The sequence below is a fragment of the Ranitomeya imitator genome, chromosome 2 (assembly GCF_032444005.1).
Source record: "Ranitomeya imitator isolate aRanImi1 chromosome 2, aRanImi1.pri, whole genome shotgun sequence".
Lineage (NCBI taxonomy): Eukaryota > Metazoa > Chordata > Amphibia > Anura > Dendrobatidae > Ranitomeya > Ranitomeya imitator.
Genome location: NC_091283.1, coordinates 61,608,400 through 61,680,488, shown reverse-complemented (window position 1 = coordinate 61,680,488; position 72,089 = coordinate 61,608,400). Strand labels below are relative to the sequence as shown.

The 72,089-nt window shown below is 45.2% G+C and overlaps 1 long non-coding RNA gene across 1 annotated transcript; it reads right to left on the bottom strand.

Annotated features, from left to right (window-relative positions):
- Nucleotides 1-44,411: 44,411 nt before the first annotated feature.
- On the bottom strand, nucleotides 44,412-61,771 carry LOC138667192 (uncharacterized). The gene is made up of 3 exons (XR_011318630.1): nucleotides 61,653-61,771; nucleotides 44,736-44,814; nucleotides 44,412-44,584 (listed from the first exon to the last, which is right to left on the bottom strand). It is a non-coding gene; the product is annotated as an uncharacterized lncRNA (long non-coding RNA).
- Nucleotides 61,772-72,089: the final 10,318 nt, after the last annotated feature.

Genomic DNA, 72,089 nt, shown 5'->3' with positions numbered 1-72,089 from the left:
GGCGCGTCTTTTTAGAACGCAGCATGTCAGTTTACCTTGCGGCAACGCTCCGTCGCTGCAAGGTAAATCACAGGGCCCAGGTAAATCACAGGGCCCTATGAATGGGGTGCGGAGATTCCGGATGTGTGCAATGAACACATCCAGAATCACCGCGTGCACAGAAAGGGGCGGTGCTTTGGGTGGAGCGAGTTCTCCGCTCTGTCCAAAACGCCGTCATTATGGACAGTGGACACATATCCTTATGGATTTCAATTTTCTCTCTGACAAAGGGATTATACATTTCCAAAATTTAATATACTGAAGACTTGATTGAAGTAAAAAAAATATATAAAAATCTGGCCTAAAACAAGGCTGCTAGTGATTGGCTGCAGTGGTCACATTCTGCAGTTGTAATGTTGTAGCCGTAGCCACATTAACATAGACCAGCAGGGAGCAGTGGTGAGATGGCATTAGAGTGGAAGAGGGTAAATATTGATGATTTTGTTATTTTTAATGGGGTAACGAGTTACATTTTGAAAAATGAATATTTGTTTGTCTTATACATGTTTTATAGTTTTTATGAATACAAATTAATTGTTTCCAGACCGCCCATTCTCATTAAATGCCCAGGCAGTCCCGCTCCTGCTCTGCAGTGACGTTCGAATATGTCATTGTATACATGCACAGCAGTCGTGTCCTTTCTGTGTACATGGAGGAAGCCGGAGCTGGTGGGTCATTGGAGACCCATAGAGCTCTGCTATGTAGCCAGGAGTCTGCATTTCCCCTGTAACCGGGGATAATATATCAGCCCCAGTTACAAGGGAATCAAGATGAATATAAAAATATTTCATTATTTAAATGCCTCCCCCCCCCCCCCCCCAAAAGTCTATTATGAATTTATTGGGTCAGAATATGTAAAATAAATGAAAAATAAGCAAAAAATAAATAAATAAAAATGCCATCGTCAATCCCAATTGCCGTTACTATCCCTAACCCCCGGTAAGAAGAAATGTGTTGACAAAATGGTGAATACATGTTGAAATGTATATTAGTGATCCTGTTTGGTCATAGAAAATAATTTAAAAAAATTGGAAAAACAGACACTTATTTCCCTTGTTTTTAAACGGATATTGCCCAATATCAGCAGAAAAAAAGAGAGAGAATGTGACAGTGACATGAAAATGGAACCCCATGTGTCACGAAAAAATGACACAAAAATTAGTTGAAAAATGTTTACACCTCTTTCATCCGCATGTATGAAAAAACCTGAAAATGTGCCTGGTCAGGAAGAGGAGAGTAAATGGACGGTCTTGAAGTGGTTCAAGCAACTCTCATTACCTTGTAAATATATACTTGAGGCACTCATTAGATTTGCATTAGATTTGGGTGGGTATAACTATGGCACCTCTTGGTGCCCAGCCCTAGTCACGTCGATGCTGTGCAGTGACATCACGAGGTGGTGACCGTTCCTACAGAACTGAATAGATGCTGCTTTATGGCCTTAGATCTTGTCTTTGCATTGCACGTTATACCAGAGGCTAAATGAAGATTGAAGTTGATGTATTAGTCAGCGCAGGAAACCACTGTCTCGAATCAATGCTGCTTTCTTCTCCAGCAAGTGATAATGCTCACTCACATCCTACTTCAATGAGATTTAATAAGATTTTGCTTTTTGCAAGTCACAGCGACTCTCCAGCCTTCCATACTGCCATCTAGTGTGCACCTCACATACCAACCTCCATATCTTCTTGAGGAAGCAATATCATCCCCTACCTTGTTGTTGATCTATATTATGACTTCATCTATTTCTTTATTACTATATATTGTAACTTCCGCCAATAGACAACGTAAATTGCTTGTGTGATTTCTACTGACGTCCAATTTGTATTGTAAGGGGAAGATTAAGAGGTTGTACAGACTTGGGGCTCAAGTCGGCAGCAAATACAAGTGAATTGAGTGAGGCCGTGCACATCTAGTCAGCACGTGACCACCTGTATGCAAATTACATTCTTGCGATCACGTGCCCGGTACCGGAGAATCTTGACAGTGTGCATGATGAGCACAGTGAGGATTCACAAATCTGCAGTCACTCTGAATTGTACCACAAGCCTGGACAACCCTTTAATGTTATACTGCTCTTTCACATAAAAGATTTAGGAAAACTGCAGCATGTCAATTCTTTCAGCATATTTTCACCCATAGAAAGCAATGAGTAAGTGCAAAAATGCAGCAAAAACGCTCCCATCAGTTTTTGCAGCCTTTTTAATGAAAGATCCCCAAGGTACAGCAGCATACAAACCCATTTATTTTTGTGATTTTCCAAGGTTTAAACCATAATGTCTTAGTATCCTCATATGAGCACGGATACTAATATTAGTACAGTTTAATTAAATTAGTGATATGTGTGAAAGTAAACAATGCCCTACCAAATTCAATGCCCTACCAATGTGTTAGGTAAACAATGCCCTACCAACTCAATGCCCAACCAGTGTGTGACAGTAAACGATGCCCTACCAACTCAATGCCCCACCAATGTGTGACAGTAAATGATGCCCTACCAACTCAATGCCCCACCAGTGTGTGACAGTAAACAATTCCCTACCAACTCAATGCCTAACCAGTGTGTGACAGTAAATGATGCCCTACCAACTCAATGCCTAACCAGTGTGTGACAGTAAATGATGCCCTACCAACTCAATGTCTAACCAGTGTGTGACAGTAAATGATGCCCTACCAACTCAATGCCTAACCAGTGTGTGACAGTAAATGATTCCCTAACAAATCAATGCCCAACCAATGTGTGACAGTAAACAATGCCCTACCAACTCAATGCCTATCCAGTGTGTGACAGTAAATGATGCCCTACCAACTCAATGCCTAACCAGTGTGTGACAGTAAACGATGCCCTACCAACTCAATGCCTAACGATGTGTGACAGTAAATGATGCCCTACCAACTCAATGCGTAACCAGTGTGTGACAGTAAATGATACCCTACCAACTCAATGCCTAACCAGTGTGTGACAGTAAACGATGCCCTACCAACTCAATGCCTAACCAGTGCGTGACAGTAAACGATGCCCTACCAACTCAATGCCCAACCAATGTGTGAAAGTAAACAATGCCCTACCAACTCAATGCCTAACCAGTGTGTGACAGTAAACAATGACCTTCCAACTCAATGCCTAACCAGTGTGTGACAGTAAATGATGCCCTACCAACTCAATGCCTAACGATGTGTGACAGTAAATGATGCCCTACCAACTCAATGCGTAACCAGTGTGTGACAGTAAATGATACCCTACCAACTCAATGCCTAACCAGTGTGTGACAGTAATTGATGCCCTAACAAATCAATGCCTAACCAATGTGTGACAGTAAACAATGCCCTACCAACTCAATGCCTAACCAGTGTGTGACAGTAAATGATGCCCTACCAACTCAATGCCTAACCAGTGTGTGACAGTAAATGATGCCCTACCAACTCAATGCCTAACCAGTGTGTGAAAGTAAACAATTCCCTACCAAATTCAATGCCCTATGAATGTGTTAGGTAAACAATGCCCTACCAATGTGTTAGGTAAGCAATGCCAGAGCTATTCAATTTTCCCCTGCTGTTTTTACATTTGCAATAGTGTATTTTTTCATTACCTTATAACCTTAGTTCAGGGCTGTGCTTCATACAATAATCCAGATTTTTTGTTAAGAATAGTAACTTTTTCAGATATAAACTTTTTTCACTAAATAATTTGATCATATTGCCCTTTTTTCCCAAAAGTGTTTTATGAGAGTTTCACATATGTTTTGCGCTGTGGCCTATTTACAGTACATATACTGTGTAATTGTGAACCCTTGCACTGTCTGACCAAGGTTCATGTGATTCATGTGAACCGCAGCTTGCCAGCCCTTTTCATTTTTGTGCATAAGGTATGCACAAAAATGAAAAGGGCTGGCAAGCTGCGGTTCACATGAATTGTCATGATTCGGCCGTCTGCACTCATGTCACTCACGTCTGCCCAAGAAAACGCCTAGAAAACTTGAAATTGTCATATTAGTTGAGAACGTGTTGAGGTCTGATTACAGAAAACTGGCTCATTGTCTGACTGCAAGGGATATATTTCCCATGTTGGGCTGTAGATGTCTAGTGAGTACCACTGACATGCCTGATGTCCATAAATAGGTTCCACACCTATCGCTGCGCAGGAACCTAATACCTGCCTGACTCTAGCGAAAGGCTATGAATAAGGATGGGATGGGGTGAGCTCTACTGTATTTAGCCCCCACTACTACTAAAGACAGAGAGGATGGACAAATGAGGGGATACACTTGGCTTGAGAATACCACTGAGATATAAGGCAAGCAATCCTCAAAGAGTACACCAAGAAGACACTAGCCGACTGCTAGTACTTCCAACCAGATAACCAGATCCTTGCTGAAGAGACTGAAGGTATTTAAACCTTCGGCAAGGGTGTGTTAATTAGCAGCAGAAGGTAGAGGTAACTGTTGGGTCCTAGAGGGAGAAGGATATCACTCCATAACAGAGATGCAAAAATTAAGAAGGTGCTTGTAGAGCTAAACGCAATGACCTTCTACAGCCGGATCCAGGATGACTGTCTTGTCACACCTGACACACCCGTGACAGGCATTTACAGCACTACATCTGTTTGGTTAGCTATTATATGTGTCATTTATTGAAATTATATTTGTGTACTTTATTTTTATAACAGTGTAAAGGCATTATGTGTACTTCATAGTAGCATTAGTTATGTAAACGTTATGATGGTGTTATGTTTTATACACTGCTTGGTCACTTCATTTGCTATATGATGAAGGTCCAGTGCATTTGCTATGTAATATCTGTCACATATACACAACCACACTGGATAACACCCTACTAAATATATCCAGCATATTACCCTGCAGTTTTTCCCTGCATGTTCTCCCTAAATTTCTAAGACCTTCACAGATTGCTTAGTACAATGTTATCTGGTTTTGTGGTCCGAAGTGTGTTCATAGAAAATCCAGGACATTCACACTCTATAAGTTTGAGGTCTGTCCAGTGTAGCACCACCATTTCGATTGAGTCATTTGCAGCTGCAGATGTTTAGGAGAAACTGTGAACTTCAGTGTCTCTAGATTACATATCTGTTTCACAGATGCATGGTGACTAATACGCAGGTGGACGGACCAGTATCATATTGCTTAGGCAACAATAGGTCGAGAGTTTTTATTCCTTGGTGAGATGCTGAACACTAAATCAGACGTTTTTTTCCCAGATTAGAGAATGAGGTCAGTCTATCTAATGGTTATTGTATTATTTCTAGTAAAATGTAAAAGTTCAGTAACAACTTATAGCAAACTATCACTAGTTATCTCTGTCCAGGGTTGTATGGAGATTGAAGAATGAACAGTTAGGAAGTATGCCAGAATGCCAAAACCAGTGCCTAGTTACTACTGAAAGCCCCCTACCAATAGAATAGTGCCTAAAGTATGGCAGCAATACGTTCATAGAGTAGTGGTAACTTAAAGGAGTTTTCCCGCAAACAGAAGTTGATTTTAATCAATAGATCTTGGAATAATGATAATCTCCACAATTGGATGCGTTTAAATAAAATGTTCCTGTGCTGAGATAATCTTATAAGTGTGCCCTTGCTGTGAAATGTGTAATGGCTGTGTCTGACCGTACAGAAAAATGGTCTGATCATACCACAGCTCCTGGACGGGGTGGGGGAAGAGTATACAGACAATACAGCACTGGGATCACAAATTATTCTTTTTGTGAGGTAAAACATTTACCTGCCTGTTTTTAAACAATGTTTTGCTTCAAAGAAAGAGTCAGCTGGGATCCAGTGCTGTCCAGCCTGTCTGTATACTCTCTTTTGCTTTGTCCCCTGCCCTGTTCCTCGTCATCACCCAATGTGGCCTGGGAATACTGTGTGAGGCTGGGCTGTGTGGTATCAGTCACTGTATAATCTTGCTCCATAGTCACCTGCTCAGCATTCAAAGCTTCTTCTTTCAGATTTTACAGCCAACATTTAATAGACAGAGCAGCAGGATGGTTATGCTCATAATAGCGTCATCAGCGCTCACCATCTTTGTGCAGTACGCAAAGTTTTGGAGGACCTCACATAGGTCAGAGATTCACACCCACTCAGCAGTTGTTATGTGTGGGGGCTGAGTGTTTCTCTGATGTGCATTGAGAAGCTGGGATTCAGACACTCATCTGCTGCTCACTAAGACTTGCCAAAATATGGAAGGTCAAATTCCAGCGTGTGCGCAGGTCACAAATCAGTCAGTGATGAGGCAAATTAAAGCGCTGCTGCAGCGAAGCTAGGTCAGCGAAAGCCTGAGATGACTTTCAGAAATATGTACCTTGGCAAGTAGGTCAGGCAAGTAAGGTTATCATTTTAAAAAACTTTGTACAACCAAGTTCAGCATGTGGGCCATGTATATAACATATACCAGCTTACCAAGCTTTAAAGGACCACCAAGATACACCCATTATCACACCTAACCAGACCTGGTTGGAGGTTCAGCAGGGAGAGCCATTAATCGGTCTGTTCTTTTATCCCTTTCAACAGCTCGGCTGCATTGTGAGCTTTATCACCTAAACGGATGAGCTTAAGCAGAGGGTGCTGCCACTTTGTCAAGGCAGTGCTTCAGATTTCCCAGCTGGGGGGTGATGGAGAGGCTAGATCCGCTGAGGAGGAGGAGAGAGAGGAAGCTGAATACGAGGAGATTGAAACCTTGCTGGAAGTTGGGCCCGCTATTCTTGGTGTGGGTAAGATGTGTCATGTCCCAGCCTTTGACTCTGTCCCAAACTCCACCAGGTTAACTCAGTGTGCCATCAGTGAAATGTATCGTCCCTGTCCACAAGAACTTGTCCATGGGTTTGTGGTTAGGTGGATCTTCCCTGTGACTGAGTTGGCCAGAGCATGGCTGATATTGTGTAACACGTGCTTATGTAATCCAGGGAAGGCACACCGGGAAAAATAGTGTCGGCTGGGAATTGAGTACCATGGGGCTGCCACTGCCAAGAGGTCATGGACTCATTTCCCACAAGTTGAAATGGAAACATTTCCAGGGCTAGCAATCTGGCAATGTGGGTGTTTAGCATGTGGGCCTGTGGCTGGGTGGCTAGATATTTCTGCTTTCTAGTACACGTCTGGGGCAGGGACAACTGAACGCTGCACTAGGACAATGAAATGGAAGTGGTTGCTGACTGTTGTGTCTGTGCAACTGCTGGTTGTGGGTAGGAGGCATCAGAACCTGCTTCATGGTCAGCAGATTGGGAAGGCCGTAGAACAGTGGTGCTTGGCTGCCATGTGCTTTTGCATGCTACTGGTGCTCAGGTTGGCAGTGTTCTTACCTCTTCTTAGCTTGGTTTGGCAGATGCTGCAATTACAGTTTTTTCTGATGGACTTTCAGAAAAAATATGCCATACAGGGGAACAACGCACCCTTGTCTTGTTATCTAGTGAGGGAGCTCTGTGTAACAGTTCTACCTCTGGGCAAATCACTACCTCTTCTTGCCTGTTTACTTGCTACAGATCCATCCCTCTCTGCACTGCTGTGCTCGCTTGGTGTGCCACCATGCCTGGTTGGATCAGTGGTCTTATCATCGACCACGTTATCTTCCAATTCCTTAATCTGATCCTCCTTCTGAGTTGCGATTTGAGGCTGACCTGATGGCAACTGTGCCTCATAATTATCCTCCACCTCTTCAGACATTAATTGATCTTCCCAACGTGGCTTTCTCCTGGCAATGAGATCTCAAATGTTTGGGCATCACTGCACTCCACCTCCTCATATCCCTCTTTAATGGCGCACTTTGAGAGGCCTGACAAATTACAAGGGAATGTAAACAGTTCCTCAGAGTGGCCAGCATTGGGGTCATACTGTATGTCTCCTGGGACTCTTGATGGTGGGAAGAAGGACTAAGCTGAGGATTCAGAGGCCTAGCCTCTTGGCTACTGAAACCGGACCATGTGGAAGAATTTAATTCATGGTGCTGCTTTTCCACAAACTGGAGACTTTGTCTGCCATCCAACCCACAACATCCTTGCACTTGTCTGGGTTCATTAGTGGTGTAGCATGCTGACCAAATTTTGACAGGAACCTAGAACGAGATACAGTCACCTTCAGATCTGTAACATGGGCTTGGTTGGCGCCACCGCATTCACGTCCCATAATGTCACCCTTTCTCATCTTGAATGCATTATGCTTATGAAACAAAAATACGGGCTTTATTTCTCACAAGTACCCTTACAAAGGTGTTATGCAGAAATTCACTGTATCTAGAAATGTGTGGCTGTTTTTTGGAGATCGCAGTTTGATTATACACGGCAACAGCAGACTGATGTAAATTACAGGTAAATAGTCACGTTTGTGTATCTCTGTAGGCTTTGCACCAGTCTCACAACTGCTAGATATAGAAACGCTATTTGTTAAACCAATTTAAAATTATGTGGGTTTTTTTCAATTGCCAAATGCTGAGTAATGTAAAATATTGCCCCTGCTAAATTATCATGTAAGATTATCTCTACCCAGATTGTGCCAGTCACACAACTGCTAGATAAAGATATGCTAATTTTTAAACCAGTAAAAAATTCTGATTTTTTTTTTTGATCGCCTTGCTGACACACTCCAAATACAGAGTAATGAAGATTATTGCCCCTGCTATATTGTCATGTAAGATTATTTCTACTCAGACTACACCAGTCGCACAACTGCAAGATAAATATTAGGTATTTTAAGCAATAGACGAGAAATATTATTTAGCAATTAGATTTTAAAATGGATGTTACTATATGCAGCCACAGAAGAGTATTATTTTGAGGTAAAATAAATTATAGGCTGCTACACAGAAATATTATTTAACTCCCAAAACAATGGTTTTGTATATGCTGTTACTACCTAATAAAATTTTCCTCTACAAATAACTCATTTTTATATTTTGGTAATGTATGAAACCCTCCCTATTTCAAACTAATTCCACAGTCTGTTCCTAATACTAACTACTATACAACACAGTGTAAAATAGCAAAGATCTGCATGTACTTGCAATGATGAAAACACCCAGCTGCCTGCCTTTCACGCTCCCTCCTATTAAATCTCTCCCTATTAAATCCCCACCTTACAAATAACAAATCTTGATAATCTTCAGCACTTAAAAGAGCTTTTTGAAATAAATAATTCTCACTATAACCTCCTATCACTCTCCCTATGCTCCTTTCACACACCCTTCGCTGAAACTACACTTTCCCTACGCTGCTTCCAGCTGCAATGTGCGCAAGATGGCGCCGACAGCCTTTAAATAGTCCCTATGATGCTGGAAGGCCAGCCAATTAGTGTTTGCTGGGCGAGATGGAGGTCACTACTCAGTGTAAGTCTACGAGAGCCAGAACGATGCCAGAACGAGGCTTCCATAGACTTACACTGAGAGCTTGTGACCGTTACCTCTGACTTCCGGTCAGTCAGAAGTTGTTGTCTGTGAGATGGTGTTGCAGGACCAGAACGGCGTTGGAAAGAGCAGAAGACAGCGAATGGTATGTATAAGACTAGGGCAGGGAACTTAGATTAGTTGCACCATTCCAAAGCGGAAATAAAAAAACAAACAAAAGCTGGAGTGGTGATTTAACCCCTTAGTGACAGACCCAATTTGGTACTTAATGACCAGGCCAATTTTTGCAATTCTGACCACTGTCACTTTATGAGGTTATAACTCTGGAACGCTTCAACGGATCCCGCTGATTCTGAGATTGTTTTTTCGTGACATATTGTACTTCATGTTAGTGGTAACATTTCTTTGATATTACTTGCGATTATTTATGAAAAAAACGGAAATATGGCGAAAATTTTTAAAATTTTGCAATTTTCAAACTTTGTATTTTTATGCCCTTAAATCAGAGAGATATGTCACGAAAAATAGTTAATAAATAACATTTCCCACATGTCTACTTTACATCAGCACAATTTTGGAAACAAAATTTTTTTTTGTTAGGGAGTTATAAGGGTTAAAAGTTGACCAGCAATTTCTCATTTTTATCAACACCATTTTTTTTTAGGGACCACATCACATTTGAAGTCATTTTGAGGGGTCTATATGATAGAAAATAATGAAGTGTGACACCATTCTAAAAACTACACCCCTCAAGGTTCTCAAAACCACATTCAAGAAGTTTATTAACCCTTTACGTGCTTCACAGGAACTGAAACAATGTGGAAGGAAAAAATGAACATTTAACTTTTTTTTGCAAACATCTTAATTCAGAACCAATTTTTTTATTTTCACAAGTGTAAAAACAGAAATGTAACCATAAATTTTGTTATGCAATTTCTCCTGAATACGCCAATACCCCATATGTGGGGGTAAACCACTGTTAGGGCGCACCGCAGAACTTAGAAGTGAAGGAGCGCCGTTTGACTTTTTCAATGCAGAATTGGCTGGAATTGAGATCGGACGCCATGTCACGTTTAGAGAGCCCCTGATGTGCCTAAACAGTGGAAACTCCCCACAAGTGACACCATTTTGGAAACTAGACCCCTTAAGGAACTTATCTAGATGTGTGGCGAGCACTTTGAACCCCCATGTGCTTCACAGAAGTTTATAACGTAGAGCCGTGAAAAAAAAAATTGCATTTTTTCTACAAAAATGATCTTTTTGCCCACAAATTTTTATTTTCACAAGGGTAACAGGAGAAATTAGACCACTAAAGTTGTTGTGCAATTTCTCCTGAGTACGTCGATACCCAATATGTGGGGGTAAACCACTGTTTGGGCGCACCGCAGAGCTTGAAGAGAAAGAGTGCCGTTTTACTTTTTCAATGTAGAATTGGCTGGAATTGAGATCGGACGCCATGTCGCGTTTGGAGAGCCCCTGATGTGCCTAAACAGTAGAAATCCCCCACAAGTGACCCCGTTTTGGAAACTAGACCCCCCATGGAACTTATCTAGATGTGTGGTGAGAACCTTGAATGCCCAAGTGCTTCACAGAAGTTTATAATGCAGAGCCGTGAAAATAAAAAAAAAATTTTTTTACACAAAAAAGATTTTTTAGCCCCCAAGTTTTTATTTTCACAAGGGTAACAAGAGAAATTGGACCCCAAAAGTTGTTGTCCAATTTGTCCTGAGTATGCTGGTACCCCATATGTGGGGGTAAACTACTGTTTGGGCGCACGGCAGAGCTCGGAAGGAAGGAGTGCCGTTTTGGAATGCAGACTTTGATAGAATGGTCTGCGGGTATTATGTTGCGTTTGCAGAGCCCCTGATGTACCTAACCAGTAGAAACCCTCCACAAGTGACCCCATTTTGGAAACTAGACCCCCCAAGGAACTTATCTAGATGTGTGGTGAGAACTTTGAATGCCCAAGTGCTTCACAGAAGTTTAGAATGCAAAGTCGTGAAAATAAAAAATATTTTTTTTTTCCACAAAAAAGATATTGTAGCCCCCAAGTTTTTATTTTCACAAGGGTAACAGGAGAAATTGGACTGCAATAGTTGTTGTCCAATTTATCCCGAGTACGCTGATGCGCCATATGTGGGGGTAAACCACTGTTTGGGCGCACGGCAGAGCTCGGAAGGGAAGGAGCGCCTTTTTGGAATGCAGACTTTGATAGAATGGTCTGTGGGCATTATGTTGCGATTGCAGAGCCCCTGATGTACCTAAACTGTAGTAAGCCCCCACAAATGACCCCATTTTGGAAACTAGACCCCCCAAGGAACTTATCTAGATGTGTGGTGAGAACTTTGAATGCCCAAGTGCTTCACAGAAGTTTAGAATGCAGAGTCGTGAAAATAAAAAATATTTTTTTTTTTCACAAAAAAGATTTTGTAGCCCCCAAGTTTTTATTTTCACAAGGGTAACAAGAGAAATTGGACCCCAGAAGTTGTTGTCCAATTTATCACGAGTACGCTGATGCCCCATATGTGGGGGTAACCCACTGTTTGGGCGCACGGCTGAGCTCAGAAGGGAGGGAGCACCATTTGACTTTTTGAGCGCAAAATTGGCTGTCGTGTTTGGAGACCCCCTGATGTACCTAAACAGTGGAAACCCCCCAATTCTAGCTGCAACCCTAACCCCAACACACCCCTAACCCTAATCCCAACCTGATCCATAATGCTAATCACTAACCCTAACCATAATCACAACCCTTACCCCAAAACAACCCTAATGTCAACCCTAACCATTACCCTAATCAAAACCCTAAATCCAACACACCCCTAATCCTAATCTCAACCCTAACCTCAAACCTAACCCTAATCCCAATACACCCCTAATCACAACCCTAACCTTAACCCTAATCCCAAACCTAACCCTAATCCCAAGCGTAACCCTAATGCCAACCCTAACCCTAATACCAACCCTAATCCAAACCCTAACCCTAATCCCAGCTCTAACCCTAACTTTAGCCCCAACCCTAGCCCTAACTTTAGCCCCAACCCTAACCCTAGCCCTAAGGCTACTTTCACACTTGCGTCATTTGGCATTCCGTCACAATCCGTCGTTTTGGACAAAAAACGGATCCTGCAAATGTGCCCGCAGGATGCGTTTTTTGCCCATAGACTTGTATTGCCGACGGATCGTGACGGATGGCCACACGTCGCGTCCGTCGTGCACTGGATCAGTTGTGTTTTGGCAGAGCGTCGGCACAAAAAAACGTTCAATGAAACATTTTTTTGTACGTCGCATCCGCCATTTCTGACCGCGCATGCGTGTCCGTAACTCCGCCCCCTCCTCCCCAGGACATAGATTGGGCAGCGGATGCGTTGAAAAACTACAGCTGCTGCCCACGTTGTGCACAATTTTCACAACGTGCGTCGGTATGTCGGGCCGACGCATTGCGACGGCCCCGTACCGACGTAAGTGTGAAAGAAGCCTAACCCTAAATTTAGCCCCAACCCTAACCCTAAATTTAGCCCCAACCCTAGCCCTAACCCTAACCCTACCCCTAACCCTACCCCTAGCCTTAACCCTAGCCCTACCCCTAACCCTACCCCTAACCCTAACCCTAACCCTACCCCTAGCCCTACCCCTAACCCTACCCCTAACCCTACCCCTAACCCTACCCCTAACCCTACCCCTAACCCTAACCCTAACCCTACCCCTAACCCTACCCCTACCCCTAACCCTACCCCTAACCCTAACCCTACCCCTAACCCTACCCCTAACCCTAACCCTAACCCTACCCCTAACCCTAACCCTACCCCTAACCCTACCCCTAACCCTAACCCTACCCCTAACCCTAATTTTAGCCCCAACTGCTGTTCTCCTACCAGCCGGCAGATGGAGACAGATGGCGGGCGCACTGGGCATGCGTCCGCCATGTTCTTCTGCCGGCGGCCAGGAGGAGCAGCAAGAGGATCCAGGGACCTAGGTGAGTATGCTAGGGTCCCCGAATCCCCCTATTTCTCTGTCCTCTGATGTGCGATCACATCAGAGGACAGAGAATTACACTTTACTTTTTTTTTTTTTTGCGGTCGCCGGTAACCAGTTAATTACCCCTGGCAGCCGAGACCCCAAAGATTCTCTCGGTGCCGGCCGGCGGGCGCACTGCGCATGCGCCCGCCATTTTGAAGATGGCGGCGCCCACCGGGAGACACGAGGAGCATCGGGGGAGCTAGGTGAGTATTGGGGGGCCACCTGGGACCCCTTTTCTCTGTCCTCCGATGTGCGATCACATCGGAGGACAGAGAAATTAAAAAGAGCCGTTAATTAACGGCGCTGTGGTTTAAGTACCCTTAGCGGCCGCCGTTAAAAGGCGTATCGGCGGTCGCTAAGGGGTTAAAGGAACTTCACCATATACATCTTTTTACCTATTGATAGGATAGGAGATGAATAATTGATCGTTGGGGGTCCAAATGTTGAGACACCAACCAATCCTGTGAATGGGGTCCTGCAGAACACTGTCTGAGTGGAGTAGAGGTCGAGCATGCGCCCTTCCATCCCATTCATTCTTTATGGAACCGACAGAGCAGTTATCTCCGGCAGCCCTACAGAGAATAAATGGAGCAGAGGTGCGCAAGCTTGACATCGGCTCCATTCACATAGTGTGAGTCTGCACAGCAAAACTGAGCCCCATCATCACTCCTCCTGTAATTGTTGAAATGTGTTACATTGCATTGTTTTTATTATGTGTACATGTCCCTGGTAATTGTAAAGTGCTGCAGAATGTGTTAGCGCTATATAAATAAAAATATTATTATCATTAGCATTAGTGTATGTTCGCATGTGCGTTTTCCTGTTTTGCATCATGGTTCTAAAAGCAACACAACAAATAGCAATAGTAAAACCTGGTATTAAAAGATTATCCTCCCTCCCCAAAAAAGTTAGCCCTTATTCAAGGTATTGGGCAGGTCTGCATGATATGCGGCTCACCAAATGATGTTGTGAAGTCAGCGGAGCAGGTCAGGGTGCGACAGCTGCTTCTTCGCATATTCAAATGTATTCACGTCTTTCAGATGCTTATACATTTGAACAGTTCGGTGCCACCAGGATTGGGGCAGAGAAAGCATTTGTCAGCTCCTGTCCCGAGGTGCTGAGGTTATCACACTGCTGCCAGCATCGCGGCCCCACAGGTAGAGGAGGCGTCGCACACTGGTAAGCGCTCCATAGAGGAGCCGAAGATCAAATGACATGTATCTTTAGATGAGGTGTCAGGGTAAGAAAGGGTAGCATCACCACGGGGCACATAATGTGTCAATTTGGGACATTATGGAGAAATTTGGGACATTATAGGACACATAGAGCAATTTGAGACTTTATGGGAAAAATTTGGACATTAAAGGGCAATATGGGACATTAAAGGGGACACTATGGGGAAACTAAATGGGATTGTGAAAGGGGCATAGTATAGGGATGGGCAGTGGGGTGGGGGGACATTATGGAGAGGGGTTATGTGGGGGAGTTATTAAACAGAGAAGTAGTATGGAAGATATTTTGGAGAGGGACAGTGTGTGGGGATATTTTGAAGAAGGGTATGTGGGGGGTATTTTATAGAGTAGGCAGCGTGGGGAGTATTTTGGAGTGGAACAATGTGTGGGGGTATTTTGGAGAGGGAAAGTGTTTTGGGGGGGATTTTGTTCAGAAAGTACAGCAAATGGAAATTATTTATTCAGGGGCAGATCATGGGAAATATTTTTTATTTATGCAGTAGTATGATGATGCTTTTATTTTTAAGGGCACCGTGTCAGGATGTGCTGCTGAAGATGAAAACGAGGCAATTCTGGAGCGTGAAGCTCTGGGAATGAAATCTCACTGTGGCATCTGTGCTACATGGAGACAAAAGTGATGGGAATGACTTCGGAGAAGATGTCACCTATTAGGTACCCTGATGTAAATATTTTTGTGATACTGACTATGTCTCATCAGTGCTGTGGTTCATGTATGGTCCGCAGTCTGATGATGGCTGGTAAAAACAACTCTCAGCATCTCTTTACCACTGTTAAGGACATACTGGGAATTGTAGGTTCATGCAAAACAAATGTATATGGGTATCACATGACATTACAATTGATGACTGTATTCAGCTTGACGCTGCATCCATGTACTAATGAATGTTCTTTCACTGCATTCATGTACTGACGGTATTTCTGGTGCTGCATTCATGTACTCAAGGTGTTTCTGCTGCCTCAGTCATGTATGGACAGTGGTTTTGATGTTGCATTTATGTACTTCTGGTGTTTCTAGCCCTACATTCATGTGCAGAGTGTTTCTGGCACTGCATTCATATACTGACAGTAGTTCTGACGTTGCATTCATGTTCTAAAGGAAGTTTTGGTGCAGTATTCATGTAATGGTGGTGGATCTGATGCTCCATTTCTGTACTGATTTTGCTGCACTCATGTGCTAACATTGGTTCTGATCTTATACACATGTAGCAATCCATAATGTGTTTCATGGCTACAATAAAACTTTAAAAGTGTCAAAACTTAGAGATTTGAAATTATGAGGGAGATTTGGTGAGTTTCTCCTTCAAAAACTCAATTTAAGTTAGCGTATGTTCAAAATAATTTTTGGGAGCAGAAACTGAGCAGAAACTCTCCAAATAATTCTCAAATACTCAAAATTTGGTTCTTGTGATGAATTAATGTACTGATGGTGGTTCTGGTGATGTATTCATGAAACTACCCATTAAAAAACTACAGCCATTGTGATTGGTTCAGTATGGCAATGTGGCCCTTGGACCAAAAATGTTGTGCACCCCTGGTATAGGAGATAGTCTCCTTAGCCGATCACTGCATCTACTGTCCTCAACGTTGCCCTTTTCTTGGTATTTTCAATGCTAAGAAATATAATCAAATACTTATCCTTCATTCAGTGCCATCAGGGAGGCGTCTGATTGGCTCCAATTTATTCTGCAACAGGACAACAACCCTAAACATACAGTCAATGTCACTAAGATGCAGCGTAAAGTTGAACAAGGAGTCCTGGAAGTCATATGTCCTCCACAGAACCCTGATCTCAACATTATAGAGTCTGTCTTTGATTACATAGAAAGACATAATGATTTGCACAAGCCTCATACACAAAAGATCTGCGGTTGGTTCACCAAGATATTTGGAACAAGCCAGGTTAATTCAAAAACTGTGCGCAATTAAGGGAATTGATGTTGTTTTGAAGGCAAAGAGTAGTCACACCAAATATACTGAATTTATCTAGATTTATTTTTTGTTAATTCACTTTCCATTTTGTTAAATGATTAAAATAAACGACTAACACTTATACTTATGAAAGTTTCTTACTTTGCCACAGCTTTCCCAAGCCTTCCTAAAACTTTTGCACCGTATTGTATACATCCCTTTTGTTCCATGTACCAAAGGAGAACCAAGAGTCCAATAAATTGCCCAAAAATATAATCAATCATGAGTAATATTTATTGAAAAATTGTACAACTATACAAAAACAATTAAAACATGTACCACTTATGTAACAACATGTGAAAAATCTGTGAATACATCGAAAACCAAAGATCATGGATCAGGACACTGCCAAGTATACTTATATGTAACATGCAACTAGTGTGCTATGATAACAGGTATATAACCACTGACAGGCCATGGCACTAGAGCTGTCCATTAGAACTAATGTGTGCAATGACGATAATGTGCAATAGCAGTCATGTCGCCAGGCCGGTCAGATGCTCATGGGTAGTAAAACATACAAGATTACAAGATAACATCCAAGATCTTATTTACCCATAATAAGTGTGGCAGGTCCTGTCCTGGTCCTTGTTAGCAAACCGTTTCGCGTCTGGTGAATACCGCTTCCTCAGGGGGCCTGTTTTAATTGTTTTTGTATAGTTGTACAATTTTTCAATAAATATTACTCATGATTGATTATATTTTTTGGCAATTTATTGAACTCTTGGTTCTCCTTTGGTACATGATTATGATTTGAGTCGCCATTAGTTATTTGGGAAGGTATTTCTGGCTGATGCTCTTGTGACGCCCAGGAGACCGGGGTACCCAGCACCGGACCAATGGGGTCTGTCTCTTGAGGGGGATGTCACGGGTGGCTTGACCCGGTGCTGTGGCCTCAGGCAATGCACAGTGTAAGGGGTATCATGAGGGATCAGGCACTTACTTGATCAGCAGCAGGTTCTCTCAGCGGTGATGATCCTGATCCTGGATAGATAGCTATTGTCCAAATGAAAGTCTGAGGCACTGAAACGTTTAACCAGTTTACTTCAACATAAAGGGATTTACAACCAGTCCTGTCACCTGTCACCGGAGTCTGTATGGGAACTCTGAGTTACTTTGACCCTGCCGGGGTCTTCGCCTCTTATTGTACGCAGTTTCTGTGTGGCCCTGCTGCTGTATGTGAACTGGCTGCCGGCCCAATCTGTCCCCTCCGGGTCCTGGTTCGACGGGCAACCCGAGTCCTTTTATCGGCTTACCCCCTCCAGGAGTACCGCTGAACTCTGTGTCTGTTGCTGCGTCCGGCCCTAGTGAAGCTGATATCACCTCACGTTTTTCCGGTTGCTGTATTATATATAATGAATACAGCCACGGATGCGGTATCCATCTTTGCGCCTGTTCTGGGTAGTGATTAATGCTACCCGGTTCTCACAATGTCCTTTTTCTCCGTCCCTTTTCTCCTCAGGCCGGTGATTTGGGCCTGGAAACCGTCATAGGACTGTTAGAAATTCAGTTGTATGACCTCTCACTTTCAGCTCCTTAGCCCAACTGCCAGTTCTTCTCTCAGACCAGAATGGATCAAGGGGAGTCTCTGGAGCTCCCCCTTCTGGCCGGAGGTGGTAGTGCAGTCTTGCTATTTTAGTATTTGCAGTTAGTGTCAGTAACTGTTTTTGTGGCAAATACCCCTAGGGGTGCCACATTCCCCCTTAGTTAAGAACAGCACTCCGGGACTGTGGGACGATAACATTTTGAAATAACAATTAATATGTACAGAGTCTTAAAAATGAAAAGTTACAAAAACCACTCAAGGAAACAAAAATAGAGTTCTGTAAAAAGTCACTTCAAATAGCGTCCATTAATACAGTTCTATCCTTGAAGGTACTAGGAAAGGCACTGCACTTTGTGTCCAAGAATTTAGTTCCATTTTTCCAACGGAGTTACCAATATAAAGTCTAAAGAAAGTTCAAAAAGAGCAAAAAGCAAAGTTCAAAAAGCAGTCTTTCCGGAGCTTTGATTTAGTGCCTCCGGGCTGATAAAAAGTTCAAGAATATGCAATAAGTTCATACAGACAAGTCTCTGTAGGTACTGGGCTTAAACGTTGCAGAATGATAACAATGACTATAGTTTTATAGTTGGTAATCCGCATACCTGGCCGGTAATTGACCCTGGGTACTACGCTGTGATCTACGTAATAGCGGTGTCTCTTCATGTGGGGTACTACTGTCTACTGCGGATGTAGTATCTGTCCGCTCTGCTAAAGATAATTCCACGACTATGGAATTGGCAAGTCCACCGTGAATGGGATTACTCTGATCAGGAATCTGTTCTTCCTGGCCTGGAATCTCCTGTAGTACGGGGTCAGCCTCTTCCTGTCTTGGGACTTCTGGTATTGGGTTCGGTGTTGGGTAAAAGGCCACCATGGGAACCACTACTGCACCATGGTATGTTAGTAGGGTATTGGGAAAGTCTCCTATACAGGTGTGATACATTTCCTCTTCTTTTTCCTTTACTGGTTGGACCTGCATGGGTTGAATAACTTCTGGTTCTGGCTGGACAACTTCTGGCTCTTTCAATGCTTCTGGACACAATTTAAGATTGTCTCTTGACACTAATACAGATGTTAAGCCTCCGTTTTTGCTAATGAGACACATTTTAGGATTATCCATTCTTGTTGGTAAAACTGTGTAGGGTACGGCTTCCCACTGATTGTCTAGTTTATTGGTTCGACGGTTTCTCTTGAGCACTTGGTCACCCGGTCTTAATGGGGTCGCTAGAGCATTCTGGTTGAAAGTTCGCTCTTGTCTTTCTCTAGTTTGCTGAAGGCTTCTTTCCACACTCTCTTGCACTTGGCGATACTGCTTTGCCGTATGATATCCCAATTGGAGTCTTGAACTTCTGCGTCTGGTTTCAGAATTCCCATTTCTAGATCGATTGGTAATTGGCCGGGTCTTGCACGCATAAGGTAAGCTGGGGTGCAGTTGGTGGAGCTCACCGGGACATGATTATACAGATCCACCAAGTCAGGCAATTTCTCTGGCCATTGATTCCTTTCTGTCTCAGGTAAAGTCTTTAGTAGGTCTATTACAATATGGTTCATCTTCTCGCATAAGCCGTTTGTTTGTGGATGATAGGCCGTCGTCCGGATCTTTTTGCAACCATACATATTACAGAATTCTCTGAAGATCTCTGATTCAAAGGCTGTACCTTGGTCGGTGAGAACCTGTTCCGGATATCCATGGGGTCTACAAAAGTACGTTTGGAACGCTTTGGCTGCTGTTTTTGCTGTCAGATCTTTTACGGGTACTACTATGTTATGAGAGGCAATTCAGTACCACAATGGACATAGCGGTCAGAGCACATACAGTGATCTGACAATAACCCAAAATCATAGAACGAGCTCTGAGACGTGGGAACTCTGCAGACCGCAATCCCTAATCCTCTCCAACCAACACTAGAGGCAGCCGTGGATTGCGTCTAACTCTGCCTAAGCAACTCGGCACAGCCTGAGAAACTAACTAGCCTGAAGATAGAAAAATAAGCCTACCTTGCCTCAGAGAAATACCCCAAAGGAAAAGGCAGCCCCCCACATATAATGACTGTGAGTTAAGATGAAAAGACAAACGTAGAGATGAAATAGATTCAGCAAAGTGAGGCCCGACTTTCTTAACAGAGCGAGGATAGGAAAGATAACTTTGCGGTCTACACAAAACCCTAAAGAAAACCACGCAAAGGGGGCAAAAAGACCCTCCGTACCGAACTAACGGCACGGAGGTACACCCTTTGCATCCCAGAGCTTCCAGCAACAAAATAGACAAGCTGGGCAGAAAAAATAGCAAACAAATAGCAAAGAAGAACTTAGCTATGCAGAGCAGCAGGCCACAGGAATGATCCAGGGAAAAACAAGTCCAACACTGGAACATTGACAGGAAGCCAGGATCAAAGCATTAGGTGGAGTTAAGTAGAGAAGCACCTAACGACCTCACCAGATCACCTGAGGGAGGAAACTCAGAAGCCGCAGTACCACTTTCCTCCACAAACGGAAGCTCCCAGAGAGAATAAGCCAAAGTATCAGTTGTGACCACAGGAGGGAGCTCTGCCACAGAATTCACAACAGTACCCCCCCCTTGAGGAGGGGTCACCGAACCCTCACCAGAGCCCCCAGGCCGACCAGGATGAGCCACATGAAAGGCACGAACAAGATCGGGAGCATGGACATCAGAGGCAAAAACCCAGGAATTATCTTCCTGAGCATAACCCTTCCACTTAACCAGATACTGGAGTTTCCGTCTTGAAACACGAGAATCCAAAATCTTCTCCACAATATACTCCAATTCCCCCTCCACCAAAACCGGGGCAGGAGGGTCAACAGATGGAACCATAGGTGCCACGTATCTCCGCAACAATGACCTATGGAATACGTTATGTATGGAAAAAGAATCTGGGAGGGTCAGACGAAAAGACACAGGATTAAGAACCTCAGAAATCCTATACGGACCAATGAAACGAGGTTTAAACTTAGGAGAGGAAACCTTCATAGGAATATGACGAGAAGATAACCAAACCAGATCCCCAACACGAAGTCGGGGACCCACACGTCGTCTGCGATTAGCGAAACGTTGAGCCTTCTCCTGGGACAAGGTCAAATTGTCCACTACATGAGTCCAAATCTGCTGCAACCTGTCCACCACAGTATCCACACCAGGACAGTCCGAAGACTCAACCTGTCCTGAAGAGAAACGAGGATGGAACCCAGAATTGCAGAAAAATGGCGAAACCAAGGTAGCCGAGCTGGCCCGATTATTAAGGGCGAACTCAGCCAAAGGCAAAAAGGACACCCAGTCATCCTGATCGGCAGAAACAAAGCATCTCAGATATGTTTCCAAGGTCTGATTGGTTCGTTCGGTCTGGCCATTAGTCTGAGGATGGAAAGCCGAGGAAAAAGACAAGTCAATGCCCATCCTACCACAAAAGGCTCGCCAAAACCTCGAAACAAACTGGGAACCTCTGTCAGAAACGATATTCTCCAGAATGCCATGTAAACGAACCACATGCTGGAAGAACAATGGCACCAAATCAGAGGAGGAAGGCAATTTAGACAAGGGTACCAGATGGACCATCTTAGAAAAGCGATCACAGACCACCCAAATGACTGACATCTTTTGAGAAACGGGAAGATCTGAAATAAAATCCATAGAGATATGTGTCCAAGGCCTCTTCGGGACCGGCAAGGGCAAAAGCAACCCACTGGCACGAGAACAGCAGGGCTTAGCCCGAGCACAAATCCCACAGGACTGCACAAAAGCACGCACATCTCGCGACAGAGACGGCCACCAAAAGGATCTAGCCACTAACTCTCTGGTACCAAAGATTCCAGGATGACCAGCCAACACCGAACAATGAACCTCAGAGATAACTTTATTGGTCCACCTATCAGGAACAAATAGTCTCTCCGCTGGACAACGATCAGGTTTATTAGCCTGAAATTTTTGCAGCACCCGCCGCAAATCAGGGGAGATGGCAGACACAATTACTCCTTCCTTGAGGATACCCGCCGGCTCAGACAAACCCGGAGAGTCGGGCACAAAACTCCTAGACAGAGCATCCGCCTTCACATTTTTAGAGCCCGGAAGGTACGAAATCACAAAGTCAAAACAGGCAAAAAACAGCGACCAACGAGCCTGTCTAGGATTCAACCGCTTAGCAGACTCGAGATAAGTCAAGTTCTTATGATCAGTCAATACCACCACGCGATGCTTAGCTCCTTCAAGCCAATGACGCCACTCCTCAAATGCCCACTTCATGGCCAGCAACTCTCGGTTGCCCACATCATAATTTCGCTCAGCAGGCGAAAACTTCCTGGAAAAGAAGGCGCACGGTTTCATCACTGAGCAATCAGAACCTCTCTGCGACAAAACAGCCCCTGCTCCAATCTCAGAAGCATCAACCTCGACCTGGAACGGAAGAGAAACATCTGGTTGACACAACACAGGGGCAGAAGAAAAACGACGCTTCAACTCTTGAAAAGCTTCCACAGCAGCAGAAGACCAATTGACCACATCAGCACCCTTCTTGGTCAAATCGGTCAATGGTTTGGCAATACTAGAAAAATTGCAGATGAAGCGACGATAAAAATTAGCAAAGCCCAGGAACTTTTGCAGACTTTTCAGAGATGTCGGCTGAGTCCAATCATGGATGGCTTGGACCTTAAAGGGAACCTGTCACCCCGTTTTTTGAGATTGAGCTATAAATACTGTTAAATAGGGCCTGCGCTGTGTGTTACTATAGTGTATGTAGTGTACCCCGATTCCCCACCTATGCTGAGATATAACTTACCAAAGTCGCCGTTTTCGCCTGTCAATCAGGCTGGTCAGGTCGGGAGGGCGTGGAGACATCGCTGGTTCTTCCTCAGCTTTACGTTGGTGGCGTAGTGGCGTAGTGGTGAACAAGCAGCCCGCGATCTGCGCTGTCATCCCTTTCGTCGGTGGGGGCGGCCATCTTCCTGGGGCTGCGCGTGCGCAGATCGAGTGCTCTGCTGCACGGGGCTTCAGGAAAATGGCCGCGGGATGCCGCGCGTGCGCATTAGAGATCGCGGCGGCCATTTTCCCAAAGCCGAGTTTGCATCTCGGCTTTGGGAAAATGGCCGCCGCGATCTCTAATGCGCACGCGCGGCATCCCGCGGCCATTTTCCTGAAGCCCCGTGCAGCAGAGCACTCGATCTGCGCACGCGCGGCCCCATGAAGATGGCCGCCCCCACCGACGAAAGGGATGACAGCGCAGATCGCGCGCTGCTTGTTCACCACTACGCCACTACGCCACCAACGTAAAGCTGAGGAAGAACCAGCGATGTCACCACGCCCTCCCGACCTGACCAGCCTGATTGACAGGCGAAAACGGCGACTTTGGTAAGTTATTTCTCAGCATACATGGGGAATCGGGGTACACTACATACACTATAGGAACACACAGCGCAGGCCCTATTTAACAGTATTTATAGCTCAATCTCAAAAAACGGGGTGACAGGTTCCCTTTAACAGGATCCATCTCGATAGTAGAAGGGGAAAAGATGAACCCCAAAAATGAAACCTTCTGCACACCAAAGAGACACTTAGATCCCTTCACAAACAAAGAATTAGCACGCAGGACCTGAAAAACCGTTCTGACCTGCTTCACATGAGACTCCCAATCATCCGAGAAGATCAAAATGTCATCCAAGTACACAATCAGGAATTTATCCAGGTACTCTCGGAAGATGTCATGCATAAAGGACTGAAACACTGATGGAGCATTGGCAAGTCCGAATGGCATCACTAGATACTCAAAATGACCCTCGGGCGTATTAAATGCAGTTTTCCATTCATCGCCTCGCCTGATTCACACCAGATTATACGCACCACGAAGATCTATCTTGGTGAACCAACTAGCCCCCTTAATCCGAGCAAACAAATCAGATAACAATGGCAAGGGGTACTGAAATTTAACCGTGATCTTATTTAGAAGGCGGTAATCTATACAAGGTCTCAGCGAACCATCCTTCTTGGCTACAAAAAAGAACCCTGCTCCTAATGGTGACGATGACGGGGGAATATGCCCCTTCTCCAGTTATTCCTTCACATAACTGCGCATAGCGGCGTGCTCAGGCACGGATAAATTAAACAGTCGACCTTTTGGGAATTTACTACCAGGAATCAAATTGATAGCACAATCACAATCCCTATGCGGAGGTAGGGTATCGGACTTGGGCTCATCAAATACATCCCGGTAATCAGACAAGAACTCTGGAACCTCAGAAGGGGTGGATGACGAAATTGACAGAAATGGAACATCACCATGTACCCCCTGACAACCCCAGCTGGACACTGACATGGATTTCCAATCTAATACTGGATTATGGGCTTGTAGCCATGGCAACCCCAACACGACCACATCATGCAGATTATGCAACACCAGAAAGCGAATAACCTCCTGATGTGCAGGAGCCATGCACATGGTCAGCTGGGTCCAGTATTGAGGCTTATTCTTGGCCAAAGGCGTGGCATCAATTCCTCTCAATGGAATAGGACACTGCAAGGGCTCCAAGAGAAACCCACAACTCTTAGCATACTCCAAGTCCATCAAATTCAGGGCAGCGCCTGAATCCACAAATGCCATGACAGAATACGATGACAAAGAGCAGATCAAGGTAACGGACAAAAGAAATTTTGACTGTACCGTACCAATGGTGGCAGACCTAGCGAACCGCTTAGTGCGCTTAGGACAATCAGAGATAGCATGAGTGGAATCACCACAGTAGAAACACAGCCCATTCAGACGTCTGTGTTCTTGCCGTTTAACTCTGGTCAAAGTCCTATCGCACTGCATAGGCTCAGGTTTAAGCTCAGGTAATACCGCCAAATGGTGCACAGATTTACGCTCATGCAAGCGTCGACCGATCTGAATGGCCAAAGACATAGACTCATTCAGACCAGCAGGCATAGGAAATCCCACCATGACATCCTTAAGGGCTTCAGAGAGACCCTTTCTGAACATAGCTGCCAGCGCAGATTCATTCCATTGAGTGAGCACTGACCACTTTCTAAATTTCTGACAATATACCTCTATCTCATCCTGACCCTGACAAAGAGCCAGCAAATTCTTTTCTGCCTGATCCACTGAATTAGGCTCATCGTACAGCAATCCGAGCGCCAGGAAAAACGCATCGATATTACTTAATGCAGGATCTCCTGGCGCAAGAGAAAATGCCCAGTCCTGAGGGTCGCCGCACAAAAAAGAAATAATAATCAAAACCTGTTGAACTGGATCACCAGAGGAGCGAGGTTTCAAGGCCAGAAATAGATTACAATTATTTTTGAAACTCAGAAACTTAGTTCTATCTCCAAAAAACAAATCAGGAATAGGAATTCTTGGTTCTAACATAGATTTCTGATCAATAGTGTCTTGAATCTTTTGTACTCTTGCCGAGAGCTGATCCACAAATGAAGACAGACTTCTAATGTCCATCGCTACACCTGTGTACTGAACCACCCAAATGTCTAGGGGGAAAAAAAGGCAAAACACAGTGCAAAGAAAAAAAAATGGTCTCAGAACTTCTTTTTTCCCTCTATTGAGAATCATTAGTACTTTGGCTTCCTGTACTGTTATGAGAGGCAATTCAGTACCACAATGGACATAGCGGTCAGAGCACATACAGTGATCTGACAATAACCCAAAATCATAGAACGAGCTCTGAGGCGTGGGAACTCTGCAGACCGCAATCCCTAATCCTCTCCAACCAACACTAGAGGCAGCCGTGGATTGCGCCTAACTCTGCCTAAGCAACTCGGCACAGCCTGAGAAACTAACTAGCCTGAAGATAGAAAAATAAGCCTATCTTGCCTCAGAGAAATACCCCAAAGGAAAAGGCAGCCCCCCACATATAATAACTGTGAGTTTAGATGAAAAGACAAACGTAGAGATGAAATAGATTCAGCAAAGTGAGGCCCGACTTTCTTAACAGAGCGAGGATAGGAAAGATAACTTTGCGGTCTACACAAAACCCTAAAGAAAACCACGCAAAGGGGGCAAAAAGACCCTCCGTACCGAACTAACGGCACGGAGGTACTCCCTTTGCGTCCCAGAGCTTCCAGCAACAAAATAGACAAGCTGGACAGAAAAAATAGCAAACAAATAGCAAAGAAGAACTTAGCTATGCAGAGCAGCAGGCCACAGGAATGATCCAGGGAAAAACAAGTCCAACACTGGAACATTGACAGGAAGCCAGGATCAAAGCATTAGGTGGAGTTAAGTAGAGAAGCACCTAACGACCTCACCAGATCACCTGAGGGAGGAAACTCAGAAGCCGCAGTACCACTTTCCTCCACAAACGGAAGCTCCCAGAGAGAATAAGCCGAAGTACCACTTGTGACCACAGGAGGGAGCTCTGCCACAGAATTCACAACACTACTACCAAGAAGCGTGAATAATGGTCCACGATGGTCAAGGCATAGACATAGCCGGACCGGCTTGGTGTCAACTTCACGTGGTCCATGGCTACAAGTTCAAGTGGTTGTTTGGTGATTATGGGCTGCAGTGGTGCTCTTTGGTTCTTTTGATCGTTTCTTCTGAGGTTGCACTGGCCACAATTTCTGCACCACTGTTCGATTGATTTTCTCATCCCGACCCAATAAAATCTTTCTCTTAGAAGTACTTCTAACTTTTTCCAACCGAAGTGACCAGCACCATTATGGTAAGCTTCAAGGACCATCTTCACATCTTGTTTAGGCACGATAATCTGCCAAACCAATTCATGTGTTTTCGGATTGGTGTACCTTCTACAGAGCTTCCCTTGATACAGGAACATTTTGCCTCTCTCTTTCCAGAGTTGATGCGTCTCTTCTGGGGCATCCTCATCAGGATATGCACTTTGCTCAGTCAGCAGTTCCTTCACCAACTTCACAGCCGGATTGCTGTCTTGGGTGTCAGCCCATCTATGGTGCGCTAACGGATTAAAATTCACCTCTTGTTGTTTCTGATAGATACTTGACTGATGATGTTTTGCCTTGGGATGATGGAAGGCTGGTAGTTCAATTTCTTCAAGCTCCCCCGTTTCTTCTTCTACATCTCTCAAGTGTGGCATCCGGGATAGGGCATCGGCATTTCCATTCTTGCGACCTGTTCGATACTTGATTATGAAGTTGTAATTAGATAACCGGGCTATCCATCGCTGTTCTAACGCACCTAATTTGGCTGTGTCCAGATGGGTCAACAAATTGTTGTCAGTATAGACAATAAATTCTGCAGCGGCCAGATAGTGTTTGAAACGTTCAGTCACAGCCCAAACTACTGCCAGTAGTTCCAATTTGAAGGAGCTGTAATTTTCTGAATTTCTTTCAGTTGGCCGGAGCTTTCTACTTGCAAAGGCGATGACTTTCTCCCGACCTTCTTGCTTTTGTGACAACACCGCTCCTAGTCCCACATTACTGGCATCGGTGTAGAGGATGAAAGGTTGATGGTAATCTGGGTATGCCAGAACCTCTTCTCCGGTTAGTGCCTTCTTTAGTTGTTCAAAGGAGTTTTCCCTTTCGTCGTTCCACTGAAAAGGAGGGTTTCGGTTTGAAGGTTTCTTCGTCTGCCATACCAAGGCATCTTGCAAGGGTGCTGCCAACTTGGTAAATCCTTTTATAAATCTGCGATAGTAACCCACCAATCCCAGGAATTGCCTCACTTCTTTTGCATTGGTAGGTCTTGGCCAATCCGTTATGGCGCTTATTTTCTCCGGATCCGGTGCTACTCCCTCCGAACTCACGATGTGTCCCAGGTACTGTACCTTTGGCTTGAGAAGGTGACATTTGGATGGCTTGATTTTCATGCCATACCTGGATAAGGCTTCGAACACTTCTGCCAGGTCTTTTAAGTGTTGTTCGTAAGTCTTTGAGTAGACGATCACATCATCTAGGTACAGGAGGACGGTCTCGAAGTTCTTGTGTCCGAGGCAGCATCCCATCAACCGCTGGAAGGTACCGGGTGCATTGCAGAGTTCGAATGGCATGCGATTAAATTCACATAGACCCATTGGTGTGGTGAATGCCGTCTTTTCCTTATCTCTCTCAGCCACAGGGAATTGCCAATACCCGCTTGTTGAGTCTAAGGTGGAAAAATAATTAGCAGATTTCAAAGCAGTCAAGGACTCTTCTATCCTAGGCAAGGGGTAGGCGTCTTTATGGGTGATGTTATTAATCCGCCGGTAGTCTACGCACATTCTCATGGTTCCGTCCTTTTTTTGACAATCACTAGAGGGGCCGCCCAGGGGCTACAGCTGTCTCTTATTACCCCAGCCTGTTTCATCTCCCTCAGCATATCTTTTGCACATTGATAGTGAGCGGGCGGTATGGGTCTCTATCTTTCTTTTATTGGGGGATGGTCACCGGTGGGGATTGTGTGTTCTACCCCTTCTATCCGTCCGAAGTTCAATGGGTGTTTACTGAAGACTTGTTCATATTCCGTCACTAGCCTATACACCCCTTGTTTTTGATGGGTAGGTGTTGAATTTATGCCCACGTGTAGCTGTTGGCACCAATCCTCCAATTCTCCATCTGAGCCGTTGACTTCCACCTGACAGGTTGGTTCTAAGGGCTCAATGGTTGTGATGGCATTGTTGTCAACCGTATATAGCTTTGCCACTGTAGCATACCTTGGCAAAGTGACCTCTTCCTCTCCAAAGTTCAAAAGTCGTACCGGCACTCGTCCCCGGTGTACCTCGACTACCCCTCGTGCTGTGAGTATAGTGGGCCTGCTGTCGGTGTACACTGGTTCTATTAAGGCTTGATAATCTCGTCCCTTAGTACCAATGGCTGCTCTACACCATACCAGCATTTCTGTTTTTGGTGGGATTATAATAGACGTTGGATCACTTACCCTCACACTGCCGATTTCTCCACCTGCAACTTCTACCTGTTGCCTTAACATCAATACTTTTATTTCCCTCCGGAGAACTCTCTGCTGGTAGGATTGTGCAGTTTCAGAAATTTGCTGTAAGACAGAAATAACTTCAGGAAAGCAGTTCTCTAACACATTCATTCCTATCAATATAGTTGGTTCACAGTTCCGCCGGTCAACATCAACAACAATTATACCCTGTTTCTTCAATTCTACTTTACCAATCTTTATGGTCATCTCCCTGAATCCTAGTTTCGGTACCAACTTACCATTACTGGCCCATATATCTAGTTCAACATCAGAGGGCCCTTTATCAATATCTGCATCAGCCCAGTACCTCTTATAAAGGATATACGGTATAGATGAAATCTGGGAACCTGTGTCCAGCAAAGCGTTGAGGGGAATTCCTTCCAGCACGATAGGGATAATGGGTCGTCCTCCGATGTACCTGTCGTGCCAGGGTGTTGGGCCCTGAAAGTTCATTCCTGCGAAGCGGCCCACATTCCCAGGGGATTCCCGTTTAAATCACAATCTCGTGCAAAGTGGCCTGGCTGCTGGCAACGGCGGCAAATGGGCTGTCCATCCGGTTGGTAGCGGTCGCGGGGTCGTCCTCTCCATGTCGGGTATTTCCGGGGTCTCATTCATGGAACATCCTCTCTACGGTTTGCCAACTCCATCTTGGGTCCTCTGATCTCCTGCATGGTTTTAGCCATTGAAGCAACAACATCAGTTAAAGAGTCAAGCTTTTGTTGAAGAGCCTCATTAGCAGGGCTGCCACTAGAAATTTCGGGGCCCCATACTGGCAAAATTTTCGGGGCCCCCTTGAAACTCCGCCCAGGCTCCACCCCAGCCCCGCCTCCAGGCTCCACCCCACGAACTGTCCACAGTCCCACCACTCTCTCTTGGAAAATCTCCACTTCTCACCTATCACACATTGACAGTTCCCATCACCAGATCACACATATAGCCGGCAGCTTTTGTTTTGGCCAAAAGATTTTTTAAGCCGCCACCACAACAAGGTAGACACTTTTGGCCGGGCCCTACTCTACTGTAACCTACTAAATATTTGTTAAAATATGCAATACAATTTAGGTATATTTTTATTTATTTTTCAATTTTTAAAATGACCTATAATACTACATACAAGGAACAAATACCACAGCACTATGACCAGATGACATATTACCACCACAGTGATCGAATAATATAAAATACAAGGAACAAATACCGCTACACCATGACCAGACCACATATTACCTCCACATCATGACCAGACCACATATTACCAACAATGACTGAATACTACAATACTGATCAGTAATACAAAAAAAACCCACAATACTATCACCATCAGTGCCATTATGCACAGGAGATCTGTAATTAGTAAGCAGTGTCTGTGTACAGGTAATACAGTGATCACTGGTGACATTACACACAGGAGCTCTGTATATAATGTATAGATAATACAGTGATCACTGGTGACATTGTACACAGGACCTCTGTATATAGTATACAGTGTATAGTGTAAGTGTATAGGTAACACTGACTCACCAGTGACGTCTCTAGGTGAAGTCCTTCATCTTTCATCCAGCACAGACCGCCATCACTTTATCCAGCCAGGACTCGTCTCTGCAGGAAATAAAACAGTTATCTCGAGTTCCGCTTGTAGAACACATTACTTAATTTTCCCAACTTCTACATTACACCACATGAAGAAGGCAACATAGTATCACTCTACACAGTAACAGGACCGCCCCCCCATTTAAAACAGTATACTCAAAAAATAAAATAAATACATCACTGCAATAATAATATCCCTTAATTAGCCCCTATGGTAATATTCGCCATCCTGGCCACCGTGTGTCTCATTTCAGGCTCCAGCCATATGTTCTCTCATCCTGCCCTCATGAGTATCCATTCTACCCCATATGATCTCCCCATCCTGCCCCATCTGTCTCCATCGTATCCATCCTGCCCCATCTGTTTCCAATCCTGCACCATCTCTGTCCAGCACTCTGCCCCATCTCTGTCCAGCACTCTGCCCCATCTCTGTCCAGCACTCTGCCCCATCTCTGTCCAGCACTCTGCCCCATCTCTGTCCAGCACTCTGCCCCATCTCTGTCCAGCACTCTGCCCCATCTCTGTCCAGCACTCTGCCCCATCTCTGTCCAGCACTCTGCCCCATCTCTGTCCAGCACTCTGCCCCATCTCTGTCCAGCACTCTGCCCCATCTCTGCCCAGCACTCTGCCCCATCTCTGTCCAGCACTCTGCCCCATCTCTGTCCAGCACTCTGCCCCATCTCTGCCCAGCACTCTGCCCCATCTCTGTCCAGCACTCTGCCCCATCTCTGCCCAATCTCTGTCCAGCACTCTGCCCCATCTCTGTCCAGCACTCTGCCCCATCTCTGTCCAGCACTCTGCCCCATCTCTGTCCAGCACTCTGCCCCATCTCTGTCCAGCACTCTGCCCCATCTCTGTCCAGCACTCTGCCCCGTGTCCAGCTTTCTGCCCCCCCCCCCCCGTGTCCAGCTTTACTGCCCCCTCTGTGTCCAGATTTACTGCCCCCTCTGTGTCCAGATTTACTGCCCCCTCTGTGTCCAGATTTACTGCCCTCTGTGTCCAGCTTTACTGCCCCCTCTGTGTCCAGCCTTCTGCCCCGCCCCCCCTGTCCAGCTTTCTGCCCCCCCCCCGTGTCCAGCTTTCTGCCCCCCGTGTCCAGCTTTCTGCCCCCCCCCGTGTCCAGCTTTACCGCCCCCTCTGTGTCCAGATTTACTGCCCCCTCTGTGTCCAGATTTACTGCCCCCTCTGTGTCCAGATTTACTGCCCCCTCTGTGTCCAGATTTACTGCCCCCTCTGTGTCCAGATTTACTGCCCCCTCTGTGTCCAGATTTACTACCCCCTCTGTGTCCAGATTTACTGCCCCCTCTGTGTCCAGATTTACTGCCCCGTGTCCAGCTTTACTGCCCCCTCTGTGTCCAGCCTTCTGCCCCCCCTGTGTCCAGCTTTACTGCCCCCCTGTGTCCAGCCTTCTGCCCCCCGTGTCCAGCTGCCTTCTGCCCCCGTGTCCAGCTGCCTTCTGCCCCCTCTGTGTCCAGCTGCCTTCTGCCCCCCTGTGTCCAGCTGCCTTCTGCCCCCTCTGTGTCCAGCTTTACTGCCCCCCTGTGTCCAGCTGCCTTCTGCCCCCCTGTGTCCAGCTGCCTTCTGCCCCCTCTGTGTCCAGCTGCCTTCTGCCCCCTCTGTGTCCAGCTGCCTTCTGCCCCCTCTGTGTCCAGCTGCCTTCTGCCCCCTCTGTGTCCAGCTGCCTTCTGCCCCCTCTGTGTCCAGCTGCCTTCTGCCCCCCTGTGTCCAGCTGCCTTCTGCCCTCTCTGTGTCCAGCTGCCTTCTGCCCCCGTGTCCAGCTGCCTTCTGCCCCCTCTGTGTCCAGCTTTACTGCCCCCCTGTGTCCAGCTGCCTTCTGCCCCCTCTGTGTCCAGCTGCCTTCTGCCCCCGTGTCCAGCTGCCTTCTGCCCCCTCTGTGTCCAGCTTTACTGCCCCCCTGTGTCCAGCTGCCTTCTGCCCCCTCTGTGTCCAGCTTTACTGCCCCCCTGTGTCCAGCTGCCTTCTGCCCCCTCTGTGTCCAGCTGCCTTCTGCCCCCCTGTGTCCAGCTGCCTTCTGCCCCCTCTGTGTCCAGCTGCCTTCTGCCCCCCTGTGTCCAGCTGCCTTCTGCCCCCTCTGTGTCCAGCTGCCTTCTGCCCCCTCTGTGTCCAGCCTTCTGCCCAAACCCCCCCCCCCCCCCCGATCGCCGCTCTCCGCTCTTAATAGAAAAAAAAAAAGTTCTACTTACCTGCCGCGCTCCTGATCTCTCCACGCAGCTGCACTGTGCACTCGCCGGCGACCTGCACGCTGCGGCTGGCGGCTGTTAACTATTGACGTGCGGGCGCGGGCCCGCATGTCAATAGCGTACAGCTGCAGCGCCGGCCGCCGCTAAGGGCCCGGTTCAGCCTGCGGCTGCCGGTAGGGGCCCGGTGAGCAGGTAAGAGGGGGCCCGATGCGGGCCCCCTCTGCTCACCGGGCCCCTTACGCCAGTCACGGCTGTAATGCCCTGATGGCGGCCCTGCTCATTAGTACTGGGCCCCAGGGGCTTAGCAATGGCCCCGGACATAGCTGATGTCACTGGCACTCCCTGTTGTTGAGGAGCCTCTGCCATGGGTTGCGCAGGATCCTGATCCCGAGGTGCCTCTGCCAGCTGGAGACATATAGCGCTCTCCTTTAATTGGGCAAATGTCAATTCAGGGTTCTTAAAAACAAGCATGCTCACATGCCCCCGGTGAGAAGGGGTGTAGAGTCCCTCAATAAATTGATCTCTTAGCAGTTTATCCGCTCCGGTGTTAAAAATGGGTTCAGCCAGTGTAAGTGATTTAAGGGCTTCCTGCAGGTTTAAGGCAAAGTCTCTCATGCCCTCATTAGCTTTTTGTTTGCAACTAAAGAATCGTACTTTAGCTTTGCTGCCGGCAGTGGTTTCAAATGTAGCTTTTAATCCAGCAAATATGCGTTCAACAGTGCCTTTTAGATCAGCTGCCCATGCTGTGACTTCTCGCTTAGCATGGCCACTTAACTGCATCATCAGGAGACTAACACGCTGAACTTCACCCACGGGGAACATGTCAAAATGGGCCAGCATCTTTTCTCTGAAATCGTCAAGGGTATTAGGCTCACCTTCATACATTGGAAGCCACGGGCCACCCGGGATATATGGCATCAGCACTGGCATGATGGGCGCCGCTCCTTGCACCACTGCGCTACTGGACTCTCTATCGACACTCTGTCTTTCAGCTGCATTAGCATCGCCGAGTGCTGCGGTGTCTCCGTGCTGCGACATACTGTGCCCCCTTAGTTAATCCGGACCCTTCCGGTCCTCCGCTTCCGTCGGGATAGTGTAGATTCGTTCCGCTGCGCAGCAGGATTGGTTTTCCCCTTGCTCTGACGTCAGAGCGCTCAGCTTGGTGCCGCCCACAATGACACGCCCCCTGCTGCTCCCGCCCGCCACGCGCTCTGTAATGGCGGATTCTGAAGTTTTTCAGTCAGACTGGGGCTCAGGTAATGGCGTAGCTCAATTAACAGTCCCGTGCCTAACGGTTATGAGGTGATGGCGGCCATCTTTACTCCATTATAACCAATGGGGAAAAGTCACTTTCAATAGTTTTTAATGGGAAATGGAATTTTCTTTAATAAAGTCAATTTTCAAGATTTTTCATCCAAGTTTTCACAGTTTTGGGCTCCAATCACGGCACACAATACCCGGTATACGGGCTGGCTGGATCCTGTTCGTGACGCCAATTGTGACGCCCAGGAGACCGGGGTACCCAGCACCGGACCAATGGGGTCTGTCTCTTGAGGGGGATGTCACAGTTGGCTTGACCCGGTGCTGTGGCCTCAGGCAATGCACAGTGTAAGGGGTATCATGAGGGAGCAGGCACTTACTTGATCAGCAGCAGGTTCTCTCAGCGGTGATGATCCTGATCCTGGATAGATAGCTATTGTCCAAATGAAAGTCTGAGGCACTGAAACGTTTAACCAGTTTACTTCAACATAAAGGGATTTACAACCAGTCCTGTCACCGGAGTCTGTATGGGAACTCTGAGTTACTTTGACCCTGCCGGTGTCTTCGCCTCTTATTGTACGCAGTTTCTGTGTGGCCCTGCTGCTGTATGTGAACTGGCTGCCGGCCCAATCTGTCCCCTCCGGGTCCTGGTTCGACGGGCAACCTGAGTCCTTTTATCGGCTTACCCCCTCCAGGAGTACCGCTGAACTCTGTGTCTGTTGCTGCGTCCGGCCCTAGTGAAGCTGATATCACCTCACGTTTTTCCGGTTGCTGTATTATATATAATGAATACAGCCACGGATCCGGTATCCGTCTTTGCGCCTGTTCTGGGTAGTGATTAACCCCTTTCTGACATGGGACGTACTATCCCGTCGAGGTGGGGTGGGCCCCCATGACCACGGACGGGATAGTACGTCCAGCGCGATCGGCGGCGCTCACGGAGGGAGCGCCGCCGATCGCGGCCGGGTGTCAGCTGTTTATCGCAGCTGACATCCGGCACTATGTGCCAGGAGCGGTCACGGACCGCCCCCGGCACATTAACCCCTGGCACACCGCGATCAAAGATGATCGCGATGTGCCGGCGGTGCAGGGAAGCACCGCGCAGGGAGGGGGCTCCCTGCGGGCTTCCCTGAGCCCCCCGCAGCAACGCGATGTGATCGCGTTGCTGCGAGGGCCTCACCTCCCTCCCTGCTTCCTCCAGCCCCGGATCCAAGATGGCCGCGGATCCGGGTCCTGCAGGGAGGGAGGTGGCTTCACAGAGCCTGCTCAGAGCAGGCACTGTGAAGGCTGCAGCGCTGCATGTCAGATCAGTGATCTGACAGAGTGCTGTGCACACTGTCAGATCACTGATCTGTGATGTCCCCCCCTGGGACAATGTAAAAAAGTAAAAAAAAAATTTTCAAAATGTGTAAAAAAAAATTTAAAAAAATATTCCTAAATAATGAAAAAAAAAAAAAATATTATTCCCCTAAATACATTTCTTTATCTAAATAAAAAAAAAAACAATAAAAGTACACATATTTAGTATCACCGCGTCCGTAACGGCCCGACCTATAAAACTGGCCCACTAGTTAACCCCTTCAGTAAACACCGTAAGAAAAAAAAAAAAAAAACGAGGCAAAAAACAACGCTTTATTATCATACCGCCGAACAAAAAGTGGAATAACACGCGATCAAAAAGACAGATATAAATAACCATGAAACCGCTGAAAGCATCATCTTGTCCCGCAAAAAACGAGCCGCCATACAGCATCATCAGCAAAAAAGAAAAAAAGTTATAGTCCTGAGAATAAAGCGATGCCAAAATAATTATTTTTTCTATAAAATAGTTTTTATCGTATAAAAGCGCCAAAACATAAAAAAATGATATAAATGAGGTGTCGCTGTAATCGTACTTCTCGACGCAAGCAGTGAATAGCCAGGCCTTTCCCCGGGAAGGAACAACCACGGGAAGGGCAGCATCCTATGAAGGAAAGCCACCTATGCCAAGCATGGTATCCATCCACAGACAGCTGTTTCGGGGTTTTTGCCCCTCATCAGTGTGGAGTAGGAATCTGGCTATTAGGAGCAGTGCCTAGTAAAAAGGCTATAAAGGCACAGATGATTGGCCTCGGGGAGACCAAAACATCCAACACTGCGGAGACACCATCACGTGTTTCTCAACGCAGTGATTCCAGAACACTGCCCCCATCCCTTATGGGAAATATGCAGATGCAGGTAAAGAAGCTGCGGAGACACCATCACGTGTTTCTCGACGCAAGCAGTGAATAGCCAGGCCTTTCCCCGGGAAGGAACAACCACGGGAAGGGCAGCATCCTATGAAGGAAAGCCACCTATGCCAAGCATGGTATCCATCCACAGACAGCTGTTTCGGGGTTTTTGCCCCTCATCAGTGTGGAGTAGGAATCTGGCTATTAGGAGCAGTGCCTAGTAAAAAGGCTATAAAGGCACAGATGATTGGCCTCGGGGAGACCAAAACATCCAACACTGCGGAGACACCATCACGTGTTTCTCAACGCAGTGATTCCAGAACACTGCCCCCATCCCTTATGGGAAATATGCAGATGCAGGTAAAGAAGCTGCGGAGACACCATCACGTGTTTCTCGACGCAAGCAGTGAATAGCCAGGCCTTTCCCCGGGAAGGAACAACCACGGGAAGGGCAGCATCCTATGAAGGAAAGCCACCTATGCCAAGCATGGTATCCATCCACAGACAGCTGTTTCGGGGTTTTTGCCCCTCATCAGTGTGGAGTAGGAATCTGGCTATTAGGAGCAGTGCCTAGTAAAAAGGCTATAAAGGCACAGATGATTGGCCTCGGGGAGACCAAAACATCCAACACTGCGGAGACACCATCACGTGTTTCTCAACGCAGTGATTCCAGAACACTGCCCCCATCCCTTATGGGAAATATGCAGATGCAGGTAAAGAAGCTGCGGAGACACCATCACGTGTTTCTCGACGCAAGCAGTGAATAGCCAGGCCTTTCCCCGGGAAGGAACAACCACGGGAAGGGCAGCATCCTATGAAGGAAAGCCACCTATGCCAAGCATGGTATCCATCCACAGACAGCTGTTTCGGGGTTTTTGCCCCTCATCAGTGTGGAGTAGGAATCTGGCTATTAGGAGCAGTGCCTAGTAAAAAGGCTATAAAGGCACAGATGATTGGCCTCGGGGAGACCAAAACATCCAACACTGCGGAGACACCATCACGTGTTTCTCAACGCAGTGATTCCAGAACACTGCCCCCATCCCTTATGGGAAATATGCAGATGCAGGTAAAGAAGCTGCGGAGACACCATCACGTGTTTCTCGACGCAAGCAGTGAATAGCCAGGCCTTTCCCCGGGAAGGAACAACCACGGGAAGGGCAGCATCCTATGAAGGAAAGCCACCTATGCCAAGCATGGTATCCATCCACAGACAGCTGTTTCGGGGTTTTTGCCCCTCATCAGTGTGGAGTAGGAATCTGGCTATTAGGAGCAGTGCCTAGTAAAAAGGCTATAAAGGCACAGATGATTGGCCTCGGGGAGACCAAAACATCCAACACTGCGGAGACACCATCACGTGTTTCTCAACGCAGTGATTCCAGAACACTGCCCCCATCCCTTATGGGAAATATGCAGATGCAGGTAAAGAAGCTGCGGAGACACCATCACGTGTTTCTCGACGCAAGCAGTGAATAGCCAGGCCTTTCCCCGGGAAGGAACAACCACGGGAAGGGCAGCATCCTATGAAGGAAAGCCACCTATGCCAAGCATGGTATCCATCCACAGACAGCTGTTTCGGGGTTTTTGCCCCTCATCAGTGTGGAGTAGGAATCTGGCTATTAGGAGCAGTGCCTAGTAAAAAGGCTATAAAGGCACAGATGATTGGCCTCGGGGAGACCAAAACATCCAACACTGCGGAGACACCATCACGTGTTTCTCAACGCAGTGATTCCAGAACAGGATGGGGGCAGTGTTCTGGAATCACTGCGTTGAGAAACACGTGATGGTGTCTCCGCAGTGTTGGATGTTTTGGTCTCCCCGAGGCCAATCATCTGTGCCTTTATAGCCTTTTTACTAGGCACTGCTCCTAATAGCCAGATTCCTACTCCACACTGATGAGGGGCAAAAACCCCGAAACAGCTGTCTGTGGATGGATACCATGCTTGGCATAGGTGGCTTTCCTTCATAGGATGCTGCCCTTCCCGTGGTTGTTCCTTCCCGGGGAAAGGCCTGGCTATTCACTGCTTGCGTCGAGAAACACGTGATGGTGTCTCCGCAGCTTCTTTACCTGCATCTGCATATTTCCCATAAGGGATGGGGGCAGTGTTCTGGAATCACTGCGTTGAGAAACACGTGATGGTGTCTCCGCAGTGTTGGATGTTTTGGTCTCCCCGAGGCCAATCATCTGTGCCTTTATAGCTGTAATCATACTGACCCGAAGAATAAAACTGCTTTATCAATTTTACCAAACGCGGAACGGTATAAACGCCTCCCCCAAAAGAAATTCATGAATAGCTGGTTTTTGGTCATTCTGCCTCGCAAAAATCGGAATAAAAAGCGATCAAAAAATGTAACGTGCCCGAAAATGTTACCAATAAAAACGTCAACTCGTCCCGCAAAAAACAAGACCTCACATGACTCTGTGAACCAAAATATGGAAAAATTATAGCTCTCAAAATGTGGTAACGCAAAAAATATTTTTTGCAATAAAAAGCGTCTTTCAGTGTGTGACGGCTGCCAATCATAAAAATCCGCTAAAAAACCCGCTATAAAAGTAAATCAAACCCCCCTTCATCACCCCCTTAGTTAGGGAAAAATTAAAAAAATGTATTTATTTCCATTTTTCCATTAGGGCTAGGGTTAGAGCTAGGGTTAGGGCTAGGGTTAGGGTTTGGGCTAGGGCTAGGGTTAGGGCTAGGGTTAGGGCTAGGGTTAGGGCTAGGGTTAGGGCTATGGTTAGGGTTAGGGCTATGGTTAGGGTTAGGGCTAGGGTTAGGGCTAGGGTTAGGGCTAGGGTTAGGGCTATGGTTAGGGCTATGGTTAAGGCTACAGTTAGGGTTGGGACTAAAGTTAGGGTTAGTGCTATGGTTAGGGCTAGGGTTAGGGCTACAGTTTGGGTTGGGGCTAAAGTTAGGGTTGGGGCTAGGGTTAGGTTTAGGGTTAAGGCTACAGTTAGGGTTGGGGCTAAAGTTAGGGTTAGGGCTATGGTTAGGGTTAGGGTTAAGGCTACAGTTAGGGTTGGGGCTAAAGTTACGGTTAGGGTTTAGATTACATTTACAGTTGGGAATAGGGTTGGGATTAGGGTTAGGTGTGTGTCAGGGTTAGAGGTGTGGTTAGGGTTACTGTTGGGATTAGGGTTAGGGGTGTGTTTGGATTAGGGTTTCAGTTATAATTGGGGGGTTTCCACTGTTTAGGCACATCAGGGGCTCTCCAAACGCGACATGGCGTCCGATCTCAATTCCAGCCAATTCTGCGTTGAAAAAGTAAAACAGTGCTCCTTCCCTTGCGAGCTCTCCCGTGTGCCCAAACAGGGGTTTACCCCAACATATGGGGTATCAGCGTACTCAGGACAAATAGGACAACAACTTTTGGGGTCCAATTTCTCCTGTTACCCTTGGGAAAATACAAAACTGGGGGCTAAAAAATAATTTTTGTGGGAAAAAAAAAGATTTTTTATTTTCACGGCTCTGCGTTATAAACTGTAGTGAAACACTTGGGGGTTCAAAGTTCTCACAACACATCTAGATAAGTTCCATGGGGGTCTAGTTTCCAATATGGGGTCACTTGTGAGGGATTTCTACTGTTTAGGTACATTAGGGGTTCTGCAAACGCAATGTGACGCCTGCAGATCATTCCATCTAAGGCTGCATTCCAAAGGGCACTCCTTCCCTTCCGAGCCCTCCCATGCGCCCAAACGGTGGTTCCCCCCAACATATGGGGGTATCAGCGTACTCAGGACAAATTGGACAACAACTTTTGGGGTCAAATTTCTCCTCTTACCCTCGGGAAAATACAAAACTGGGGGCTAAAAAATAATTTTTGGGGGAAAGATTTTTTTTTTTCAATTTTCACGGCTCTGCGTTACAAACTGTAGTGAAACACTTGGGGGTTCAAAGCTCTCACAACACATCTAGATGAGTTCCTTAGGGGGTCTAGTTTCCAAAATGGTGTCACTTGTGGGGGGTTTCTACTGTTTCGGTACATTAGGGGCTCTGCAAATGCAATGTGACACCTGCAGACCATTCCATCTAAGCCTGCATTCCAAATGGAGCTCCTTCCTTTCCGAGCCCTCCCATGCGCCGAAACAGTGGTTCCCCCCCACATATGGGGTATCAGCGCACTCAGAACAAATTGGACAACAAATTTTGGGGTCCCATTTCTCCTGTTACCCTCGGGAAAATACAAAACTGGGGGCTAAAAAATAATTTTTGTGGGAAAAAATTTTTGTTTTATTTTTACGGTTCTCCATTATAAACTTCTGTGAAGCCCTTGGTGGGTCAAAGTGCTCACCACACATGTAGATAAGTTCCTTAGGGGGTCTACTTTCCAAAATGGTGTCACTTGTGGGGGGTTTCTACTGTTTAGGTACATTAGGGGCTCTGCAAACGCAATGTGACACCTGCAGACCATTCCATCTAAGTCTGCATTCAAATGGCACTCCTTCCCTTCCGAACCCTCCCATGCGCCCAAACAGTGGTTCCCCCCACATATGGTGTATCATCGCACTCAGGACAAATTGGGCAACAAATTTTGGGGTCCACTTTCTCCTGTTACCCTCGGGAAAATACAAAACTGGGGGCTAAAAAAATAATTTTTGTGGGAAAAATTTTTTGTTTTATTTTTACGGCTCTGCATTATAAACTTCTGTGAAGCACTTGGTGGGTCAAAGTGCTCACCACACATCTAGATAAGTTCCTTAGGGGGTCTACTTTCCAAAATGGTGTCACTTGTGGGGGGTTTCAATGTTTAGGCACATCAATGGCTCTCCAAACGCAACATGGCGTCCCATCTCAATTCCTGTCAATTTTGCATTGAAAAGTCAAACGGCGCTCCTTCCCTTCCGAGCTCTCCCATCCGCCCAAACAGTGGTTTACCCCCACATATGGGGTATCAGCGTACTCAGGACAACTTGTACAACAACTTTTGGGGTCCAATTTCTTCTCTTACCCTTGGGAAAATAAAAAATTGGGGGCGGAAAGTTAATTTTTGTGAAAAAATATGATTTTTTATTTTTACGGTTCTACATTATAAACTTCTGTGAAGCACTTGGTGGGTCAAAGTGCTCACCACACATCTAGATAAGTTCCTTAAGGGGTCTACTTTCCAAAATGCTGTCACTTGTGGGGGGTTTCAATGTTTAGGCACATCAGGGGCTCTCCAAATGAAACATGGCGTTCCATCTCAATTCCAGTCAATTTTGCATTGAAAAGTCAAATGGCGCTCCTTCGCTTCCGAGCTCTGCCATGCATCCAAACAGTGGTTTACCCCCACATATGGGGTATCAGCGTACTCAGGACAAAATGTATAACAACTTTTGGGGTCCAATTTCTTCTCTTACCCTTGGGAAAATAAAAAATTGGGGGCGGAAAATTAATTTTTGTGAAAAAACATGATTTTTTATTTTTACGGTTCTACATTATAAACTTCTGTGAAGCACTTGGTGGGTCAAAGTGCTCACCACACATCTAGATAAGTTCCTTAAGGGGTCTACTTTCCAAAATGCTGTCACTTGTGGGGGGTTTCAATGTTTAGGCACATCAGGGGCTCTCCAAACGAAACATGGCGTCCCATCTCAATTCCAGTCAATTTTGCATTGAAAAGTCAAATGGCGCTCCTTCGCTTCCGAGCTCTGCCATGCGTCCAAACAGTGGTTTACCCCCACATGTGGGGTATTGTCGTGCTCAGGACAAATTGTACAACAATGTTTGGGGTCTATTTTCTCCTGTTACCCTTGGTAAAATTAAACAAATTGGAGCTGAATTAAATTTTTTGTGAGAAAAAGTTAAATGTTCATTTTTATTTAAACATTCAAAAAATTCCTGTGAAGCACCAGAAGGGTTAATAAACTTCTTGAATATGGTTTTGAGCACCTTGAGGGGTGTAGTTTTTAGAATGGTGTCACACTTGGGTATTTTCTATCATATAGACCCCTCAAAATGACTTCAAATGAGATGTGGTCCCTAAAATAAAATGGTGTTGTAGAAATGAGAAATTGCTGGTCAACTTTTAACCCTTATAACTCCCTAACAAAAAAAAATTTTGGTTCCAAAATTGTGCTGATGTAAAGTAGACATGTGGGAAATGTTACTTATTAAGTATTTTGTGTGACATATCTCTGTGATTTAATTGCATAAAAATTCAAAGTTGGAAAATTGCGAAATTTTCAAAATTTTCGCCATATTTCCATTTTTTTCACAAATAAACGCAGGTAATATCAAAGAAATTTTACCATTGTCATGAAGTACAATATGTCACGAGAAAACAATGTCAGAATCACTGGGATCCGTTGAAGCGTTCCAGAGTTATAGCCTCACAAAGGGACAGTGGTCAGAATTGTAAAAATTGGCCCGGTCATTAACGTGCAAACCACCCTTGGGGGTAAAGGGGTTAATGCTACCCGGTTCTCACAATGTCCTTTTTCTCCGTCCCTTTTCTCCTCAGGCCGGTGATTTGGGCCTGGAAACCGTCATAGGACTGTTAGAAATTCAGCTGTATGACCTCTCACTTTCAGCTCCTTATCCCAACTGCCAGTTCTTCTCTCAGACCAGAATGGATCAAGGGGAGTCTCTGGAGCTCCCCCTTCTGGCCGGAGGTGGTAGTGCAGTCTTGCTATTTTAGTATTTGCATTTAGTGTCAGTAACTGTTTTTGTGGCAAATACCCCTAGGGGTGCCACACTCTGTTTATATATATCCCTTTTGTTCCAGTAGCTACCGAGTCACCAGGTTACAGGGCACAAGGCATGAATAACCTTTTTCATGTATCACATTACTTCCCCAGCAGAAAAATGCCAGAAATGAATCACAGTTTAGACTGTAACATGGGAGGTTGCATCTTTTATTGTGAACTAATCACTGAGAACTTCTAGTTATGTAGGAGGCAGATGGAGATGAAGCCTGAAGAGACTTTCTCATGCTCCATTTGGGACTCCCTTGCCAGATTTTCGGCCACTGGGAGAAATACCAAGATGCATCAGACAGGACAGAACATATAAACATCCTAGCTAAGCTTCCTTCCTTCCACCAAAATATGGACTGTATTGCTAAGTGACAGAATTAATCATCTCAACCGTGAGAAATTCTGAAATACGGGCACTGCTCTGTGAATTTCCAGCCAGATAGGAGGACGCGATGAGGATACAGATTATTGTCCTAGACTTTGAAAAAGCAATTGCAGATGTCACATGAGGTTTCCATAACAATAATCTATCTAAGGGACAATTAGCTTCTTCTGTAAGCTGTTTGCAAAATATGAGTTCAAAATTTTTTAAATGTTTTTATTTTATTTTTTTTGGCATAAATCTCTGGACGATGCAGCTGTATCAACAACAGTGAGATGTTGTGATGTCGAAAGCAATTTATTCATATAATGTTTGTAAATTTAGTAAACTCTGGGTGAACCGACGACCTTGGCCATTTCAAGGTCACCAGATTGCGAAAGTGGATGACACGTCTTGAAAAGGCAATTAATTAACCTAAAGCTACTTTCACACATCAGGCTTTTTTGCATCAGGCACAATCCGGTGAATTTTTTAAAAAACAAATCCTTTTTTTTCCGCCGGATCCGTTTTTTTCTCATAGAGTTGTATTAGCACCGGATTGCGCCTGATGTCCCAACGTTTCATCCGTTCTTTTGCCGGATCCGTAAAAAATTAGTTTTCCGGTGGATGGAGAAAACGTCCAGAGCAACGTTTTTTTCTGTCAGGCAGAAAACCGCACAATGACTGATCCGGTAGAAATGGCCGAATCCGGTGACCGGATCCAGGTTTTAACAGAAGTCATTCATGCATCCATCTCTCTCTCTCTTTCTCTCCCCCCGGAACAGGAACACTGTATTCTGAAAAACAAAAAAAGGGATTCTAGCAGAAAAACGAATCAGTTGCATCAGTTTTTCACTATTTGCGACGGATCCGTTTTTTCTAAAATTAGCCAGATTGTGCCTGAAACAAAAAACCTGATGTGTGAAGGTAGCCTTAATTAGAAGATTAAAAAAAATGACAAAGAATGAACATTTTTACACTCATGGAATTTATGAAGATAAATAATCTAATTGATTGAGTTTACAGGAAAAAAACAATCACTTCTACGTACTTTGCTTTATATGAAACTTGGCGTCCTTCATTCATCTGACAATAGGCACGCAACACAATTCTGAGACAAATTCATTCCATCTGCTCAGCAGTGTCCTGAAAACACAACTTTGACACCTTTGCCTTTCAAATAGTATCATCCCTCCATTGTATCAGTAGCGTTTTAGCTAATGTGTCATAGACCTGCGCAAAAATAAAACATTGCTGCAAGATTTTTTTCCGAGATGGAAATTGGCTTGATTGGAATCTATGATTAAATGAAGCCAGAAACACATCAGTTTTTTTAATGTTTTCCTCGGGCCTTGAAATTTGAATAAAAGTGTTTTATATTTACCGGATGGACGTGCCGTTATCCTCCTCTTCCGTCCATAAAAGAAGAAATAGTGCAGAGGTTCAGCATTTCTTTAAATGACCTAAAAAATAAAAAACAGTTTCTTTACTTTCGTTAGATCTGCCCTGTCTCCAATTTAGAAGTTTCGGAGATTCATACTTCTGCAAGCGGGAGAAGAAGAAATACACAGGCTTGTGATTTCCAAAAATCTCCAGTATTTACTGGAGTGTTCATTTATTTTATACTCTTCATGAACATAGGTGTTCCGTGCATAAATGTAGGTGTTTCTTATATGATATCACATAGTGGAATTCATAGCATAATAAGCAAACGATACTCCTTGTATCCAGCCAACTTAGTCACCTTCCTCAACAAGTCTTTGTTTTAGTGCATTCCTCTGAAAATTACTACACCCTATGAAATTTGACAGGCCTAGTGACATTACCGCTTTCCTTACCTTTAGGCTTGGGTTACTTATAATGTCTCCTCTGAGAGAATCGGATCGATTATGGTAATGATGACACTCTGATATGAGTTAAATCACAGTGTCAGTTTAGTGTGATCCCATTCTCTTGGATGAGAGAATGGTAGCACAGGTGAGCAGAAGATGGAGAACAAAGTTTATCCATCTCTTCTATTGGGTGAGTCCGCGGAAATCTAAGTGTAGTCTGATGTTTTCTATGCCCCCATTGACTTGAATGACTTAATGTGATCCGATTTTGCGCGAGAAAAACGGACCAATTATTTTGATCAGAGTATGGTCCGACTGTCATTAGTTTTTCTCATACTTGGAGGAAAAATGCTCCCCTCCCCTTCTCTTTTATGACAGCCTGTGAAAATCCCACCGCGCTTGGATGTCATCAGATGTCATGGACCCTCAGATCAAAATTGTACATGTCTCTGCGGTTTTCTGAAGACCACTAGATCCATGAAAAATCAATATCATGTGAATGGCTTCATAGACTATCACAGGTACGAGAGTTAATCATGAAACCATGGATAGCGCTCGTACATGAAAATCGACACCTAACACTGTCAAAGCTGTAGAACAGTCACATCAAATGTTGTTTTCAACAGAAAAAGTCGACCTATTTGGGAAAGTTTCATTGGGATAAGTTCACACTGTCGTTTGACACGGTTTGCATTCCAAAATTTGCAGAAAATATATTTAAGATACTTGGTAATTACACTTCCTATTGGTCTTAATGGGTATAAATATAACCTAAAATGTACATGGCACATTTGTTCCATTTTTTTATAGATGGGAACAAAAGCATCATGCCGATTTTGCAGCATATTCAGTGTGGATAATGCTTCAAATTTACTTATTAAATCAAATAGAAAAAAATCTTAAATCTATATTTTTTTTAAAAAGTCAATTTTTTATGTGGATTCAGTGTCAAGAAGGCCTCTCTGACCTTTCCCGGCGCCTGCGCACTGCAGTACTTTGCTCTGCCCTCAACAGGGCAGACAAAGTACGCCTGCACCGGAACCGCAGAGTGAAGACCAGAAGAGGACGTCATCGTAAGAAGATGGGATGGCCCCCCCGCCAAGGTGAGTATAATCTAACCTCTTTTTCTCATCTTTTAGGTTACATCGGGGGCTTATCTACAGCATTACAGAATGCTGTAGATAAGCCCCTGATGCCGGTGGGCTTAGCTCACCTTCGATTTTGGGGGTGACAGGTTCCCTTTAAAGAGCATGTCTTTTTCAACTATATTAGATGATCAAAATGGCTCTGACATTGGAATTACGGTTGCTGCAGCTGAGGTGATTAAAGCAGTGGTGTAGCATTGGAGTGGGCCACAGGGCTGGTTGTTTTGGGTGCCCACCCTGTACGCAAGGGTGAACATGGTCAGTTTAGGTTAGTGTAAGCTTTATTTATTTGTGAGGCGTCGCACGAATGTGGCATGGTTAATTTGGTTGGGACTCTTGGGAGGACACACAGAAGCAATTTTTTGTTGTAAAGTGGCACTTACGGAGCATTATTTGTTTTAGGGGGAACCTGGGGGACATCGTGACTGGACTAGTGACAATACTTGCTTGTCCTGGAAGTTTGCAACCCACGCTACACCACTTAGTAAATGTACTGTAAGTACGAAATTATACTCCTGGGATTTACAATCATGTTACTCTCTCGAGTTTACAGAGAATGGTGGTCAAAACTAAAAAGGTCACCCTACTGGGGAAAACACCATTTTAGAGAGTCGTCCGATTGCCAGAATGGATATAACATTGTGCAGGAGCTTTTCTGAATGCACATCTGCCCAAACCTTGCAAGTAACACAAGTTGTATTACATGCACTGGTCCTCTCCTCTAGGTTCTGCACAACAACAATACAGATCTGTCAAGGCTTTATGCACTTACTTATATGGCCTGTGTACAAAATCTGAATACAGCTTTTTCATTGCTTGCAAATCATATCCTACCCCAAATCTGCGAAAAACACGAAGGTTCTGATTTTGGTTCTTAGTTGCCTTCTCTATAAATAATCTCATTAGTTCATGTTATAACGTAATATCCTACATTTAATGCATGAAAAACAAATGGCTTTGAGGTCTCGTTGGCTTGTTCTTGAATCTATATAACAGTGAAAGCTTGCAAAGTCTTTTCCAGATAGTCATTAAATATATAACATTTTTCGGCTTTTTAGAGCAAATGTAAATTGCATCCTCATTTACATCCATATACAAACTCATTAATCTTTTTTGCTTGTTCTTCCATTACATTTATCCTTAAATGCCCCTTTTTCCCCGTATTGATTGATGCATATCCAAGTTCTCACTTTCTGAATTCCATAAGCCATTACAAAGCGTCTCCAGATAATCAAAGTTTTAAGGTGTAGTAAACTTTCTGCTACTTCTTTTATTATTATTAGCATTATTATTTATTTATATAGCACCATTGATTCCACGGAGCTGTACACGAGAAGGGGTTACATACAAATTACAGATATCACTTACAGAAAACAAACTAACAATGACAGACTGATAAAGAGGGGCAAGGAGCCTGCCCTTCCAGGCTTACATTCTACAGAATGGTGGGGAAGGAGACAGTAGGTTGAGGGTTGCAGGAGCTCCGGTGTTGGTGAGGCGGTAGCTTCGGTAGTGATGAGGCGGCAGCGGGGTCAGTGCAGGCTGTAGGCTTTCCTGAAGAGATGAGTTTTCAGGTTCCATCTGAAGGATCCGAATGTGGTTGATAGTCGGACGTGTTGGGGCAAAGAATTCCAGAGGATGGGGGATATTCGGGAGAAGTCTTGGAGGCAGTTGGGTGAGGAGCGAATAAGTGTGGAGGAGAGAAGGAGGTCTTCTACAGCTTGATATGGATTCTAAAGACAATGCAGAAGTTAAAGGTGGATTCTGGTTGTAACTAATGGAGGTTTGTGTCCCGTGTATAAATACAGCAGAAGTTGGGTATATGTAAAGTTAGCTATGTAAGGAGGCAAACTGGGCAATTGCACATGGCCCTTATCCCTAAAGGAGACCCTACAAGACAGTACACTGATGCAGGTTCAGAGTAGCAAGGAGCTTCCGGCAGTGCAGATGAGTGTTTGTAGGTGTAAACAGGCACTCATCCAACAAGTAAGCAAAACGGGTGATTGAATGGTTTATGCTGAAGCAAAAATCAGCATTCTATGCAGCACATCGCTGCGTGTAAATAAGACCTGTGCTGCCGATAACATGATACTATATGGGGACAGAGCGATCATATTAGGCATTGTTCTGTCCCATCATTCTTCTTCAGTCTGTATAAAGAAGCTGGTAATCAAGCTCCGAATGACTTTTCTAGTAGGGGAAATAAGTATTTGATCCCTTGCTGATTTTGTAAGCTTGCCCACTAACAAAGACATGAACAGTCTATAATTTTAAGGATAGGTTAATTGTAACATTGAGAGATAGAATATCAAAAATAAAATCCAGAAAATCACATTGTATAAATCATATAAATTTATTTGCATTTTGCAGTGAGAAATAAGAATTTGATCCCCTACCAATCATTAAGAGTTGTGGCTCCTACAGACCAGTTGGACGCTCCTAATCAACTCATTACCTGCATTAAAGACAGCTGTCTTACATACGGTAGTCACCATAGTCAGTTCTATGAGGTCTTCTCTCCCTCAGTTGTGGGAGCCTATTCCTCTACAACCGACTCCAGCAAAATACCCTCAACTCATGGACCATGAGAACCATCTCTGCATGTTGCGAGGTTGACCACTGGATCACCATATGCGGAGGAGGTTTAGGGTCCTTGGGCAGCACCCGTCGTCCGGTGACTCCCCGCTGCTGCCCCAGGGGTGACGATTTCAGGAATTTCTTCCACCTCTGTCTCTATCTCACTCACATCCATCAGGCAGTTCGGAGATTAATTTGGCTTTCGTCTGCTTTGCGCCATCAATATTCAAAGCTCACCTCTTTGCTCCTCATTCCTCGTGCATTGAGAAGAAAATGATGGCGGTCGCTCCCCGCTTCTTCGTGCCTGGCGCTGGCTCTCCCTGGGCCGGACATCTGACGTGATCACCATGTCACGCTTTACTACTGGAAATATCACCTTAGGCCGCGCTCTCTGCTATTGCCATCTTCCGCCCGATGGGCCATGCATCACACTGCACTGCACATTCTTCCGGAACGCAACTCATATTTTGGGATGCATTCTGGCTGCAGGGCACATTCTTCTTCGGGCTGACATACATTTGGGTGCTCTTCCATCAGTGCTATGGGTTTTCCGTAGTTCACTTTCTTCGTGCCATGAACTTGCATCCTGATGACTACGACTTATGTATGCTGCCTGAGCAAGGTAGTCATGGGCAAACTGCTGCTCCTGCTCGCTCTGGCACCCTACAATCAAAACTTTTCCCAGTATTGGTATGCTGCAATGTGTGGATTGCCTAACACTTACTTGTGGCCCATGGGCCTCCACTTGCTCCAGACTTTCATTTTCTAGAGCCTTCGGAGCAAGCAATTCAGGAGAATTCATCAAAACACTCAAACTTTTTCCTTGCAGCTTGCAATCATTACAATCAATCATCTAGGATAGGGCCCAACAGGTTACAGTCTTTTCCACTGGTTACTGGACATAACTTCAGCCCTAGTTCTCGGTAAGGGTAGAGCATCCCTCTTGCTATCTCCTCTAGCACTATGAATTCTTCTCCAATATAAGCAGTGCACCCGGATTCCATCACCTCCACCTCTGAGAGTTAGAGTCCATATTTCCCTGCAGCTCCGCAGGCTTAGTGCACCCAAGAGCCCCAACATCCATCTTGAAGTTCCCAGGCCGACAGATGGATTCACACAGAATGGTTCTCTGACTACCCACTGCCCCGAGTAACAGGCTCACATTGTCCCTAGCTGTCTATTGCCTATGACCACTGCTGTCACTTCACCACACTTTCTCCAACTGAACTTGACACTTCCTGAACTTGGCGCTAACTCTCAGTTCCCCCTCCCTGATCTAGGCCAGCCATTACAGTTAACCCTGTCTATGCTAAACTGCAGCACCAGAGGGTTTTACTTTCAGATAACATACATGAAGATAAATTACATTTAACCCCTTGATGTGTCAGAGAGTAGAACATAATCTCCAACACTCCTACAGCACATCCACAAAAAATACAATAAAAAGGAAAACATCTTATGTACTCCAACATGGAGCCAAGAGAGGTTAGAAAAAGCCTTAAAATTTGAAGCATGACCTCTAGTGCACATGCCACTTAATGTGCAATTGCGGTCATACTTCATTCTATATTAACTGTTTATTTAATATTTAACACGGTTTAAATTTTTAGTTGTGTTAATTTTCACTTCATTTTTCAGTCCCTATAGGAGACCTGAACCTGCTTTCTTTTGGCTGCTTATACTGTTGTGAATTCTGTGACTGAATTCACTCCTGTGGTCACAAGTGGTACTGCAGCTTCTGAGCTTCCTCCCTCAGGTGTTCTGGTGAGCTCGTTAACTGCTTCATTACTTAACTCCGCCTGTTGCTGCTATCCTTGCTCCTTGTCAATGTTTCAGTGTTGGATCTGAGCTTCTCCTGATTGTTCCTGAGACCTGCTGCTCTGTATAGCTAAGTGCTTTTTGCTTTTTTGTTGCTTTTTTTCTGTCCAGCTTGTCTTTTGTTTTGCTGGAAGCTCTGAGACGCAAAGGGTGTACCGCCGTGCCGTTAGTTCGGCACGGTGGGTTTTTTTTTTGCCCCCTTTGCGTGGTTTTGCTTTAGGGTTTTTTGTAGACTGCAAAGTTCGCTTTACTGTCCTCGCTCTGTCCTAGAATATCGGGCCCCACTTTGCTGAATCTATTTCATCCCTACGTTTTGTCTTTTCATTTTACTCACAGTCATTATATGTGGGGGGCTGCCTTTTCCTTTGGGGAATTTCTCTGGGGCAAGTCAGGCCTATTTTTCTATCTTCAGGCTAGCTAGTTTCTTAGGCTGTGCCGAGTTGCCTAGGTAGTTGTTAGGCGCAATCCACAGCCGCTTTTAGTTGTGTTTAGGATAGGATCAGGTGTGCAGTCTACAGAGTTTCCACGTCTCAGAGCTCGTTCTTGTATTTTTGGGTATTTGTCAGATCACTGTGTGCGCTCTGATCGCTAAGCACTCTGTGTTTCTGGATTGCCTTCATAACACCTGTCATTAGCAAACATAACAGTACAAGGAGCCAAACTAATGATTCTCAATAGAGGGAAAGAAAAAGTTCTGACATCATTTTTTTTTTTTTTTCTGCTCTGTGTTCACTTTTTTTTTTTTTCCCCTAGACATTTGGGTGATTCTGGACACAGGTGTGGACATGGATATTCAGGGTCTGTGCTCTTCAATGGATAATCTCGTTATAAATGTACAAAAAATTCAAGATACTATTGATCAGAAATCTACGTTAGAACCAAGAATTCCTATTCCTGATTTGTTTTTTGGAGATAGAACTAAGTTTCTAAGTTTCAAAAATAATTGTAAGCTATTTCTGGCCTTGAAACCTCATTCTTCTGGTAATCCTATTCAACAGGTTTTGATTATTATTTCTTTTTTGCGCGGCGACCCTCAAGACTGGGCATTTTCTCTTGCGCCAGGAGACCCTGCATTGAGTAGTGTCGATGCGTTTTTCCTGGTGCTCGGACTGCTGTACGATGAGCCTAATTCAGTGGATCAGGCTGAGAAAAATTTGCTGGCTTTGTGCCAGGGTCAGGATGATATAGAAGTATATTGTCAGAAATTTAGGAAATGGTCAGTACTCACTCAGTGGAATGAATCTGCGCTGGCAGCTTTGTTCAGAAAGGGTCTCTCTGAGGCTCTTAAGGATGTCATGGTGGGATTTCCTATGCCTGCTGGTTTGAATGAGTCTTTGTCTTTGGCCATTCAGATCGGTCGACGCTTGCGCGAGCGTAAATCTGTGCACCATTTGGCGGTACTGCCTGAGGTTAAACCTGAGCCTATGCAGTGCGATAGGACTATGACTAGAGTTGAACGGCAGGAATACAGACGTCTGAATGGTCTGTGTTTCTACTGTGGTGATTCCACTCATGCTATTTCTGATTGTCCTAAGCGCACTAAGCGGTCCGCTAGGTCTGCCGTCATTGGTACTGTACAGGCCAAATTCCTTCTGTCCATTACCTTGATATGCTCTTTGTCGTCGTTTTCTGTCATGGCGTTTGTGGATTCGGGCGCTGCCCTGAATCTGATGGATTTGGATTATGCTAAACGTTGTGGGTTTTTCTTGGAGCCTTTGCGGTGTCCTATTCCATTGAGAGGAATTGATGCTACACCTTTGGCCAAGAATAAACCTCAATACTGGGCCCAGCTGACCATGTGCATGGCTCCTGCACATCAGGAAGTTATTCGCTTTCTGGTGTTGCATAATCTGCATGATGTGGTTGTGTTGGGGTTGCCATGGCTACAAACCCATAATCCAGTATTGGATTGGAATTCCATGTCGGTATCCAGCTGGGGTTGTCAGGGGGTACATGGTGATGTTCCATTTTTTTCGATTTCGTCATCCACCCCTTCTGAGGTCCCAGAGTTCTTGTCTGATTATCAGGATGTATTTGAAGAGCCCAAGTCCGATGCTCTACCTCCGCATAGGGATTGTGATTGTGCTATCAATTTGATTCCTGGTAGTAAATTCCCTAAAGGTCGATTATTTAATTTATCCGTGCCCGAACACGCCGCTATTCGCAGTTATGTGAAGGAATCCCTGGAGAAGGGACATATTCGCCCATCGTCATCACCACTGGGAGCAGGGTTCTTCTTTGTAGCCAAGAAGGATGGTTCGCTGAGACCGTGTATTGATTACCGCCTTCTTAATAAGATCACTGTTAAATTTCAGTATCCCTTGCCATTGTTATCTGACTTGTTTGCTCGGATTAAGGGGGCTAGTTGGTTCACTAAGATAGATCTTCGTGGTGCGTATAATCTGGTGAGAATCAGGCAAGGAGATGAATGGAAAACTGCATTCAATACGCCCGAGGGTCATTTTGAGTATCTAGTGATGCCGTTCGGACTTGCCAATGCTCCATCTGTGTTTCAGTCTTTTATGCATGACATCTTCCGTGAGTATCTGGATAAATTCCTGATTGTTTACTTGGATGACATTTTGATCTTCTCAGATAATAATAATAATAATAATAATTTTTATTTATATAGCGCCAACATATTCCGCAGCGCTTTACAAATTATAGAGGGGACTTGTACATACAATAGACATTACAGCATAACAGAAATACAGTTCAAAACAGATACCAAGAGGAGTGAGGGCCCTGCTCGTAAGCTTACAAACTATGAGGAAAAGGGGAGACACGAGAGGTGGATGGTAACAATTGCTATAGTTATTCGGACCAGCCATAGTGTAAGGCTTGGGTGTTCATGTAAAGCTGCATGAACCAGTTAATTAATTTTTTTTTTTTTTTTTTTTTTTTTTAATATAGGCCACACAGGGATCGTTAGGTTAATGCATTGAGGCGGTAGGCCAGTCTGAACAAATGAGTTTTTAGGGCACGCTTAAAACTGTGGGGATTGGGGATTAATCGTATTATCCTAGGTAGTGCATTCCAAAGAATCGGCGCAGCACGTGTAAAGTCTTGGAGACGGGAGTGGGAGGTTCTGATTATTGAGGATGCTAACCTGAGGTCATCAGCGGAGCGGAGGGCACGGGTAGGGTGGTAGACTGAGACCAGAGAGGAGATGTAGGGTGGTGCTGAGCCATGGAGTGCTTTGTGGATGAGGGTAGTAGTTTTGTACTGGATTCTTGAGTGGATGGGTAACCAGTGTAATGACTGGCACAAGGTAGAGGCATCGGTGTAACGGTTGGTGAGGAATATGATCCTGGCAGCAGCATTCAGGACAGATTGGAGCGGGGAGAGTTTGGTAAGAGGGAGGCCGATTAGTAGAGAGTTACAATAGTCCAGACGAGAATGAATAAGTGAAACAGTAAGAGTTTTTGCAGAGTCGAAAGTAAGAAAAGGGCGAATTCTAGAAATGTTTTTGAGATGCAGGTAAGAAGAGCGAGCCAGTGATCGGATGTGGGGGGTGAATGAAAGGTCAGAATCAAGGATGACCCCAAGGCAGCGGGCATGTTGCTTTGGAGTAATGGTGGAACCGCACACGGAGATGGCAATGTCAGGCAAAGGTAGGTTAGTAGAGGGAGAAAACACGAGGAGTTCAGTTTTTGACAGGTTTAGTTTCAGATAGAGGGAGGACATGATGCTAGAGACAGCGGTAAGACAATCACTGGTGTTTTCTAATAAGGCAGGCGTGAGATCAGGAGAAGAAGTGTATAGTTGGGTGTCGTCAGCATAGAGATGGTACTGGAAGCCAAATCTACTGATTGTTTGTCCAATAGGGGCAGTATACAAAGAGAAGAGGAGGGGGCCTAGGACTGATCCTTGAGGAACCCCAACAGTAAGGGGAAGGTGAGAGGAGGAGGAACCAGCGAAACATACAGTGAAGGATCGGTCAGAGAGATAGGAGGAGAACCAGGAGAGAACGGTGTCCTTGAGGCCGATGGAGCGGAGCATAGTGAGGAGGAGCTGATGATCCACAGTGTCAAATGCTGCAGAGAGATCCAAGAGAATTAGCATGGAGTAGTGACCATTAGATTTAGCTGTTAGTAGGTCATTAGAGACTTTAGTGAGGGCAGTTTCAGTAGAGTGTAAAGAGCGGAAACCAGATTGAAGAGGGTCGAGAAGAGAGTTATCTGAGAGATAGCGGGTAAGACGGGAGTGGACCAGGCGTTCGAGGAGTTTAGAGATGAATGGAAGATTAGAGACAGGTCTATAATTAGCGGCACAGTTTTGGTCGAGGGATGGTTTTTTAAGTAATGGATGTATGATGGCATGCTTAAATGAGGAGGGAAAAATACCGGAAGTGAGGGAAAGGTTGAATATTTTTGTTAGGTGAGAGGTGACAGCCGGGGAAAGGGACTGGAGGAAATGTGACGGAATGGGGTCACTGGTGCAAGTGATCGGGCGAGAAGATGCAAGGAGCCTGCTTACTTCTTCTTCTGTAACTGGTTCAAAGTCAGAGAGTGAACTAGATGCAGTGGGGGAGGGAGGACAGTGCATGGTATGAAGAGATTGGGAGATGATTTCCTGTCGAATATGGTCAATTTTTTCTTTGAAGTAATTGGCCAGATTGTCAGCACGGAGATCCGTGGTTGGGGCCTGCGCTCTTGGGTTGAGTAGGGACTGGAACGTGTCAAAGAGACGTTTAGGGTTATTGGACAGGGAGGTGATGAGGGTGTTGAAGTAGGTTTGTTTGGAGAGGTGAAGGGCAGAATTGTATGTCTTTAGCATGAACTTATAATGGATGAAATCTTCGGGTAGATTAGATTTTCTCCACAGACGTTCTGCGCACCTGGAGCACCGCTGCAGGAAACGTGTTTGCAGCGTGTGCCACGGTTGTTGCCGTCTGTGCCGAGTTGTTTTATGTATAGGAGGAGCAGCTTCATCCAGGGCACTTTGCAGGGTTTCATTGTAATGCTTCAGAGCAGAATCAGGACATGAGATGGAGGAGATTGGGGCCAATGAGGACTCAGATGATTGGGAGTCTCATGTGAAGCAGGTCAGAATGGTTTTTCAGGTCCTGCGTGCTAACTCTTTGTTTGTGAAGGGATCAAAGTGTCTCTTCGGTGTGCAGAAAGTTTCATTTTTGGGGTTCATCTTTACCCCTTCTACTATCGAGATGGATCCAGTTAAGGTCCAAGCCATCCAGGATTGGATTCAGCCGACATCTCTGAAAAGTCTGCAAAAGTTCCTGGGCTTTGCTAATTTTTATCGTCGCTTCATCTGTAATTTTTCTAGCATTGCTAAACCATTGACCGATTTGACCAAGAAGGGTGCTGATTTGGTTAATTGGTCTTCTGCTGCTGTGGAAGCTTTTCAGGAGTTGAAGCGTCGTTTTTGTTCTGCCCCTGTGTTGTGTCAGCCAGATGTTTCTCTTCCGTTCCAGGTCGAGGTTGATGCTTCTGAGATTGGAGCAGGGGCGGTTTTGTCACAGAGAGGTTCTGATTGCTCAGTGATGAAACCATGTGCTTTCTTTTCCAGGAAGTTTTCGCCCGCTGAGCGTAATTATGATGTGGGCAATCGAGAGTTGCTGGCCATGAAGTGGGCATTCGAGGAGTGGCGTCATTGGCTTGAAGGAGCTAAGCATCGCGTGGTGGTATTGACTGATCATAAGAACTTGACTTATCTCGAGTCTGCCAAGCGCTTGAATCCTAGACAGGCCCGTTGGTCGTTATTTTTTGCCCGCTTCGACTTTGTGATTTCGTACCTTCCGGGCTCTAAAAATGTGAAGGCGGATGCTCTGTCTAGGAGTTTTGTGCCCGACTCTCCGGGTTTATCTGAGCCAGCGGGTATCCTCAAGGAAGGAGTCATTGTGTCTGCCATCTCCCCTGATTTGCGGCGGGTGCTGCAAAAATTTCAGGCGAATAAACCTGATCGTTGTCCAGCAGAGAAACTGTTCGTCCCTGATAGGTGGACTAATAAACTTATCTCTGAACTTCATTGTTCGGTGTTGGCTGGTCATCCTGGAATCTTTGGTACCAGAGAGTTAGTGGCTAGATCCTTCTGGTGGCCATCTCTGTCACGGGATGTACGTACTTTTGTGCAGTCCTGTGGGATTTGTGCTAGGGCTAAGCCCTGCTGTTCTCGTGCCAGTGGGTTGCTTTTGCCCTTGCCGGTCCCAAAGAGGCCTTGGACACATATTTCGATGGATTTCATTTCTGACCTTCCCGTTTCTCAAAAGATGTCAGTCATTTGGGTGGTCTGTGATCGCTTTTCTAAAATGGTCCATCTGGTGCCCTTGGCTAAATTGCCTTCCTCCTCTGATTTGGTACCTTTGTTCTTTCAGCATGTGGTTCGGTTGCATGGCATTCCTGAGAATATTGTTTCTGACAGAGGTTCCCAGTTTGTTTCAAGGTTTTGGCGAGCCTTTTGTGGTAGGATGGGCATTGACCTATCCTTTTCCTCGGCTTTCCATCCTCAGACTAATGGCCAGACCGAACGAACCAATCAGACCTTGGAAACATATCTGAGATGTTTTGTTTCTGCAGGCCAGGATGATTGGGTGTCCTTTTTGCCGTTGGCTGAGTTCGCCCTTAATAATCGGGCCAGCTCGGCTACCTTGGTTTCTCCATTTTTTTGCAATTCTGGGTTCCATCCTCGTTTCTCTTCAGGACAGGTTGAGTCTTCGGACTGTCCTGGTGTGGATTCTGTGGTGGATAGGTTGCAGCAGATCTGGACTCAGGTAGTGGACAATTTGATCTTGTCCCAGGAGAAAGCTCAACTTTTCGCTAATCGCAGACGCCGTGTGGGTCCCCGACTTCGTGTTGGGGATCTGGTTTGGTTATCTTCTCGTCATATTCCTATGAAGGTTTCCTCTCCTAAATTTAAACCTCGTTTTATTGGTCTATATAGGATTTCTGAGGTTCTCAATCCTGTGTCTTTTCGTTTGACCCTCCCAGACTCCTTTTCCATACATAATGTATTCCATAGGTCGTTGTTGCGGAGATACGTGGCACCTATGGTTCCATCTGTTGAGCCTCCTGCCCCGGTTTTGGTGGAGGGGGAATTGGAGTATATTGTGGAGAAGATTTTGGATTCTCGTGTTTCTAGACGGAAACTCCAGTATCTGGTTAAATGGAAGGGTTATGCTCAGGAAGATAATTCCTGGGTTTTTGCCTCTGATGTTCATGCTTCCGATCTTGTTCGTGCCTTTCATGCGGCTCATCCTGGTCGGCCTGGGGGCTCTGGTGAGGGTTCGGTGACCCCTCCTCAAGGGGGGGGTACTGTTGTGAATTCTGTGGCTGAATTCACTCCTGTGGTCACAAGTGGTACTGCAGCTTCTGAGCTTCCTCCCTCAGGTGTTCTGGTGAGCTCGTTAACTGCTTCATTACTTAACTCCGCCTGTTGCTGCTATCCTTGCTCCTTGTCAATGTTTCAGTGTTGGATCTGAGCTTCTCCTGATTGTTCCTGTGACCTGCTGCTCTGTATAGCTAAGTGCTTTTTGCTTTTTTGTTGCTTTTTTTCTGTCCAGCTTGTCTTTTGTTTTGCTGGAAGCTCTGAGACGCAAAGGGTGTACCGCCGTGCCGTTAGTTCGGCACGGTGGGGTTTTTTTTGCCCCCTTTGCGTGGTTTTGCTTTAGGGTTTTTTGTAGACTGCAAAGTTCGCTTTACTGTCCTCGCTCTGTCCTAGAATATCGGGCCCCACTTTGCTGAATCTATTTCATCCCTACGTTTTGTCTTTTCATTTTACTCACAGTCATTATATGTGGGGGGCTGCCTTTTCCTTTGGGGAATTTCTCTGGGGCAAGTCAGGCCTATTTTTCTATCTTCAGGCTAGCTAGTTTCTTAGGCTGTGCCGAGTTGCCTAGGTAGTTGTTAGGCGCAATCCACAGCCGCTTTTAGTTGTGTTTAGGATAGGATCAGGTGTGGAGTCTACAGAGTTTCCACGTCTCAGAGCTCGTTCTTGTATTTTTGGGTATTTGTCAGATCACTGTGTGCGCTCTGATCGCTAAGCACTCTGTGTTTCTGGATTGCCTTCATAACACCTGTCATTAGCAAACATAACATTATACTATACTAGATGGTGGCCCGATTCTAACGCATTGGGTATTCTAGAATATGTATGTAGTTAATTTATGAAGATTTTAGAATAATACATTTAATACACAGGATTCGGCCGGCCGCGACCAATTAGTGCCTGTCGCTGATTGTTCGCGGCCGACCACGTAGTATATAGCACAGCCACGTAGTATATAACAGCCCACGTAGTGAATAGCACAGCCACATAGTATATTGCACAGCAACGTAGTATATTGCACAGCCACATAGTATATAGCACAGCCACGTAGTATATAGCACAGCCACGTAGTATATAGCACAGCCACGTAGTATACAGCACAGCCCACGGAGTATATAGCACAGCCCACATAGTATATAGCACAGCCTACGGAGTGTATAACAGCCCACATAGCATATAACACAGCCACATAGTATATAGCACAGCCTACGGAGTGTATAACAGCCCACATAGCATATAACACAGCTCACGTAGTATATAACAGCCCACGCACGCAGTATATAACACAGGCCACGTAGTGCATAACACAGGCCACGCAGTGTATAACACAGGCCACATAGTGTATAACACAGTCCACATAGTATATTGCACAGCCCACGTAGCACATTGCACAGCCCACGTAGTACATTGCACAGCCCACGTAGTACATTGCACAGCCCACGTAGTATATTGCACAGCCCACATAGTATATTGAGCAGCCCACGTAGTATATTGCACAGCCCTCGTAGTATATTGCACAGCCCACGCAGTATATGCACAGCCCACGTAGTATATTGCACAGCCCACGTGGTATATAGCAATGTGGGCATCATATCCCTGTTAAAAAAAAAATAGTTATATACTCACCTTCCGTTGGCCCCCGCTTCGCACCGATGCTCCTCGTGCGCTCCGGTCTCAAGAGTGCATTGCGGTCTCGTGAGACCGCTACGTTATCATCTCGCGAGATCGCAATGCATGGAGCGGTTACCGTCCCAGGGTTGGTATGAGCGCAGGACCTGTGATGACGTCGCGGTCACATGACCGTGACGTCATGGCAGGTCTTTCTCACATAGCATCCTAGGCACCAGAACCTGCCGCTTCCACTGCCGAGGACAGCGGGCGACGTCGGAGGGTGAGAATAACCTTTTTTTTAATTATTATTATGTGTAACATTAGATCTTTTTATTATTGATGCTGCATACGCAGCATCAATAGTAAAAAGTTGGTCACACAGGGTTAATAGCTGCGTTACCGGAGTGCGTTATACCGTGCTCCGGTAACGCTGGCATTAGCCCTGTGTGAGGGCTGACTGGAGGGGAGTATGGAGCGGGCACTGACTGCAGGGAGGAAAGAGCGGCCATTTTGCCGTCGGACTGTGCTCGTCGCTGATTGGTCGTGGCAATGGTCGTGGGCGTTTTGCCACGACCAATCAGCGACTTGGATTTCCATGACAGACAGAGGCCGCAACCAATGAATATCTGTGACAGACAGACAGACGGAAGTGACCCTTAGACAATTATATAGTAGATACTGTTGTTGACTCTTTGTAGTGGAAGATGATCATGACTTCAGGGTTTAGAAGATTAGAAGAAGATCAGTGGCTGTGGGTACTGAGGTAACTGATGAAGCCAATCTGGGGCCTTTAATATGGGACATAAGTAAGTAGATGTAGTAAGGACAGAAGATACTCCTTGTGCCTTCAAGAACAGTTTGCATTCGTTTTGCCTCAAAGAGTGTCCTGTCTTCAGCTGCATGTGCTGCTGAAGAGATCCTGTCTCACCAAACTGGACAATACAGAAATTTGAGGGACGCTTTAAAGCAGTCTTGTAACATTTCTTTGGCCCCCTGACTGTTCATTTTCTGTGACACAGTTCTGTGTATAGTAGTTTTTGGGCAATTGGTTTTCTGGCATTCTAGTCCAGCTCATCTGACTTGGGCTTTCAGCAGTAAAAGGTTGGACGCTGCAGAACCCATCTTGCTCCAGGATCTGCTTGTCGGGAACATTGCCTTTCCATCTGATATCGAGAAGTCTACAGAGACAGATCAAGTGAAAGTAATTGAATGGTTTGGCATGCTGGTTATAAACAGTCCAGGTCTCAGTAGCATAGAGAAATGTGAAGGACCACTGAGCAGTAGACCTTCAAGTTGGTGGTAAAGCTGAGTCCACTCCGCTTCCAGAAATTCTTACAGAGTCTCCTGAAGGCGGTGCTGGTTTTGACAATTCTGTTGTTGATCTCAGCATCTATGGTCATTGTACAGGAGAGTGTGATGTCCAGGTAAGTGAAGTTGTCGACCATTTTGAGGTTGTGTTCCTTCATCGCAATGCGAGGTTAATGGTATTGTTTTCCTGGAGCAGGTTGGCCCATAACTATGTATGAAGTAAAGTCTGTGGCTTAGCTTCATGACAGTATAAAGATGGCAGCAACAGTGTCCATCAACCCATCGTACCCTACTATCGTTTCAAAGAGGAAGGGGGCAATGGGTGCTGGAATGGTTGCGTGATGCAATAGTGCCACTAAATTGCCATTGTTAATCTACGACAGTGGAGATCAGAGCCAACTATTGAGCTATGTATCATAAAAGCACTGCTCTGACTGCTATAAAAATATATTGAGAAATTAAAGGGCTCAGTATTTGGAACCTAAAAAATTACATGATAAAGATGGATTTTGACTTTAGGCTCCATCTTTACTCTTTTAATTTACAACTTACTGGCCCTATACACAGTGGAAAGGAACCCCATCCCCAGAAACACCCCCCAAACAGTGGCGTAATTTGAAGTACTGACAATTTTATGCTTTGGTTCATAGGACTGTTCTGGCCAAATTGGGTCTGCTGGCAAATATATGGATGGGAAACCAACATATCACCAAAAATCAACTTTACCTGTGTAGTAGATCCTGCTGATACACATCCACTATCGTTGTTATTGGTGGGACGGTCACATAAAATAACATAATTTTTGTTTTTAAAAGGGTAAATATTTTTGGCAGGTTCCTCCTCTTCTTGGCTCCCAGCCCCAGAGCAGACATAAAATTTCTATCACTATTAGCATTAGCTTTTGGCCCATAGGAAGTTTTTTCCCCTACTTTTCTTTTCACACACTACTGCAGAGTAAAAGAACGGAAGATACCGGGGTCAGGATCCGGCAAGCATTGCCAGATGATGTTACCAGCTGCAAAAAAAACCAACTCAAAGAACAGAATTAAAAGAAAAAATTAACCATTTGATAACAGGGTGAACTAAAGTAAGCCGTAAAATGAAGCATTGCAGAATTATCCTAGTAATGGAGGAAGTGAAAGGGTAACGCTCGCAGCTGCAGGTCTGAATAGAAGGAATGCTGATTCTTCATTTATGACTGACTCATTCATATCCTCTGCACAAAAGAGACGGCAATAAGGAAGTGCTCAGACGTACTGTGCAGCCAACCAACAGTACCGTGATTTAGCGTAGGATTAAATGGGTACATTCATTAATGAGCTATTCTTAGAGGACGTTCAGTGCTGATCTATTTCATATATTCAGCTTTCACCATACAGAAAGTTTCATTTTATATGTTTATTATATGGTTAGGAAGAGTTCTTCAAATCAGATGGCACCGGAAAAAGCCTATCGTACTTTATCCATCAAAAAATACATGTACCCTTGAATTCCCTGAGGTCGTGTTGTTCTCCAGGACACGAGATAGAACCGGAGGGCATAGTACTATATGGCAATTGCCTGTAACAAGTCTAAGGTGAAGCAGTAACCTTAAGAGCCGGGTCATCTAAGACAGGGGTCCCCAACTCCAGTCCTCAAGGCCCACCAACAGGTCATGTTTTCAGGATTTCCTTTGCATTGCACAGGTGATGCAATTATTACCTGGGCAAAACTAAGGAAATCCTGAAAACATGACAAGTTGGTGGGCCTTGAGGACTGGAGTTGGGGACCCCTGATCTAAGAGATCCTATAGACAGGCTCAAACTGCCTATCATACAGACATCTGTCTTAGGACAGGAGAGAGGAGACCCTGTCAGCAAGCTTTAAGCCGCAGGGACCTCGCCATGTGGCGCAAGTTGGAAAGGCTTATGGGACCTCACCTGAAGTGGGACCACTTATTGCCTCCACACCGGCCGAACTACAGCTACCTTACACCTGGTACCCTGGACTGAGGACTGCTACAATCAGTAAACCAGGTAAAAGACTGCAAACTCTGTGTCCTCCACTTATTCGTCGGCATACACCATCGTTGCCACACACCTTGGGAGCCCTGGGGACCCCGCTTCACCTGTGGGAAGCGTTACCATCTTGCTGCAACAAGATCACCCCAAAGGACCCCTTTAAGCAGCATTGGTCCCTACTGACCAAATACCACAGGTGGCGTCACGAACAATAGACTTTATTCACTAATCCCCATAAAGACCTTTCCCGTTAATGGGACAACCAGGGCCACCGTGAAATCCCCTTTAAGACTGGACCCAGTACCGAGTACAGCGCTGCACTGATAGGGCGATCCACATGACACCAGTTTTCACCTTGAAATGTCACAATATTTTTCTTTTCATACATTTTTATTAACTTTTCAAACAGTTATATAGAAGGATGGCAAGTATGGGGAAAAGAGAGTAAAGACAAGGGCAGGGGATCTTAAAAGAAAAAAATAGAGAATTCAGACAATTTACACAGATATTTAACTGTAGAAGGGAAATGAAAGCCAGCACTCAATCAGTACAGTTCACGGTGCCAGTGAACGGGATATTCAATCCCACAACTCATAAAGTCAGAAGAAAATCACTGCACTCATTTGGTTTTCAAAAGCATAAACAAGTAAGTTTATTTGATTTGAATCGGTGAAGAGATATTTAGGCGAATTGACGTTTCGGCCAACCCGTGGCCTTGTTCACAATATCGCTGTAATAAGTAAAGAACAAAACAGTATTACAAACAAGTAAATATATACATATATACAATTATACATAGGGGCAAAAATCCATATCATGTAGCTGCCTTTGATCAGACATATTCTGTAAAGATAAGTACTAAAAGATCGTGCTGTACGATGCCGGGAAGTTCCAAGGAGAAAATATATTGAAGTATCGCTAAACATTATTGGAGGAAGAACATACCCTGTTGGAACTCTGCTGCATATAAAGAAGGACCCTTTACTTTTTGATGAGTCAGAAAGAGTGATATGGCAATATAACCTGAAAAGAACAACATAGCGTGAGGTAACAGCTAAAATCCTATGTCCACCAGGTAGAGGACCTGAACAAACCTCATAGGGTTATATAGTAGTACAAATAATGACTAGATAGTATAGTGTTCTCTTCCTAGTGCCTGGATACAACAATCCCAAGTGAATGGCATAAAATGGAGATACTGACCCAGTTAATAATAATAATAATAATTTTTATTTATATAGCGCCAACATATTCCGCAGCGCTTTACAAATTATAGAGGGGACTTGTACATACAATAGACATTACAGCATAACAGAAATACAGTTCAAAACAGATATCAAGAGGAGTGAGGGCCCTGCTCGTAAGCTTACAAACTATGAGGAAAAGGGGAGACACGAGAGGTGGATGGTAACAATTGCTATAGTTATTCGGACCAGCCATAGTGTAAGGCTTGGGTGTTCATGTAAAGCTGCATGAACCAGTTAATTAATTTTTTTTTTTTTTTTTTTAATATAGGCCACACAGGGATCGTTAGGTTAATGCATTGAGGCGGTAGGCCAGTCTGAACAAATGAGTTTTTAGGGCATGCTTAAAACTGTGGGGATTGGGGATTAATCGTATTATCCTAGGTAGTGCATTCCAAAGAATCGGCGCAGCACGTGTAAAGTCTTGGAGACGGGAGTGGGAGGTTCTGATTATTGAGGATGCTAACCTGAGGTCATCAGCGGAGCGGAGGGCACGGGTAGGGTGGTAGACTGAGACCAGAGAGGAGATGTAGGGTGGTGCTGAGCCATGGAGTGCTTTGTGGATGAGGGTAGTAGTTTTGTACTGGATTCTTGAGTGGATGGGTAACCAGTGTAATGACTGGCACAAGGTAGAGGCATCGGTGTAACGGTTGGTGAGGAATATGATCCTGGCAGCAGCATTCAGGACAGATTGGAGCGGGGAGAGTTTGGTAAGAGGGAGGCCGATTAGTAGAGAGTTACAATAGTCCAGACGAGAATGAATAAGTGAAACAGTAAGAGTTTTTGCAGAGTCGAAAGTAAGAAAAGGGCGAATTCTAGAAATGTTTTTGAGATGCAGGTAAGAAGAGCGAGCCAGTGATCGGATGTGGGGGGTGAATGAAAGGTCAGAATCAAGGATGACCCCAAGGCAGCGGGCATGTTGCTTTGGAGTAATGGTGGAACCGCAAACGGAGATGGCAATGTCAGGCAAAGGTAGGTTAGTAGAGGGAGAAAACACGAGGAGTTCAGTTTTTGACAGGTTTAGTTTCAGATAGAGGGAGGACATGATGCTAGAGACAGCGGTAAGACAATCACTGGTGTTTTCTAATAAGGCAGGCGTGAGATCAGGAGAAGAAGTGTATAGTTGGGTGTCGTCAGCATAGAGATGGTACTGGAAGCCAAATCTACTGATTGTTTGTCCAATAGGGGCAGTATACAAAGAGAAGAGGAGGGGGCCTAGGACTGATCCTTGAGGAACCCCAACAGTAAGGGGAAGGTGAGAGGAGGAGGAACCAGCGAAACATACAGTGAAGGATCGGTCAGAGAGATAGGAGGAGAACCAGGAGAGAACGGTGTCCTTGAGGCCGATGGAGCGGAGCATAGTGAGGAGGAGCTGATGATCCACAGTATCAAATGCTGCAGAGAGATCCAAGAGAATTAGCATGGAGTAGTGACCATTAGATTTAGCTGTTAGTAGGTCATTAGAGACTTTAGTGAGGGCAGTTTCAGTAGAGTGTAAAGAGCGGAAACCAGATTGAAGAGGGTCGAGAAGAGAGTTATCTGAGAGATAGCGGGTAAGACGGGAGTGGACCAGGCGTTCGAGGAGTTTAGAGATGAAGGGAAGATTAGAGACAGGTCTATAATTAGCGGCACAGTTTTGGTCGAGGGATGGTTTTTTAAGTAATGGATGTATGATGGCATGCTTAAATGAGGAGGGAAAAATACCGGAAGTGAGGGAAAGGTTGAATATTTTTGTTAGGTGAGAGGTGACAGCCGGGGAAAGGGACTGGAGGAAATGTGACGGAATGGGGTCACTGGTGCAAGTGGTCGGGCGAGAAGATGCAAGGAGCCTGCTTACTTCTTCTTCTGTAACTGGTTCAAAGTCAGAGAGTGAACTAGATGCAGTGGGGGAGGGAGGACAGTGCATGGTATGAAGAGATTGGGAGATGATTTCCTGTCGAATATGGTCAATTTTTTCTTTGAAGTAATTGGCCAGATTGTCAGCACGGAGATCCGTGGTTGGGGCCTGCGCTCTTGGGTTGAGTAGGGACTGGAACGTGTCAAAGAGACGTTTAGGGTTATTGGACAGGGAGGTGATGAGGGTGTTGAAGTAGGTTTGTTTGGAGAGGTGAAGGGCAGAATTGTATGTCTTTAGCATGAACTTATAATGGATGAAATCTTCGGGTAGATTAGATTTTCTCCACAGACGTTCTGCGCACCTGGAGCACCGCTGCAGGAAACGTGTTTGCAGCGTGTGCCACGGTTGTTGCCGTCTGTGCCGAGTTGTTTTATGTATAGGAGGAGCAGCTTCATCCAGGGCACTTTGCAGGGTTTCATTGTAATGCTTCAGAGCAGAATCAGGACATGAGATGGAGGAGATTGGGGCCAATGAGGACTGCAAGTTCTTCATAAGTTCCTGGGTGTTAATGGCCTGTATGTTTCTATAAGTGTGGAAAGTGGGGGTGACCTGAGCGGGATGGCAGTTCTTGATAGAGAATGAAAGAAGGTGGTGGTCAGAGAGTGGGAGAGGGGAGTTTGTGAAATCATCCACTGAGCAAAGCCGGGAGAAGACCAAGTCAAGGGAGTTTCCATCTTCATGTGTTGGCGAGTTAGTATGCTGCGAGAGGCCGAAAGAGGAGGTTAGAGCCAAAAGGTGAGAAGCAGATGGGGAGAGGGGAGAGGCAATAGGGATGTTGAAATCACCCATGATAAGGGTGGGGGTGTCACAGGAAAGAAAGTGTGGAAGCCAGGTGGCAAAGTGATCCAGGAACTGATGAGAGGGGCCGGGAGGACGATACACCACCACCACTCGCATGGAGAAGGGGACGTAGAGTCTGACCACATGGACCTCAAAGGAAGGGAAGACAAGTGAGGGTACTTGGGGGATAACTTGGAAAGTACATTTTGGTGAAAGGAGCAGACCAACGCCTCCACCTGCTCTGTTGTCCGATCTTGGGGTATGAGAAAAGTGTAGTGCACCATATGAAAGAGCAGCAGCAGCAGTGGTGTCTGACTGCTGGATCCAGGTTTCAGTAAGAGCCAGGAGATTAAGAGAATTAGAAAGGAAGAAGTCATGAATGAAGGAGAGTTTATTACACACAGAGCGAGAATTCCAAAGGGCACAATTCAAAGAGACAGAAGGCATGCAGGGAATATTAATAAGGTTAGAGGGGTTTCTGGGTGTAGCAATTGGGAGGTTTGACTGGCTATAACATGGGGGGCCGGGGTTTGGAGAGATGTCTCCAGCAACTAGGAGGAGGAGGATCGAAAGAGTGAGCAGATGGTTAAGTGATTTGTGAGAGCGTCTCTTGTGTTGGATGGTGGGACTGAATGGATCTGCGCTGCTAAGCAATGTGAACAGAGCATGAGTGCTATACATAGGAGAGGCAAGGACAGAGGGGCCGATATGGATGGAGTATAGAGAGTTAATGCAAGGGCGGTGAATGTGAGTGAATGCAGCAGCCAGGATATAGAATATGCAAATAAATATGGTGAGTATTTGTGTTGTTTCAAGTGAATATGGATTAGATTTAGCTTGTCTTACCTGTCTCCTGCCCTGTCTAACTGCCATGTTATAACTGCCGAGTACTTAGAAAAAAAAGTACTTTGAATAAAAATACACGAATACAAGTGCACGAATGCACCCCTGCATGAATGCTTCCCCAAGCTAAGTCTACATTTATAGAAGGCTAGCCCTTAGATCTTCCTTTTTTTTTTTTTTTTTTTTTGTGTTAAAGCTCGTTAGCAATCAATCAAACTCAGTTGAGACAACAGGACACAATAAATGTAGTGATCAGATAAACAAATGTCCAGGTCTACATGGATCATAGACCACTTTGAAACAGTTATGTGATCTCGCTGAGTAAGGACATGCAAAGTCAGATTAAATATCTATAAACACAAAAAATGCATAATAGGATGACTAACATATATAGATATATGCAGGATTCAATGCCGAAGATGGAATGACTCAGATACCATTCAAGCTGCTTGCTGTCAGGGACTGGAGCAATAGACATGCAGGATATTTCAGCTCAGAGAATGAATGATCTGTTTACCATTCAAGCTGCTTGCTGTCAGGGACTGTTAGTATGCAAGATAGCGTATGCCCCTGCACAAAAGCCGTATCTGCGGCTGGAACGAAACTTGTGGCTGAAATATATGCACATATATATATGAGAATGAGGCACAACTGTATATATTGACTTGACTGTGAAACATACAAAGTCATGGTAATACCTGTCCTGTAGGTGAAATGAGCAACAAATTCGTCCTGTATATTTTGACGCGTCCCCCAGGGAACATAAAGGTATAGTGCTGTGGGCAGAGCAGAAGGGAGGATACATGTGGGGTCATGTCTTATATAGGGGATAGTAACCAAGCATGCGTGCCATAGATAGGTACCTGTGTTAAGTATGCATATAGAGGACCACATATGTTCTGGCAAATATCCGTAGTGGTAACCTCCCTGTGTGCTAGGGTATGTTGCCAGTGGATAGAGGAAAACCTTCCCTATTGGAAAAGATAGTAGTTCAGTCTAAAATAACTTAACCTAGTGGTGCAAAACTTATCTGCTGATAGCGCTGGAGTCTCACGTTTCCGTTGTTCGTGCAGGCAAGGGGCAAGCGTTGGTGGCGTAGTGGAGGAGGCCGACACAGTCCTGTGTCTTGGCAGTGGAGCGGCTCAGTTTAATGCATGGTGCCCGGCGTTTTATCAGATACCCCAGCCGGTCATGTGACCGGAAGTTCCAGGGGACGCCGGCGCCTGCGCAGGAGACACTCACACTGCTGTGTGAGTCGGCAGATCGGCGCTTGCGCACACGGCCCCATATCCGGAGCTTGTGTACAGCGCTTGCGTAAGGGACAAAAACGGCGCCTGCGTACATCTAACCCGGCAGAGCGTTGTGTTGACTACAGAGAGGCGGCGGTGCTGCGCTATTATGTGGCCCCAATAGTCGGCCAGACCGGCGCCTGCGCACTATGCTTAGGGTAGAGCGCTAGTATACAGAGGCAAGAATATGACGCCTGTGCGTATCGGTATGCGCTAGTGTGATAGTTGGTGTTCATACGGGTTAGTGTCTGTGATAGAATGTTGTATAGCCTAAATAAGCCCTCCTTGTCTAAAGAAAAGGGGAAGGAAAGAGGTTAGATAATAACCGACATTCTATCGGGATATTACAGGCACTAGTCTCAGCCAACCCCTTGCTTGTACAGAGAAGCACATCCTCCAAATATATATATAACAACATTGTAATGACATTCATAATGGTAGGAGTCCAAACGAAAAAAAGGAAATAAGGAATAAAAGTTAACGCAAAGAAATGAAATCAAAGAAATGAAATGAAATGAAATAAGAAAATAAAGAATAATGTAAATTGAGCAAAAAGAAAATACTGACCACTAAAAGAAAAAAATAACTGATGATAATTGAAATAATGAATCAAATAAAATGAAAAAAATGAATGAAAAAAATGAATGAAAAAAATGAAAAGAATGAAAAATGAAAAAAATAAAAAAATAGAAAAATAATAATAAAAAAATAGTGGGGAACTGATATAAGGAAACTTATAAAAAAGGGGGGCTAATTTGGGTATGCGTCTTACCATCCAAAACGCGTTTACCAAAGAGATTGGTTGTGCAAAAGGTCAATTGGCCTATACGGGAGAAAAAAAATATTTTATTAATCAAGTTAGCCAGTCTATCTCGCGGTTTAAGCCGCGTGGATGTAAAGTGTCGAGTGTATAAATCCAAAAAGTCTCTCGCTGTTTCAATAATCTAACATGATTCCCTCCTCGCCTAGGACGGGGGACCCTTTCTATTACTTGGAATCTTAATTGTGCTACATTGTGGTTGGCTTCTTTGAAGTGAAGAGGGAGGGGGAGCCACACTTTGCCACAGCGGATAGTCGATTTATGATTAGAGATACGGTCTCTAACCGCCTGGGTGGTCTCCCCTACATAAAGTAACCCACAGGGGCACTTTATGATATACACCACAAAATTTGTTGCACACGTGTAATAGTCCTTAATTTTGTAAGATTTGCCTGTTCGTGGGTGTACCACCTCACTACCCTTAATTACATTTGAGCAGCTCATGCAGCCCAGACACGGGAAGGTCCCTGTGCGTTTCTGACCAGAAAGCGTTCTATGTACCAGTGTTTTTTGAGTGCCTAGGTCTGCTTTGACGACCCTGTCTTTTATGTTCTTGGGCCTTCTTGTGCACATAAGAGGGGGTTCTTTGAATACCGGGATAGTAGGGTACGCTTTATTTAAGAGTGGCCAATGTGCCCTGATTAGATTTTGTACTCTATGCATAGTGGGATGATGACTATGTACAAATGGGAGTCTAGGATTTTTCTGAATTTTAATTGTGTCATTCTCTGTTTCATTAAGAATCCTAGTGGATTCAGTTCTAAGAAGGTCAAGAGGATAATTACGGGCCCTAAATTTGTTAGACATCTCTTGTAGTCTGGTGGCTTTCAACTCTGGATCAGAGACAATTCTTGATACTCTCTTAAATTGGGACCTTGGAAGACTATCTCTCGTGGGTTTGGGGTGACAGCTGTTGTAGAGCAGGAGGCTGTTACAATCCGTTGGCTTGGAGTATAGGTCCGTGCTTAAAATACCCAAAGGGTTTTTGAGGACTTTAGTGTCTAAAAAGGTTATCTCACTGTCATGATGAGTCAGTGTGAAGGTAAGTTCCGGAAGGGTGGTATTAATGGCATCGTAGAATCCCTGAAGGCTGGTATGATTTCCTTGCCAGATGCAGAATATATCGTCGATATATCTGTACCAAACTAATGCGTTTTGTTGGAAGATGGGGTTGGCATATACATGTTCCCTCTCGAAGTGGTCCATATATAAATTTGCGTACGCCGGGGCCACATTGGACCCCATTGCGGTACCGCACGTCTGCACAAAGAAATCATCTTCGAAGAGGAAGAAGTTCTCCCTAAGCACCAAGTTCAAGAGGTCTAGGCAGAGGTCATGTGTGTTCCTGTCGATACCTACTTCCTGTAATGTAAGTGAAACAGCTGTAACACCCCTGTCATGTGTGATAGAGGTGTACAGACTGTTGACGTCTAAAGTACAAAGGAGGCTGTCGGGAGGGATGTTAGAGATATTACGAATTTTGGATAAGAAATCACTGGTGTCCAGTATGAAGGATTTAGTCAACTTGGTATAAGGTGTAAGTATTTTTTCCAAAAACTTTGAAAGGGGGTTGAGCACTGAGTCAGTTGAAGCAACAATGGGGCGGCCAGGGGGATTTTGAAGATTTTTATGTATTTTCGGGAGAATATACAATACTGGAGTAACTGGATGATGGTTAGTGAGGTAAGTTTTGGTTTTGCTATCTATGGTACCTAGGCTCATGTATTTATCAATTACAGTACTGATCTTCCGCTGTATAGAATAGGTGGGGTCCCCCTGGAGTTTTCTGTAGGTATTTGTATCAGATAGTTGGCGTCTTATTTCAGTGACATAGTGGTGTTTATTCATGATAACAATGGCTCCCCCCTTGTCTGCTGGTTTAATTACGATGTCCCTATTTTCACTCAGTGTGTCTAGTGCTTGTTTTTCTGAGGAGCTAAGGTTATGTCGGACTGGGAGGAGACCTAGGCGTTGTTCATGTATGGTCCTCCTGATATCTCTATCAAGGAGGTCGATGAAAGTTTCCACTGCATGATTAGATTTAGGTGGAACGAAGGAGCTAGGATTCCTCAGGCCAAGTGATCCTAAGGTAATACCAGCTTCTTCACTCTGACTAGATGTAGTGCCCAATCTATTGACTCCTATATAAGGAAGTTCATTAAAGTGTACCTTAAGTCTTATATTTCTATAAAACCGCTGAAGGTCCCTTTCTAATTGAAAAGAGTCCCATTTGGGAGTAGGGCAGAAGGATAGGCCCATATTCAAGACTTTGAGTTCTAGAGGAGAAAGG